General features: G+C 54.6%; 1 protein-coding gene across 7 annotated transcripts; it reads left to right on the top strand.

Moving 5' to 3' along the window:
- Positions 1–18,097: 18,097 nt before the first annotated feature.
- NEK7 (NIMA related kinase 7) lies at positions 18,098–56,011 on the top strand. 7 transcript variants are annotated; one of them, XM_059677452.1, is made up of 10 exons: positions 18,125–18,238; positions 19,135–19,212; positions 33,469–33,553; positions 37,329–37,469; positions 38,049–38,111; positions 39,061–39,171; positions 43,407–43,515; positions 43,979–44,086; positions 51,934–52,047; positions 55,262–56,011. In XM_059677452.1, exons 3-10 carry the CDS (start codon positions 33,497–33,499, stop codon positions 55,807–55,809), a joined length of 1,251 nt encoding a protein of 416 aa, XP_059533435.1. In that variant the 5' UTR covers positions 18,125–18,238; positions 19,135–19,212; positions 33,469–33,496; the 3' UTR covers positions 55,810–56,011. The 7 variants fall into 7 exon arrangements, with proteins under 7 accessions (XP_059533434.1, XP_059533435.1, XP_059533436.1 ...); XM_059677451.1 differs by lacking the exon at positions 19,135–19,212 and having other exon boundaries at positions 18,098–18,238; XM_059677453.1 differs by lacking the exons at positions 18,125–18,238; positions 19,135–19,212 and adding an exon at positions 18,687–18,709.
- The last annotated feature ends 13,971 nt before the right edge of the window (positions 56,012–69,982 follow it).

Raw genomic sequence — 69,982 nt, 5'->3', positions numbered from 1 at the left:
ACATGCCATAGCGAGCGATGGAACTCCTGGTCGACCTCCTGTGGGGACAATTTGCGTATTAGGCTTTTATATATATCGATTCTTCGCCATAGGAAGGCTATGGTTCCTCGCTGGATTTAATAATGAATACCCATAAGTATCGTATGTATTATTCAGAATATCAGGTAGTAGAACCACGATGAGCAGTCATTAAGAGCTTCTAGAAAACGCCTTTGGAATGAGGTTTTAGATTTAGGACCAGCCAAAAGCCTGATTAATGGCATCTTTCTGCTAAATGTCACAAAAACAAACCAGATGCTCTCTCTCGTCAGTAAATCAGAATTGCTGCGGCTCCGGGAAGAATGCGTAATGAGAAGAGTGGGTAAGGTAACGTCGGCTAATTTCTATACGTGAGCCACTCCAGGTGAATTATTCATCTTTGCTGGCCATAGCAATTATAGGGGCTGAGTGGCAAGGTTGAGCGTGAAGGGTTCTACTCAGCAGGTCTCATTTGTATTCCCGCAACGGCACAGGCCACGGCTGGTTACGGATGAGCATGTCATAACGCTATATCATGTCATATTGGGAATAAGATCGCTTGAGAATGAGGATTTGTTAATGAGGAAAAGGCAAATTATATCTATTGCGGTTGCTCATCGCGGGGCAGTTCTCAGTGACTTTCCTTCAAAATGATGGGGAGACCACGTTTGAGTTGACACCTCCATTATGACGACACGTAAGTTTACTGGGCAATCACCCAAGTCAACAAATAGGGATCGAGCCCCTAGTCAGTGCAAAGCACTGGCCGTAGATGTTGATGGGGTGTGGGTGATGGAGAGGACATGATCGTTGCTCTTACCACTGTTAGCTGTCACCTCATCCTCTTCCTGCACCCCTAAAATATGTCTGTCTTTGCCCCTCCCTACCTGGACACAGAAACCAGCAATTTTTATTTTATTTTATTTATTATTTTATTTTATTTATTATTTTATTTTATTTTATTTTTTATTTTATTAATTTAATTTAATTTAATTTAATTTAATTTAATTTAATTTTGCATTCTCTCTACGGAACCAACACTCAGAAAAGCACCGGGAGAGATGTAGCCTTTTCGATGCTTCCACCAGAAGGCGACATAGAATCATACTTAGGAGCCTGGTTGGAATCTGGCTTTGTAGCTTCCCAGCTGTGCGCTGTTGGGAAAATAACTTAACGTCTCTGTGCTTGGCTTCCCAGTGACAACATAAGTACTTACAGGGATACGGTAGGTATTCGATGAGTTATAAACCTTGACGAAGGTCCAAAATAGTATTTTATCCTCCACCTTAGTATTTTAGTTTCGCAATCCCAAAGTAGAAGGCACTGCCATATTTTTATGGTGGCCCTCAAGTAAAATTTTTATGGTGGCTCATTAAAATTCTTCCCATTTTAGGGTTGGCAAATAGGAGGAGGGGAAAAGAAAGGGCTTCTATGAGGTCACCAGGTCAGAAACCTTGGTTTCCATTACACTGTGATTTTTGCTCAGGGTTGGACAGGTTTTTAAAAAAGGAATTATTTTTTTAAAAAAGTGAGTGTATAGAAAGTTATGCTTAGTCTATATAGTACAGAAAGTTATCTTTATTATCTAAGTAGACAGTCTTTGGTATGATCCCCCCCCGCCCCCCCCCCCCCCCCCCGGTCTTCGTAAAATTTGAAAAGGAGTCAAAATCAATGCAAGAAAAGAATGTAGCAGGTGCTAATTCCCTACGGCATTCTCTCATTTCCCCCCTCTTCTCTCTCATCAACGTCTGGGCAACTCCCTTCCTCCTGGTCCGTCGATTGCAAAGCTGGAGGTGATATTGGAGCTGGGGACGCAGTGGGAGTATTTTTAGAAGGTGGCTGTCTTGACTTTGTCTCTCCTTGGATATTCTGGGACCATCATCATCGCCGGCTGGGGCTGGGGGGGCGGGGGGAGGTGTCTGAGAGCTGCTTTCGGCCGTCAGTCACCCAGTGGGCCTGGCTTCCCAAGCCTGAGGCCGAGACACCCGCACACAGCCCGGGAGACCCGGCAGTGACCTGCTCCCACCACTCAGTCATCGTCCATTCAAAGTAGGCGAGGGTCTTCAAGCCCTCAGAAGACACCCCTGTTTTTCGGTTCAACAAACCACACTTCCCTTTCCATCCCTGGGAGCCCCCAGGACAACTTCCAAGCAAACTGACCAACCGCAGGGGAAGCCCTCGGGATGGGGTGGGGCGGAGCTGGAGGAGGGAGCCCTGCAGCCTGGGGGTGGGGATGGTATCTCTACTTGGCTCACTTTTGCAGGGAAGCTGGGCTGAAAGCTCTAGGTTCCTGAACAGCTGGCCCTGGGGCAGGTCCCTTATCCGGTGAGTGATAAGCATCAGGCCAGCACCTCCCGCTGCTGCCTCCCACCAGGTACCGGATCTATCATCTCTATCATCATATCTATCGGGAGCATCAAAGAGCACGGAGGGGCCTTGGGGTGATAAAGCTCTCCTCCCCCGCAAGGCCAGAGCTGGAACGGGCATTGGTGGAATACCATCAGTTGTCCCCCAAGTGAACAGAATTGTTCATGGAATCGTAACTGTCATCCATCCATCCATCCATCCATCTGACACCAAAGCAATGCTCCTTTGACAGATGGCGCTGGAGGGGATGGGTGTGCAGTAGTTAGAATCATTATTCATCCCCTTGTTGCCAAGACCACACCCAACCCCTGGGGCAGGGTTGGGGGGGGGTAGGGAGGAGGGGGACGCCTGGTACGTTTCAGTGGAAAAGCAAAGAGCTGAACCTTATGAAAGGCATTTTGCCAATACAGTCTAGTCCTCATAATAATTTCTCTGAACTCACTGGTTACAAGCCACTGTAAGTAAAATCTGTTTCACATTTTATGTTACCCGTACGACTTCTCTTTCCTGCTGTTATTTTAAGACACGTAAGAGGGCAGCTAGGAAAATGGCCCAGCCCTGTGGCTCAGTGGTTGAGCGACGACCCATGAATCAGGAGGTCACGGTTCGATTCCCGGTCAAGGGCACATGCCCGGGTTGCGGGCTCCATCCCCAGTGTGGGGCCTGCAGGAGGCAGCCGATCCACGATTCTCTCTCATCATGGATGTTTCTCTCTCTCTCCCTCTTGCTTCCTCTCTGAAATCAATAAAAAAAAATTTTTAAAAATTTAGAAATTTCACTAAGGATTTGAAGACTACATGACAAAAGAGTGCAGTCTTTTCTTCATTTGCTATCTTGGTTGTACTCTGTTGTTTTTTTGTTGGTTTTTTTTTTTCTCCCCTTCTTTTCTTCCTCATTCTTCAAGGAAATACTTCTCCTTTCTTCTCTGGCTCAGCACCACCCACTCGGAAAAATTAATCATTTTTCCCGACCAAGATTTCTCCCTGGAAGAACCCCCAGGTGAGCCAGGGAGTGGATGAAAACATCTCCCTCTGGAGGCATCATTTCATCCCAAGTTCCCACTGTGTGAGCTGACGTCTACGTTCTGTGTTCCTCACTGAGATTTCCGATGAGAAGGCAACTCCATTGGGAATGTTGTTCTTTTCAGGCTTAATGTGGATCACCCAGCAACTGGAATGCGTGCCCCAACCCTCCCTTCTCCCACAGAAACTCGCCCTTCTCCGGCCAACCCTTCCTTCTCGACCTCTACACACGGCCTTCCTTCCCAGGTCGCAGGTACAACAGGGGGTCATGCGGCCTCAGGGCCTAAACTTGAGGCTCCTCCCTCAAAACCCTGACTGAGATGGGTCCCCAAACTTCCACCTGGTCTCCGAGGAAGGGTCCCTCCTGCAACTCAGAGCTAATTCTGCCAACTGTTCTCTTGACCCAATCAACTCCATCCCCGACTCTGATTCATTTCACCATTTCCCTTCCTCTGGGTTTCAGCCGTGTCTCTCTCTCTCTCTCTCTCTCTCTCTCTCTCTCTCTCTCTCTCTCTCCTGAAATGCACCTTCAACCCTCCCTCTCATGATACTTCTCTCTCTCTTCCTGCTTCTGCAGCCAGACCTCCTAGAGGTCAGCGCCTAACCCCCGTCATGACTGACCCTTGTGTTTGCTGCTCGAATTTCTTGTCATCTCAGCCTCATCTAACCAGTCCCTCGGTGCCCGCAGGCCATTCTGATGGATCGGAGCTGGACACCGGACCCCAATCATGCCAGTGAGAACCCACCAGACTCCGCTTTGGGTCTTGCGTTCGCGTTATTGAGAAAATAGGTGTCCTCTTCCTTCGATGGGCTTTGAAACACCGACGTGCCGGAGCTGCCACGGGCCATCCGCCAACCCCCGGGGCAGAGCCCAGCGGAAGGTGAGAGGCGCTGGGGAGAAACGGGATCCCGGTGACATCATCCGCCCGGCCGAGCCCAGCGGTGACTAAGGCCAGAAACACTCCTGGATATTTTCGCTCCATGAGCCAACAGATAGCTTCTTGCCTCAGTCATTTCGGTTGTGGCACTTTGCCTGTTATTCTCAAGCAAAAATAAAATAAAATAAAATAAAATAAAATAAAATAAAATAAAATAAAATAAATAAAATAAAATAAAATAAAATAAAATAAAATAAAATAAAATAAAATAAAATAAAATAAAATAAAATAAAATAAAATAAAATAAAATAAAATAAAATAAAATAAATAAAATAAAATAAAATAAAATAAAATAATAAAATAAAATAATAAAATAAAATAAAATAAATAAAATAAAATAAAAAGTCTTGGGAGATGCTGTTTCTAAGTCCTCACTTCTCGCTCATTCCTCTGCCCACGGCGGTCTGCCTTCTGGTCTCGGCTCACCCCCAAATGCTCCGTCGCGAGGGTCACCTCCTCTTTGCCAGGAGTTATTTCACTCGAAGGCCTTGCATTGGCCAATCTCCCCTTTTCTAAAACCGCCTGAGCCCTTGGGTGCTGGGTTTTTATTGGGTTCCCTCCTGCGTCTCTGCATTGCCTGTTCTTCCTCCCCCTCCCCCCCAAATCTTTAATCTGGTCATCACGGTATCACCCTCTTCGTAGTCTCCAAATCGGCATTCTTTCCTTGTGCGAGTTCATCAGCGGTCAAGGTTTTAATTATCCTTCATGTTCTAGTAGTTTCCACGTGTCTGTCTCTAGCTCCAAGTTCTCCTTCAACTCGGCACTCATAGAGCCAACTGCTCTTAAACAACCTCACCCCCCTTACCCCGATTTACCCATTTGCTATATTTCTTTCTTTCCTCTTCTGTCTCTCTTTCTTTTCTTTTTTATTGATTTCAGAGAGGAAGGGAGAGGGGGAGAGAGAGAGACACACATCCATGATGAGAGAGAATCATGGACCGGCTGCCTCCTGCACGCCCCACACTGGGGATGGAGCCCACAACCCGGGCATGTGCCCTGACCAGGAATCAAACCCTGACCTCCTGGTTCATAGGTTGACACTCAACCACTGAGCCAGGCAGGCTGGGCCTAAGTCTTTATTGTATTAATTTGTTTAACCCTCTCACAACAACTTAACAAGGCAGGGACTCATTTTAATCCTCATTTTCTTCTTGCTTCAATTTTCAATCCCTTCGTGCCTCGGACTTTCTTGACTTCCAGCTGGCTGTCCCCCAATCCTCCCTCCACGGCCTGCACCCTGCCGCCGGAGCCCAGCGGGAGGGGTGGCTACAGTGTGAATCCATGGTCGCCGGTCCTAACGAGCCCTAAACCCCAAGTTTCCGGAGCCGGCCCCCTCCTGTTCTTAACCAAGTTTTGGCAACCGCTCTCGTTCTGTTCTCCCGGTCCCTTCGGAAAAAGCCAATCTGTGACCTTTATCTCCTGACCCTGGGGCCGGAGGTTAGGACAGCCTTTGGGCTCCTGGGAATCCCCTGCCTTCGCCTGGCCCCTGGGAGAACCGCAGGTTCTCGGCTTTGTCATCCCGGATGCTTCGGGCCACATTCCAGCTCAGTCAGCACCTCGTGGCTTATCTGTCTGTGGTCTTTTCTCTTTGGTCTTCACCGCCTCGTTCCATTTCTTTCCTGGTTGGTTCCAGTGTTTGAATTTTGCCTACGTCTTCAGTAAATTGCTTCCGGTCCTTTTAGGAGCGAGATGCGACCTGGAGATAGTGTCTGTGAAACAGGTTTACATCCACACCAGGAGCTGTGCAAACATAAGGTGGTAAATACAGGACTTTGAATCTTTTCAACAGCTGCCCTCCAGCCCAGCTGGGGTCTCAGGTCCCTGAACTAAAGGTTTGGGGAACTAGACTGAGCCCTGAGATGCATCTAGACTTTTTTCTTTTTAAATACATTTTTATTGATTTCAGAGAGGAAGCAAGAGGGAGAGAGAGAGAGAAACATCAATGATGAGAGAGAATCATGGATCGGCTGCCTCCTGCACGCCCCCTACAGGGGATCGAGCCTACAACCAAAGTACGTGCCCTTGACTGTAATCGAACCTGGGACCCTTCAGTTCACAGGCTGACGCTCTATCCACTGAGCCAAACCGGCCAGGGCCCCATCTAGACTTTTGACAACATCCAAGGGTGGGACTGACATAAACAGAGGGGCCATGACTCAGCAATTCTAGGAAAACTGGGATTCCTCATTCCTTTAGGACAGTGGTAGTGGCCCGGGACCGCCGGTTGGCGATCGCTGCTTTAGGTAGAGTGCTTGTTATTGTTAAAACTAATTGACTGCTCTTATATGGAAGGAAATTTATTCTGTGGGGTTTCCCCTCATATAATCACCTTCACCTGACCTCTATGCAGTAGCATTTAGGAGGAACTCCTCCCTGTATACAACTGACTACTTTTTTTAAAAAATATATATTTTATTGATTTCAGAGAGGAAGAGAGGGAGAGACAGATAGAAACATCGATGATGAGAGAGAATCATGGATCAGCTGCCTCCTGGCTGTCCCACACTGGGGGTTGAGCCCACAACCTGGGCATGTGCCCTGACCGGGAATCGAACTGGTGACTTCCTGGTTCATAGGTTGATGCTCAACCACTGAGCCACACTGGCCAAGCCTGACTTCCTCTTATTTTGAAAGAGTCATGTACAGAGCTATACTTTTATTCAAATAAGTTATGCAGCCACACAGAGAGCACCCCAAAGGGGGGAAGAAATGTATACAATAATATTTTATAAAGAATAAGTATAAAGAGGCATTCCACCAACCATCAGATGTTGATTGAGTGCCAACCGTACTCTAGGCTCAGTTCTAGGCTCTGACAACGCAGTGATACAAACCACAGGCAAGCCCGGCCGGCGTGCAGTCTTATATACTCAGCGTCGAGGGGTCAGGCATGGATTTTAGCATTATGACTATAAACTAGTGCCCCAAAGGGGAAGCGTTGCCCTAAAAAAATGTTTCAGATGGAAGACGAGAGAGAGGGCATAGTTCCTTTAAATACAGGACAAGGCGTGTGAGTAGATGGTGCAGCCACAATCCCCTGAGCCACAGGTTTGCTCCTACCAAGTTTGGCTTCTCTCTCGTTTTCATAGTCTACTTCATGGTCTACTCTCCTTCCCGTTTCCCGAGCCTTTCCCCCAACAAAATAAATAATTAAAGCCACAGACCAGCTGTCAGAAGGGAGCATCGTTTCCATGCAACATTCACGTCTTGGTAATTAACATGGAAGCGGATGCGTTTAGCAGATGTAACAGCATTAGACTTGTAGATTTTAATTAAATGAACGGCTCACGAGAGCTGTGGGCTCTCTCCAGACGCGGAAAACACGGCTAAGGCGATCACAAATACGGACGGTAGGAAAAAGGACGGTCTTCGTGTCTTACAAAATCGGTAACTTGAAAGTCCTCTTTTTTAAAGATATTTTTTGAGAGAAAGAGAGGAAGGGAGAGGGAGAGAAACATCGATGTGTGTGTGTGTGTGTGTGTGTGTGTGTGTGTGAGAGAGAGAGAGAGAGAGAGAGAGAGAGAGAGAGAGAGAGAGGTGAGAGCAATATACCGCCCCGATACCGGGGATCCAGCCTGTAACCCGGGCATGTGCCCTAACCAGGAATCGAACCAGCGATCTTTCGGTGAATGGGATGACGCCCAACCCGCTGAGCCACACCCTCCAGGGCTGAAAATCCATTTAAGTGAGGCACCCGTCAAGCCAAATAGAAGTTACTAGAACAGGCGATGATAACATGGAAGGGACTGAATCTACACTGCACACCCTGTTCTTGCAAATTCCCCCTTTTTTGAGGGAGTTCCCTGAGATATTTCCCAGAAAGTCCATGGCAATATTGAGTCGCTTTAAACCAGCGGCTAACGCGTCATCTCTGATTCTTTCTGCAGTTTCGGTGGAGCGGGGCCGTCCAAGGTTCCATTCAGATGGCTCCGTCTGGGTTTTCAAAAACAACAGGCAGTTCATCCGAGCGGCAAACAGAACAAAAAAACCCTCCCCCAGTACAATTTCACTAAAATGATGACAATAATGGCGGAAGGGTAGCCACACTTCTTAGCCAACCAAAAGGACTCGTCCTATTCAAATTCAGGGCCAACGATCGGTACTTCGGCTGTGAATATCCAGTTTGTCTATTTACAAACGAGGGTCATAATCCTTTGATATCCCCCCAAGTGTCTTTACTCCCAATGATGATGACTAATTTTAAGCAGCTCACTTACGTGACTGCACGCCTTCCATCCTAAGACCTACCCTTTTCATTTCCCAGTGTCTTGTGAAAACAGCACTCGGCAAAAATAGGAACTCAGCCACCAGTGGTTGAATGAAAGGCTACGTTTAATAGGTTTACGTTTAAATCAGAAGGTCAAAAATGTGAATGTTTTCATAGGAATCGAAATGTGTAAACGAGAAGACATTCCCAATTCATGTTGACACTGATTATTAGCTAGTAAGTCTGTATTTCATACATGATCTTCTCTAGACCGTGAATATTGCTTTCTCGTTCTGTCCTCCAACCCTGTCTCTTTTTTTAAAAATATATTTTATTGATTGTTTACAGAGAGGAAGGGAGAGGGATAGAGAGTTAGAAACATAGGTCAGCTGCCTCCTGCACACTCCCTACTGGGGATGTGCCCGCAACCAAGGTACATGCCCTTGACCGGAATCGAACCTGGGACCCTTCAGTCTGCAGGCCGACGCTCTATCCACTGAGCCACACCGGCTAGGGCTCCCTCAGCGCTGTCTTCACGTCCACCGCGTCTTGCAAGGGCTGGTGGCACGGGATAAAAGAATGCAGGACGTTGAATGTCTCCATCGAGGAGCTATTCTGCTAAGACGACAGGGAAGTCTCCCAGCCATAAATCACGCCCGCGCTCTCAGCAGCCCTGAGTGAAAGAATTTTCATGAATCTTTAGTGAGAGGGCCGCATGCAGAAGGCTCAGCCGGGCTAAGCTTTAAATACCAGGGACTTTAGCAGCTGGCCTCTCCCCAGAGCGGCCACAGGCCCCGGACAGAGGTGCTCACTCGTCAATGTCAGATTCCTCCCTGGGCAAAGCGTTGAATGGGTTGGCTGGCGCTGGGCCCGGGGGTGGGCTGAAGGGGTGTGTGTGCATGGCAGAAATTAGGGATGAAACAGGGACCATTTTAACTCCTTTTCGCACTCCCTTCTTGGCTCGGTTTCCAGCCGCCGTGTAGACGGGCTCATTTGCTGAGCTAGTGAAAGCTGGTAGCCCTGAGGGTTATTGTGGATTATAAATCGGATGGAATGTTGAGAATTAAAACTCGCCTCCCCATTGGTGGCCCGAGGACTCTTTTAACTACTTTAAAACAGAAAAATGAAAAAAGAAAAAGAAAAAATGACGGGAACTCCAACCCGGACAGAGTCTCGCATTTCAACACATAAAAAAACGTTGATTACGTAATATTTTCGTTATGAATTTTAAGCCTCTTTTAATAATCACCGTCAGCCCAGGGTCAGGTATGCTTCTGGTAATTAGTTACCAGCGGAGTTCTAGGAGCCCAGGTCTCATAAAATATTGTTAAGATGATTTTATGTTTTTATAACTTAGGAAGGCCAGCCTGGCTCAGTGGTGGAGGGTCGACCTAGGAACCAGGAGGTCACGGTTCGATTCCAAGTCAGGACACATGCCCGGGGTTGCAGGCTCCATCCCCAGTGAGGGGCATGCAGGAGGCAGCCGATCCATGATTCTCTCTCATGGATTTTTTTTCTCTCTCTCTCTTCCTCTTTGAAAATCAATACAAAATTATTTTTAAAGATTTAAAAATTAAATGGAAGGACGGGGGCCCAGCACCCCATCTTACAACCCTGGGGAACGGGGTGATAGCATCTCCAGTTGCTGGCATTCCTTCCGACGCGAGCCATGGGAGGCAACCGGGGCTTTCCTGAGCAAAAAGGAGGCCATTAAAACTCCCTCTGAGTCTAAAAATAAGACTCTCGCTTGGGAAGAGCTTAAAAAAAAAAAAAAAGCTCAAGGTCGTCTGGGAGAGTCACAGCCAAGGCATGTCGCACAACAGGTCTGATGACAAAGGCCCTTGGTGTGTCCGCCCATCACTCCCCGGACCTGCCTCTGTGGTCCCCACCGAGCACCGACTGTGCCCCGGGAACTTGGTCCCAGGACCCCAGAGCCCATGACGGCTCTCGGGACACACCCACGGGCGCCCCGGGGAGCCTGTCCCTTTCCCCAGTTGGGCAAGGTCAATGGGAGGATGTGACCACCGCTTGACCCATGAGCTGGACCTGGGTCATCGAGGCTCCGCCCCCCTGCCCTGTGCTTGGGAATGAGCCCTCCCCCGCTTGTCTTTCTTGCTCCCAGAGCTGCTCGGAGGACACAGCCCCGGGACTGGGTGCGGGACTGGCCCAGTTCAGACGCCCCGGGTGCGTGACGGAACCACCCCCCCCCCCCCCCCCCCGAGGACTCTATAAACTCCCAGGATTCTGCCGGGCGGGTGTGGAGACCTACTCATCCTGCGGCCACCAAGACAAGCCTGTGAGTCCCCTGCCCGTCTGTCACTCACCTGCCTTTCTCTCGGTTCCCTCCCTGCCCCAGCGAGTGTGGGTCGAAGGAATGGACATGGACAGGGAGAGCGGTGGCCAAGGTCAGGAGGTCTGGGGGGCTGGCTGCCTCTGGGTCCCGTCTCCCTGGCTGGCTGTGTCCTCACAAGGCCCCTTCTCTGGGGGTCTCCCTTGGTGGGTCCAAATTTCCTCTTACAGGGACATCAGTCAGGGTGGACTAGGGTCCCTGCTCACAGCCTTCCATTAACGTAGTCACCTCACTAAAGGCCCTTTCTCCACACGTCCTGAGGTACCGGAGGTTTGGGGTAACAGTGTTTGCAATGAAATCTTCGCCCTTCGGTCTTCCCGGGAGGCTGTGTCCTGGGTCGAAGCACTGGCTGGGGTTCCTTAGATCACAGCGATAGGAACCTGATTGAAGAGTGCAAACCAACATCGAAAGCCGGGGTATTGAGGTGTGTAGCCGAGCAGCGCTCTGGAGGCGGGCTGCAGGCACGGCTGCATCCAGGGGCAGGCATCGGCCTCCCTCCACTTCTCAGCTCTGCCTTTCTGTGCACCGGCTTCAGGTTCCGCGGCCCAGAAGGCCCTCGGCCGGCCGCCCGCGATTATGTTCTACCCCGAAGGATTCCAGCAAACGTCGTGAGGCCTGAGCGAGCTGGAGTCACAGTTATTTCTGACTCACACCTGTCCTGGCATTTGTTATTCTTTCTCGATTTCTATGTTGGAAACATGGATGTGATAGCCGGTGCCAGTCCCTCGTACGTGGCTATCCCTTACGTAGAAGTGTCCGCTTGGTAAAAACTATTATCTTTTTCCGCCCCCAATGTACTCTTCCCTGCAATTTAGCCATCCAGCCACTAGGTGGCGATAGGCGCTCTAGTTATAACTGCCCATCGGGAGCAGGGCTTTTTGGGGTCTGCTCAACATTATTTTCCCATTCATAGTTTTCCCATCCCGTATTCAAACACTGTGCAACGTCTACCCAACTTCCTCTGTGACATAGTAAAACCTGCCCAACTACGTAGGTAGAAGCCGCAGGCGGAGGCGGACTTGAGGAAGCACCGATTTTGCTGAGTGTAGACCACGAAGAAGTGATATTTCTATTCCTCCCTTGTCTTCAGAGAAAAATGATAATGGTCTCCGAGCAAGCCAATGGCAAATACAAACACGACGGGGATTAAACAGCTGCATTCGCTGCTTGTCCAAACGACACGGGTTGTGTATGTGTGTGTGTGTGTGTGTGTCGATCCTTTGAAGTAAATTTGTAAACACTATTGACATTCAGATAACTTCAAAAGTAATTTCGACTTCAAAAATAAATATTTAATAATACTATTTAATAATTATCTCAAGATCATTACATACTGTGTACAAATGATTTAAGCATGCTACAGATTAAATAAACCTATCAATTCACGGAGCGGTTAGTCGCGGTGATGGGCAAAAGCGACAATATTTGTCCAGTCGGGACTGTCCGCGGTTGCCATGGGTAACCATGTACTGTGTGCTCTCTCCCGTTCTTTGCAAGGACGGATTAGTCCCTCTGCCTGTAGTTAAATATTGACCTGCCTCCTCCAGCCCTCGAATGGCTTGTGAACTCAGAGGTTCCCGCCCTGACTCTCAAGGGCGGCCACTTCCTCCGGCGTTGACACACGTCTCTGACCTTTGTCCCCGGGGCCCCAGCTTGAGACGCGACCCTGCTTGTTCCTGCCAAGTGCTGTTTCAGCTGCTCCTGCCTTTGGCCTGGGGAAGCGGGCAGGACAGAGGGAGCAGGGACATAGAAGGGCCCTGGCCGGTGTGGCTCAGTGGATAGAGCGTCGGCCTTTGGACCGAAGGGTCCGGGTTTGATTCCCATCAAGGGCACCTGCCTTGGTTGCAGGCTCCTCCCCGGCCGGGGCCCTGGTATAGGAGACAACCCGTCGATGTGTTTCTCTCATATCTATGTTTCTCTGTCTTTCCTTCTCTGTTCCGCTCTCCCTAAGAATCAACGGGTAAAATACCCCCAGGGGAGGAGTAACAAATGAGAAAAAGGAAACAGAGAAAGAGAAGGTCTCCATCATTTGACTTTTACCCCAGGGTGGATCAGGTGGCAGGGCAGTGGAGGGCATGGGGTACCCCCAGGTGGATCAGGTGGCAGGGCAGTGAAGGGTGTGGGGTACCCCAGGGTGGATCAGGTGGCAGGGCAGTGGAGGGCATGGGGTACCCCCAGGTGGATCAGGTGGCAGGGCAGTGAAGGGTGTGGGGTACCCCAGGGTGGATCAGGTGGCAGGGCAGTGGAGGGCATGGGGTACCTCCAGGTGGATCAGGTGGCAGGGCAGTGAAGGGTGTGGGGTACCCCAGGGTGGATCAGGTCGCAGGGCAGTGGAGGGTGTGGGGTACCCCAGGGTGGATCAGGTGGCAGGGCAGTGGAGGGCCTGGGGGCCACGGGACGAAGGTGGCTCGCTGCCCTCAGGACAGAGCCTGCTCCGGGTCTGCCTTTGGTTTGGGGGCGAGACCCTGAACCTGGTTTTACTCACATCCCGAATTTCCAAATAGGTTGACTGTTGGCAGGGCAACTGACCTGCTGGAGGAATAACACTAAAGGAAACTAATAATGCTAAAGTATTATTTTAAATAATACTTCCTTCTGATTTCCCATTGTCCTTCCTCCTTAGGAACCCAACAAGCACCTCGGCCGGCCGCCCCGGCAGGAATGGCGTGCCCGCATCCCGGGAGTGAAGCGAGGAGCCCGCCGAGGTACAGGGGGCGGGGATGAGGGAGGCCTCTGCCAGGCGGTCCCGTCCGGTTGTGGGAATCGAATCGCAGGGTGTTGATGACACCCCTTTTTCAGGGGAGGTGCGTGCACACAGCGTATTCCAGGCGAACCCCAAGGGGAATTCGGTGTTTCGGATGACCTCTGGGATGTGAGGGATGACCTCCGGGATGCGGGGGCCGGGTTGCTGAGCAGCGTCTCCGGTGAAATGACCCCCTGCTTTGGCTCAGCATCAAGGCCGGGGTGTGGGCGTGTGGAAAGGGAAATCGTTTCTGAGTATATTTCCTCCATTGGTTTGACTTATGCCCCCTGCCCAGGAGCCCTCTGGCTTTCCTGCTAAGAGACGAAAAGCATGAGTTCAGTTGGGCTCTGTTGACCAAAGACAATCGTGATATGAACCTACACGGCTGGCTGGACTTTCTTTCCTATGGCACAACTGGTATAAAATATCGCATTCCCCTACATTTAAAAAACATACAGAGAATGCATTCAAAACTCCTAAGTTTTCTAACCACTAGAAAAATAGCCGGCAACAGCCATCATTGGGCTGCTACAATTTTTAAAAATATATATCTATTTTATTATTTTTATTTTAAAATATATTTTATTGATTTTTTTTTTTACAAAGAGGAAGGGAGAGGGTTAGAGAGTTAGAAACATAGATGAGAGAGAAACATGGATCAGCTGCCTCCTGCACACACCCTACTGGGGATGTGCCCGCAACTAAGGTACATGCCCTTGACCGGAATGGAACCTGGGACCCTTCAGTCTGCAGGCCGATGCTCTGTGTACTAAGCCAAACCAGTCAGGGCTCTATTTTAAATAATTTAAAAAATACACTCTTATTGATTTCAGAGAGGAAGAGAGAGGGAGAGAAACATCCATGATGAGAGAGAATCATGGATCGGCTGTCTCCTGCACGCCCCCTACCAGGGATCAAGCCCATAACCTGGGCCTGGGCCCTGACCTGGAATCGAACCATGACCTCCTGGTTCTTAGATTGACACTCAGCCGGGAGAATTGCTACTATTTTTATCCATAACTAGACAATGCTCTAAGGACCAGGGCCAGCTCATCGGGACACGGCTCAGTCGTCTTTCTGGGATTTGGGTTCTAGCGGTCGGACGTGAGGACCCAGTCCCGGCTGATTTTTCACCGGAAGCTTATCTGCGGGTGACCCGTTCACAGTGACCTCTGGCTTCCTAACGGGTGTTTTCAAAGCGAGAGAGAAAAAGATTTATTTTCTGACACCGCACCATGACCGCAGCCAGGGCCGGACAGCAGTGACCTCCCCCGGGTCGCTGGCCGTCTGCACTGGGCTTCCTCCTCTTGGCTGGGGTGAGTCCAGACATTTCGACAGCTTGACTAAGCCTCCTCGCCGCTCCCTGCCAAACCCCGCGGCTGCCAGCATCGCGCGGGGAGCTTCTAAAGGGCCCGCGGGGCCAGCACCGTGACTGCGCCCGCTCTTGCCCTCCGTGGTGGCGAGGCTCCTTTCAAAGGGGAATTATTTCGAATATTACCTCACCGTCCTTCATCGGGAAAAAATGTTCCCGGCAAGCCTCTCTCCTTACAGAGGAGCGGCATTTATCCTGAACCGGGGCTGGGAGAGCCGATGGATTTAAAGAAAATGGTTTGGAAAATCAACACTAACCTCTAATTTTTTTTTTTAAAAAAAAATTATTTTATTTTTTAAGATATGTTTGTATTGATTTCAGAGAGGAAGAGAGAGAGAGAGAGAGAAACAGCAACGATGAGAGAGACTCATGGATCGGCTGCCTCCTGCACGCCCCACCCTGGGGATGGAGCCCCCAACCCGGGCCTGTGCCCCGACCGGGAATCGAACCCCGACCTCCTGGTTCATAGGTTGATGCTCAGCCACCGAGCCACGCCGGCCGGGCTGCAGGCTTATTATTCTTCGCACGATTGCCTTTTTGACTACAGTGTGAACCCCAGGGGAGCGGGGACTTTGTATCTTCATTAACAGCGGTACCTTCGTTCTTTAGAACCGTGCCTAGCACATCGATGGACGCTTCTTTTTAAAAAATTAACTAATTTTTTTTATTGTCTGAAGTTTTACGTATGTCTCCTTTCCCCCCAATTAACCCCTCGCCCCCAGCCATTCCCACCCCGGGCAAGCCCACACCGCCCCAGTGTCTGTGTCCATTGGTTATGCTAATGTGCATGCATACAAGTCCTTTGGTTGCTCTCTAATCCTCCCCTCCCACCTCCCCTGTCATTTGTCTCTGGATCTATTTTTGGTCATCAAATTATGCTGATCATTATACCCCACATAGGAGTGAGATCATGTGATACTTATCTTTCCAGACCGGCTTATTTCGCTAGCACAATGCTCTCCAGTTCCTCCAGGGACACTTCTTGAGCCGCTGGAAGCCACATCTCCTCTGGAGATCTTGAATTCTTCCTCTTTCTGAAAATAAACTTCCTAAATCTTCGTTCTGCAGCCTTCGCATTTGAAATAAGTGTGAGCTGTGATCTACTCACTCCTGCCTGGAATCCCCTGGGTAGGGAAGCCACACCCGTGCAAAGACCCCCGGGGCGATAACTGTGGAATGAGGACCTCTTGCAATGCCAGGCTGGGCTCAGGCGCCTAGCTAGCCCTTTGCTTTATCTCCTTGCATTCTCTCCGCAGACTAGAGATAGGCATCTCTGACTACCCTGCTCCCCTTTAACGAAGGGGCGCCTCCTCGCCAGAGGTGCACCACCTGGCCGCCAGGTCACACACAGTATTCCGGATCACTGGGCTGAGATGAGAAATCCAGATGTGGTGGGCGCCACACCGCCTCCTAGCGGTCACCTCCGCTGATGCGTGTCCAGGTGGTGAAGGGGGAAGGGGCTGGGTTGGCTGCCTTCCCAACGCGGCTTCTGGGGTGTGCATGTGTAATTATATAATATATGCATAACCTCCTATATGTGTGTGTGCATGTGTGTGTAATTATATAATATATGCATGACCTCCTATATATGTGTGTGTGTGTAATTATATTATAATATATGCATAACCTCCTATGTGTGTGTGCATGTGTGTGTAATTATATAATATATGCATAACCTCCTATATGTGTGTGTGCATGTGTGTGTGTAATTATATAATATATGCATAACCTCCTATATGTGTGTGCATGTGTGTGTAATTATATAATATATGCATAACCTCCTATATGTGTGCATGTGTGTGTGTGTAATTATGTAATATATGCATAACCTCCTATATGTGTGTGTGCATGTGTGTGTAATTATATAATATATGCATAACCTCCTATATGTGTGCATGTGTGTGTGTGTAATTATATAATATATGCATAACCTCCTATATGTGTGTGTGCATGTGTGTGTAATTATATAATATATGCATAACCTCCTATATGTGTGTGTGCATGTGTGTGTGTAATTATATAATATATGCATAACCTCCTATATGTGTGTGCATGTGTGTGTAATTATATAATATATGCATAACCTCCTATATGTGTGCATGTGTGTGTGTGTAATTATGTAATATATGCATAACCTCCTATATGTGTATGTGCATGTGTGTGTAATTATATAATATATGCATGACCTCCTATATATGTGTGTGTGTGTAATTATAATATATGCATAACCTCCTATGTGTGTGTGCATGTGTGTAATTATATGCATAACCTCCTGTGTGTGCATGTGTGTGTGTGCAATTATATAATATATACATTACCTCCTATGTGTGTGTGTGTAATTGTATTATAATATATGCATAACCTCCTCCTTCATTGAGATCGCCGGTGCAAACCAGGTTGTCCACTTTTCGGACACGTCCCAAGAGCCCCTGGCGTCCAGGCTGGGACTCACTCTCCCGCAGGTTCCCTCCGCGCACAGGTGGTTGAAACTCCTCTCGTGAGAGAGGCTGGGATCCCCACGCTGTGACCCCGAAGAAAGGGGACGTCACCCACTCGGCTCCCCCCTTGCTAGTGGGGCGCGTTCACATCTAAGTGAACAAAAAGAAGCAACAAGTTGTGTGGCTGGAAGTTGCCCCGAAGGAGGGGGATGGGGCGAGGGGGGCAGAAGGGCGCGCTCCGCACAGCCAGGCCGGGCAGCGGCAGCGATGTACGGGGAGGGGGGGTCCCCCAGGGCGGCCTCGGCCCCGGAGTGAGGCTGCGGGGGTCCCTCCGCCGCGCAAGGCGCCGCGAGTGGCGCGCGGGGACCACCCGGGAGTCTGCGCGCTGGATGCTCGGCGTGGGACTCAGAGGAGGGAGTGGGCGTGGCCAACGGCGGGGCGTGGCCAGAAGCACACGGGGGCGTGGCCTCGTCGCCCCGCCCTCTCCTCGGGGATGCCGGGATGTTTACACTCCTGACAGCGGCGTCCGCGGGAGGAGGAGCGGGAGCCGCGGGAGGATGGGCCGCCGCTAGGCTCGCTCTCGGGACGCGCGGGGCCGTGCGAGGCGGGGTGGCCGCGCCTGCAGCGTCCGCGGGGGCGGCGCGGCGCGAGGTGGCGTTCGACTCCGGGCACCGCAGCCACAGCCCCCGGCCCAGAGGGCCTTCCCGCGGCGCCTCCTGGCCGGGCCGCCCGCGCGCCCCGGGCCCCTCGCGGGCAGGAGGACGGGCGCCTCCCAACTTCCTGGTGAGTCGCTGCGGGGTCGCGGGCGCGGGGCCGGGCTGGAACGGCGAGTCGGGCAGTTCGGACGGCCTCCGGGCCCCGCGGCCGGCCGGGAGGTGGGGCGGGGCGCGCCGCGCTGAAGCCGGGGGTGGGGTCCCGCTCGTGGGCAGTGGCGTGCCCGGGGCTCCGCGCCCAGCACCGGCTCCGGCGGCCGAGGCCGCGGTAACTAAGAAACTGCGCGGCCACGGCGGCGGCGGCGGCAACAGGTCTTCGGTTTCAGGACCCGAGGAACTTGGGCGAAGTCCCGCCTCCTGCCGCCCGGCGCGTGCTGATTGGCCGCACCGGGTATTTATCCGTCGCTGATTGGTGGGGCCCAGCTGTCAGGATTCGGCCGCCACCAGACTTGGCTGAGCGAAGTTCGGTGGCGAAGGGGGAGGGGGAAGGGGGTCTCCGGTGTCTGGGGAGGCGCGGGGAGGACCGCCGGCCGGTTGGACGGTGAGCTTTCGCGGGACGCCGTTAGGGCGAAGAACGGCAGGGAGGGATGGAGGGATGGCAAGGCCCTAGCGCGCACTGGGGGGTGGGGGTGGGGGAGACGATGGCAGCGGAAAAGAAAGACATCGAACTTCGAGGCCAAAGCCAGAGAGACGAAGGGGAGCCGGAAGGAAAGAGGAGGGAGGTGGGGGGACCACGTTTCCCGGGACAGGGTCGGGCAGCGAGCGCGACCCAGAGGATGCTACCGGCGGTGGCCCCTGTGCGCCATAGGCCTCGGCCAGGAGGTACCCCAACCGATGGACCGGCCATCGCGCGGCTGTAGCCCTGGACAGGGGTCAGGAGGAAGGACTGACTTATTCTGCAGCAGGACATGCCCCCGTCCAACGCGTCGCACGAATGAAATGCTTTTCTTGCTCCTTGGAGACTAGGGATCCCAAGAATGCGGTGGGAGAAGTCAGACGCCCGTGTTCCGGGAGCACCGTGCACCCGTCGTGATGACAGCCCTGGTGGGTTCTCGTCCCCCCTCCGAGGAGTTTTGCGTTTCAGGGAGCGTGCGCCCTCCCTGCAGGCGACAGCGGGGTTGCGCCGGGCGGCCTTTTGCAGAACCGCGGACAGAAAGTGTGTGGACGCGTCGGTGCGGGGGCTTGAGCGGCCGCGCGCGGGTCGGAGGGGAGGGCGAGCGGGCGCCATAGGACTTGCACCCAGAAAAAGTGTGTGTGGCACGTTTGAGGCGACCCCACTGGCACCGACCCCGGTGCGTCCCCAGCGAGAGGAGCAAGTGAGCCCTGCGATGCGCTGTGGCAACTCTCGCTGGTTGGGCGCTCGGGATTCTGGGCCGGAACAGCTGGCGGAGGCCAGTGCACGGGGGACGGTGAACGTAGCCCGTAGCCGTTTCGTTTTCCGGGGAAGGAGTTCGCTCCGCAGCTGGTTCGCTGCGAAAACCGCAGCATCCTCTGCTGGTCCCGGCCTGGGAGCGGGCTGGGCCGGGGAGGGGTGGCGGGGGGGTGGGGGGGGCCTGGAAACTTCGCTTCCGGGAGGAGTCAAAGGGCAGAAAGCAGGTGGGGACGGTGGGAGACGAGCTGTGGAAATAAAAGGGCGAAGGACCCCCTTGTGAGGGCTGTTGGCCAGAGACTCCGGCTCGGGGAGCCCGGGCGCCCCGGGAGGTGCGGGCCTGAGATGCCGCCCGGCCGCGCGACGCCCCGCCCCTGGGGCACTGACGGCCCCCGCAGCCAATGAGCGGCGAGGACAGCGTGGTTCCCGCTCGGGGCGGGACTTCCGGTCCCGGCGGGGCGGGAGGGGCGGGACCTCCAGTGGAGGGAAGTGCTGGGCGCCGGGATGCCGGGCGCACGTGTAGGTGACGGCGGGGAGGCTCCGCTGTCCTCTCGCCGCTCATACGTGTCCGGCTCCCCAGCTCCCGCTGCGACAGAAACCGGAGGGTCGGCGGGAGACCGAGCGGGTCGGCAACCTGAACTTGGCCGCGGCGACTGGTCAGGGTTTGCCCTGACTTTACCCCAAATGTCGGAACCCAGGTCCTTAGGCGATTCCTACAGCAGCGACCGCCTCTCTCACGTTCAGAGGGGATTTCCAGCCGGAGCAGGCGGGGGGCCAGATTGCTTTGTTTATTTAAAATGGAGTCTTTTATAAAAGACCCTCCCTACCCCCCATTCAACCAATCAACAAAAAAGACCACTGTGCGGGGGGGGGGGGGGCCGGGGGGGGGGGGGAGTGTCCCTCCGTCCGTCCGTCCTGCACTCGGGGCGCACGCCATCTTCCTCTCCATCTGACCGCCGCCCAGCTTACCATCTTCTTCCAGAAGCTGCATGAGCCCATGTTTTCTCCTGGTTGAGTCTCTCCATTTGTCGGGACCCTGGTTTTCTCTGCTCCGGGAGGTCAGCTTCGAGGAGCAGAGGAGCGCCTCTTTGTAAAGTGCGCGGGCCCCGCGGGGTGCCCGGTTCTCTCTCCTGAGGACCCTGGGCCCTGGGGACCCCCGCTGCCCCTGCTTCTGCTTTGCTCTGTGATTCCCATATTCGTGATGCCCCGGGTTCCCGGTCCGAGTTGGTGTGTTTATGGCTTTGAGAGGCCGTTACCCTTAGCTGCTGGGGTAGGAAAGGACCACAGAGGCTCGAGGGTGATATGATGGACAGCAGGAAACTGGAGTTGCAAAAGATCCTGATTGCGAAATGGCAAAATTAAAATTTCCTTTTTAGTCTGCTCGTAATTATTATTTTTTAATTGTTAAAATATTTTCCTCATTCTTCTATTGATAACAAGGCCCCTAGCCTCCATTACATTGTGGTTAGGAAAATGGAATAGATATGCTTATATTAAGCTTCTACCACGGAAGGCATTGCGAAGCTTCCATTGCCTTTCCTGTCTGCCTGCCCGACCTGCAGTCAAATAATGCGGGATGTTTGCATGTCGCACAGACCCCGGGGGCATGTCCTTATTCCGAACAGTGTATTTCTAGGCATGGTTTGTTACTCAACAAGTAGAGGTCAACGAAAGATACTCATTATACACGAAGAGTGCTTACCGACGGGTTAATTTCGTGGGAAAGAACTCATGTTTTATTCTCAGTTTCTAATAGCAACGTACAAGTTCACTTCTTTTGTGTTCTTTCTAGTCTTTGGTATTAAAATAGTGTGGTGGCCAGTATTTCCATTCAGGGTAGTAGGTGAGCAGGTGGAATATTCAGCGAGAACTGGCATTTCTGTTTACTTAACGTTTCCGTGTAGACCTAAAACAAAGTTTTAATGAAGTTTATACATTCAGTGATTGTTGATGGCATGTTGTTTTAGCTTCACTTTGTCGTTCGATGACCTAGAGAGTCTGAACCACCACTGATGATAAGGAGTTGTGTCTTATTAGCAGTTCTCCCACTGCTCTGAATTGTTCTCTTTGGAGTAGGGAGTTATGACGTGCTGTTTGATGGTTGGCTGGGAGTTTGAGCTGCCTGCAGAGTTGCCCCAAACCAGGCCACCAAGGGAGTGCTGTGCGTTCTGTGATCCGGGAGCCACCAGCCGGGACTGCGCAGCCAGGCCCTGGACACAGCCCTGGCAGGGAAGGGGCAGCTATTTTGGGGGCCCCAGACCCGACCCTTGACTGCTGTGGCCCAGGAAGTGGGTGCTGGGGCCCTGGCTCTGAACACCCAGAATGCTGTCAGATCCGGGTTTGACAGGTACGCGCGTTGGGAAGCACGCACTCAGTGGTTTTCATGTGCAGGTCCGGGAGCGACTGGTCTGCGATAGGCCACACGGAGATGCCACCGGCCTTTTAAAGAAGATCTCTCATTGAAAACGATGGATTGATGGATAGAGTCCGTTCCTGCTGCTGCCACGATGTCTGGCCAGGAGAGCGCACGCAGCTTCGTGGTGGTTCAGGCCTGAGAGTCCGCCTCTGCTGGCCGTTGTAGCCAGCGCCTCAGCTCAGATGCCGCTGGGCACTTGCTCTTTAAATCATTACTGTAACTCAGTCAGAATCAAGTCGATACAGAAGTACAGCTATTTTATAAATAACACTGAGTAATAACAGAAGAGAAAATCCCACTTCGCAGTGGAAGAAACAGCGCATCTGAGTGTGCGTTTCTGTTCCATCCCAGCCAGGGGTGCCCACCGCAGTGGGTGCTGCTCTCACCTTTTGGCGTCTCTGCAGTGTCTCTCAGCTGGGCGTGAAGGCTGCCGCTTCCCGTGCCCCGGGGGGTGCAGTCCCACCCCAGGGTTGCCTGCAGCTCTGGCTCCGGCCGGCGGCACCCGCTTTCCGTCCTGCCTACCTGGCCGCGTGGACGGCGTTCAAGAATGTCAGGATGAGTAACCGGTTCCTTTTTCCATGACCGGCTTCTTTCCACTGATAACAGGCGGCGGCCCTCGGCCCCTCCATCCACCCTCCTGTCAGGAGCCCAGACAGGCCTTCGCCTGCCAGCCGGGCGCCCTGTGCCAAGAAGCTGCCCGGCTGCTTCCGATGCCAGCGTTCATTTGCTCACCTTTCTCAGTGATTGGGAGATTTGCTGGTGACCATTCCTAGGCCCACCTTAACATGGAATGTATTAGGATGAGGCACTTGGAAAAGAAGGTCTCCAAGTCCTGGGTCAAGTCCAGGCTCATCTCTATGTCTTTTCCCAGCCAAGCCCAGGTCTGAGTCTCGGGGAGCTGAGCTCATCCCCGGGACTGGGTCTGAGGGCGTGTCTGGCCTGGGAGGGGCGTGGCCGGTGGGAAGAGTGGCAGCCGGGCAGCAGATGGGCACGGTGTTGAGTGGGCACGCTGGGACCCCTGCCTCCACATGGGGTCCCTGATGCAGCTGTTGTGTTCGTGCGTGGGGTGGTCATCGCCCCACGGAGATGCGGAGGCCCATTTTCTCCCTGTGAGCGCTGACAGCACAGCGTCGGGTTCAAGCGAGTTTCACGTCAAGGTCGGCTTCTGTCAACTTGGGAGGCAGGAGAGCCTGGACGCAGGACGTGGAGCGTTTGTTCGCGGGAGGCTTCCCGCAGCCCTGAGATGGATGCGGCTGTGATCCCGCTCACTGCGTTCCTCTTTGCCCACCTGGTCCTGTGATCCCCCACATCACAGGTTGAAGAAGAAATCTGGGGGTTGGTAGTAGTTGAAAGTAAGGAAACAGTCTGCACGAAAATCTCACTTTGTGCTTCTAGCCATAGTTTGGTTTTTGTGAATTGTAGGACGTGGGAGGCACCAGGCTGTGCCATGCTGCCTGGCTGGCCTGGAACCTGACCCTGACCCACCTTTCCAGGCCATTCCCTTGTACTCCCCTCTGCTTACTCACCGCTGACTGACCACTTTCTATTGCTTGATAAGTGCTCTTCCCTTTCTGGCTTCCCTGGCTCATCTGTATGCGTTTTAATGCCTGTTTTCTGTGCCTCAGCTCTTGCCTCTCGAGGGAACCCGTCTTCATCCTTGAAGGCTCGGTGGCACGGGGGGTGCACGGACGGCTCTCTGGCTCTGCAGGCCTCCAGCTCCATCACCTCTGCCCACAGTTGCGCTCGTCTCAGCTTCCTTCCTGGAGCATGAGCCTCTGGAAGGTGTGACTCATGCCCTGAGCCTCGCTGTGTTTCCTCACAGCCATTCTTGTCAGAACTGGCAACCGAGGGTGGCCGTGCCTGCAGCCCAGTGACGGCATGGGCAGAGGGCCTGGCGTTGGAGGAAGTGCGCGTGGTCACCGAGGCCGGAGGAGGGGTGACCAGGGTCAGTGCCGGCGGTGAGGAGCAGGGCTGAGAAAGAATGTGCCACTCCTGAAGGGCTGTCGGCAGGAGTGGGTCTCAGTCAGATTTCCACGTTAGGTAGATGGTTCCGGCGAGAGCATGGGGGAGGAATTCAGTGACCAAAGGCAGGAGGAGCAGCTGAGAGGGATAAGCAGAGAGAGGATTGGGAGGTGGACTAACAATTGGGGACTTTTGTGGCGGTGAGGGGTGGCCTGGGAACCCCCGGGGTGACAGGTGGCAATGCCACGCCCCGGGAAAGGGTGCAGAGGGGCTCTGAGGTGTTCAAGATGCCGGACCTCACGAAGCGGGTGGTGGGTGGTCCTGGAGCCCCCGGCTCATAAAGCCTCAGCGTCAGGAGGCAGGTGTGCAGGAGGCAGGTGTGCAGGAGGCAGGCGGGCAAGAGGCAGGCGTGCAGGAGGCAGGCGTGCAGGAGGCAGGTGTGCGCAGGAGGCAGGCGGGCAAGAGGCAGGCGTGCAGGAGGCAGGCGTGCAGGAGGCAGGTGTGCAGGAGGCAGGTGTGCAGGAGGCAGGTGTGCACAGGAGGCAGGCGTGCAGGAGGCAGGCGTGCAGGAGGCAGGTGTGCGCGGGAGGCAGGTGTGCGCGGGAGGCAGACGTGCGCAGGAGGCAGGCGTGCAGGAGGCAGGTGTGTGCAGTAGGCAGGCATGCAGGAGGCAGGCGTGCAGTAGGCAGGCGTGCAGGAGGCAGGCGTGCAGGAGGCAGGTGTGCACAGGAGGCAGGCGTGCAGGAGGCAGGTGTGCGCGGGAGGCAGGTGTGCACGGGAGGCAGACGTGCGTGGGAGGCAGGTGTGCGCAGGAGGCAGGCGTGCAGGAGGCAGGTGTGTGCAGTAGGCAGGCATGCAGGAGGCAGGTGTGCAGTAGGCAGGCATGCAGGAGGCAGGCGTGCAGGAGGCAGGTGTGCACAGGAGGCAGGCGTGCAGGAGGCAGGTGTGCACGGGAGGCAGACGTGCGTGGGAGGCAGGTGTGCATGGGAGGGAGGCGTGCAGGAGGCAGGTGTGCAGGAGGCAGGCGTGCAGGAGGCAGGTGTGCGCAGGAGGCAGGCGTGCAGGAGGCAGGTGTGCGCGGGAGGCAGGTGTGCACGGGAGGCAGACGTGCGTGGGAGGCAGGTGTGCAGGAGGCAGGCGTGCAGGAGGCAGGTGTGCACGGGAGGCAGGTGTGTGTGGGAGGCAGGTGTGTGTGGGAGGCTGGTGTGCAGGAGGCAGGCGTGCGCGGGAGGCAGGTATGTGCAGGAGGCAGGTGTGCGTGGGAGGCAGACGTGCGTGGGAGGCAGGTGTGCGTGGGAGGCAGGTGTGCAGGAGGCAGGCGTGCGGGAGGCAGGCGTGCGTGGGAGGCAGGTGTGTGCGGGAGGCAGGTGTGTGCGGGAGGCAGGTGTGTGTGGGAGGCAGGTGTTTGTGGGAGGCAGGTGTGCAGGAGGCAGGCGTGCGCGGGAGGCAGGTGTGCCAGCTGCAGACACATGAGCATTGATTTACATAACTAAGGGACTGGCCATATAACAGAACTCGAGCAAGAGAATCAGCAGAATTGCTCATTGATCGTAGGGCAAAAGGTGTATTTTGTGTGGAAGTGAAAGCAGGTAAAACATTTCCTCTGAAACATGCTCTTTCTAGTGGGGTTCCCGTTGCTGGCTGGTTTATTTCAAGCAGGTACTGGGTTAAGCAGTGACAGCTGCGTGCACAGTTCTTCACCAGCAGCTGACAAAAGCCAGTCGCCGGAGCTGGTAGTCACCAGGGCACTGAAGGCTCTCCAGGGTCATGGCATCCGGGAGCACGGCGCAGCGGCCTCCCCCTGCACGCACAGCCAGAGCCCTGCTCTCGTGTGATGGACATGGAGTGGAGTTTCCGGTGGTTAAGGGTTAGGGAGCTCGTGCCCCCCCGGGCGCCCTTTAAAAAGCCCCTTGAGGATGTGCTGCAGCGAAAAGCCGGTCTGGGGAAGGGACGTGTTTGTGCAGAAGCAGCGGGACCGGCATTGAGACGGGCTCAGCGGAGAAGCGGGCCGCACAGGGGCCGACGCGCCTGGAAACAGCCAGAGGCTGGAATGACTCGGCAGGATCGGCCGTGGGATCACCCTGGCCTCCAGCTGCCGGCTCTGTGCCTTCAACCTATACCGGGATGGGGTCAGCTATTCCTGAACAAAACGGGGTTCCGGGCTCCTCGGGCCGGAGGGCTGTCCGGGGAAGAGGCTCCCGGTGGCCAAAGGGCTCCTGCAGGAAGTCGGGTTTGGGACGGGGCTGCTCTGACCTCACAGGATGTGGGCATCTCTGAACCGCGCACACGTCCTGTGGTCGCGAGATGCCTAGGCCCACGAAACCAAAGCCGGGCCGGCCGCTTCACGGGCTGGGGTCCGCGGGTGCACACGCCGGCTTCCGCCTTTCCTAGAATCATCCCATCCCATTCCAGGAACCGCCCATTTCCTGGAAGAGGCGCAGTCACACGGCTTGGCATGTGTGTGCCTGTGTGTGAACACATACAAACAGGCTGGACTTGAGACTTCCGAAAACCCGAGCTCCAGGCTTGTCTCCCGTGCAGTCCTGGGGGAGTGACATGCGTGCCTCTGAGTTGTCTCATCCGTCACCTGGAAATGACTCCCACTCGCCCACGGGCGTTCTGAGAAGATTCTGGAGAGACTTGAAGTGTGTGAAGCCCGTCGCTGGTGTTTCGCTGGAACAGTTCATAGAAACATGGGATTTGGAAACCCTGGCGGTCAAGGCCACGGGGGCACCTGCAGCCCCCCCGCCCCCCCTTTTGGGCTGTAGGTTAACGTTAAGCCTGCAGTTCTAACTGATACTGACAAGCCTGGGGACGCTGCTCACATTTCGCTCATGAAAGTGATTGGTCAGGTTCCCCTGAAGCTCCCGGTGGGACATGGTTGGCCCTTTGCTGGGGGACGGCAGGCTCCCCTCGCTTCCCAGGGGGGGCAGACGGCACCCAGCTGGAGTGATGGCGTCAGGGCCAGAGTTCATCGTTCGCCTTGTTACTTAGCGCTCTGCCCCCTTTGGCCCAGGCCCCCCCGCCCCCCGATAATTATGACCTGAAACAACTTCTGATAATTATGATCCTTTAGTGTGGCTTTGCTCATTGAACTGAAGAGTCACAGTGAGAGCCCAGATGGAGTCGTTGCCGTAAGAGGACAGCACTTTTTTCTTTGAGAGAGCGATTCTTCAGGCTTCTTACATACATGACGTTCGTGGAGCCATTTACTAAAAATAAAAGTGTGAATAAGTAACGGCTGTCACTCCCACGGTTTCCGTGTGGGCGTGTGGAGGGGAAGGTGTGTGAGAGGCCTCCGTGCCACCGCCACGGCGGACTGCGTTTCTCGTGGGAGAGAAGCGTGTTCTGCGTGGGCCAGGCTGCAGGGGCAGGCACGTGACGGCACGGAGAGTCACCCTGTTGCCTAGTTTTCCCATGAGCTGTAAACATGGTAGTTCCGTGCTACGTGGGTGCGCTAAATCATGATGCACTGGAATCTCTTTAACCAGCTCAGGGCGCCGCCCACCCAGAAGCCTCAGCTTCGCTTCTGGGTGAGGCCAGCGGTGGACGGTGTCGTTCTGAGCAGACCGAGCCTCGTGCCCCTGCAGTGCGGGTCCCACAGTGACCGGTCCTGGCCGGCGTGCAGGGTGCGCTCCTCGCGGGCCGTCCAGGGGGTCCGGCAGGGCTGGGTCCTGCGTGATCGCTGGGCTCGCGCTGGGTGGGCGCTATGGCAACTGCCCTGGAGCCCCCGCCTCCCAGCTTGGAGCTGCTCCGGAGCCAGCATGCCAGCAAACCCTGAGTTTATGCAGCGTGACTTCCCTGTTCACTTATTTCAGAGGAAATGGGCGCTGAGTGGACTTTGGAGACTGGAAGGGACGTTGGAGACCAGGCAGTCGGTACCTCGTTTGCTGTTTGGAGAGCCTGGGGCTCAGAGCATTGCCGGTCGTTCTGAGTAAAAGCTGGTGAATTCTGGGTAAAAGCGGGTGAAGACTTGGATCCCCGGCTCCCGTTCCACTGCTTCCCCCTCAATTGTTTGTCCGTGAGACTCTCCTCTGAAACGTAAGCTGCTGGGGCTGGATCCGGTCTCAGCCTTCCCCACAGAAGAAATGGCTTCTGGAAAATTCCACGTGGAGGGTGGACGAACCCACAGGTTGGATTTACAGTCCATTTGAACACTTAGCGGCTTAAAGCCGGTCAGCCAGCCCCTTCAACCTGGCACGCGAGGGTCAGTGCTTGTACTGAGGGACAGTCCTCGTCAAACTCGTTAAATGATGAAAAGCAGTGGGTAGGACATTGAGTTTTGTTCTAATACAAAAGAACGGTAAAAAATATAATTTTAAAATGCCTTTATATGTTTGACACTCGCAAACTAAGTATGGGCAGGTGCTCTTCAGGGTTGCCTCTGTATGATGGGAATAAGAGTGAAGTAATGAAAAGATGGGCAGGCCGAAACCGGTTTGGCTCAGTGGCTAGAGCATCGGCCTGCAGACTGAAGGGTCCCAGGTTTGATTCCGGTCAAGGGCATGTACCTGGGTTGCGGGCACATCCCCAGTGTGGGGTGTGCAGGAGGCAGCTGATCGATGTTTCTCTCTCGTCGATGTTTCTGACTCTCTGTCTCTCTCCCTTCCTCTCTGTAGGGAATCAATGGAATATATTTAAAAAAAGGAAAAAAGAAAAAGAAAAGATGGGCAGTAGGGAAAGGCTAGTGGCGCGTCAGTCAGCTCTGAGCACTGGGCTGTAATGAACTGTTCGACCGACACTAACTCCCAGGGGATTTGGAGCCGCGTGGGATGATGGTCAGCTTTCGGCAGGAGGGGTTCTCGGGCATGCGCCGCGATGGGCTCACCGCCCTGGGTTTTTCCCTGGTTGACGTTTCATCATATATTAAATACGTAGGTCTCTTTAGCCCAGGGGTGGGCAAACTTTTTGACTCGAGGGCCACAATGGGTTCTTAAACTGGACCGGAGGGCCGGAACAAAAGCATGGATGGAGTGTTTGTGTGAACTAATATAAATTCAAAGTAAACATCATTACATAAAAGGGTACGGTCATTTTTTTTTTTAGTTTTATTCATTTCAAACGGGCCGGATCTGGCCCGCAGGCCGTAGTTTGCCCACGGCTGCTTTAGCCCCTGCTCCTCAGTGGACAAGCGTGTGTGTGTGTGTGTGTGTGTGTGTGTGTGTGTGTGTAGGGGGAGAGAGAGAGAGAGAGGGATTGATTGATTGGCTGGAGAGTATGCCTGCTCTCATTACTGCCCAAGGTTATGGTCATGAATTAAGACTTGAGGTTAGTGTTGTGGTTGGTGTTCTTGCTGCCCGGCCGGCCTGTGACTTTAAAGCTACAATAAAATGAAACCCAGTTGATACTCAGGTTATTCATCGAGCCTGTGAGGCACCTGGTGGGAAGCCTTGCTGATGTGCGGGCGGCCCGGGATCTCCGCAGCCTGTGGGTCAGACTGTGAGCCTTGCAGCACAGGAAGGCCTGGTGCCCAGCGCGCGGTGCTGCGGGGCACAGGAGGGCACGCCTGGCGGCCGTGGCTGCAGGGCTGCCCCGGGAGCAGGGCGTCTGTGCTGGCTCAGGGGAAGCACGGGGCCAGGGGAACTAGGATTTCTGAAGTGCGGAGACGGCCGGTTTGGCAAAAAGAGTAGGACATGAGGCTCTGAGTCACTCCCCGTAGCTGCCCAGTGGTCTGTGTGAAAGGCAGCTCCGCCTGAGCAGCCACCGCAGAGCTGGGGCAGCCTGAAACCCGAGCCGCTTCCGGGCTGGCGTGGCCGCGAGCCTGGCCGTGGTCTGAACACTCCTCACCAGGCGATGAGCTCCCTGATGCCAGGCCCTTCGCTGTCATCCCTTCCTCCCGGGCCTGCCCACTTCAGAGAAGGACTCAGTGCGTTTCTGTGGCGTGAACCGGGCCTGCGGTTCCAGGCCGAGGAATTTGGACTTGACCCTGAGCCAGAGCACTGAAGGTCACCTTCCAGGGCTAGTTCCCGTGGAGCACTTACTAGTAAGGCGGGTGGGAGACGTACACTCTGCTCAGAGCCCCGGAATCGGGAGCCCTTAGTTCAGCAATGGCTGTGATGACGGGGACCTGGGGCCACTGGAGTGCGCACTGCGCACCGAGCTGGCGTTTCCTGTGCGGACCGGTCACTGCAGCCACGCCAGGCCCCGCTGCCGGCGCGGTTTGGCTGGACCTGAAAAGTCAGAGGTGCTGTGGCCAGGCTGTTTCCAAACCAGAAATAACTCCGCGGCCTCAGCGCCCCGAGCCCACACTCCTGCGGCTGGGGCATCCGTCATCACGTGAGGCAGGAGGCTGGCTGCTGCGGGAGGTGCTGTTAGGGGAGGGATCGTGGCGGCTGTGTTGGCAGGGAGGATGGAGAGGGCTGCTGGGCCGTGTGGGCGCTCACTGGCGGGGGCAGGCTAGGGCCTCGCAGGCTGTGTGCACAGCCAGCGGGCGCTGAGGCTCCCTGGCTTCCCTCCCTTTCCCACTGAGGCTCTCAGCGGGGCTGCTGTGCCTGCTGAACCCCGGGGCCAGGAGGGCTGGGGCCAGGCAGGGAGATGGGAAGAGAGGCAACCACTGCTGGGCCCTGGCTGTGTGCACGGTTGCTATGGTCCCAGGCACAGAAAGAGTGCCGGTTAGATGCCCAGTCCGGACACATGCCTGGGTCGCAGGTCCCATCCCTGGTAAGGGGCTTGCAGGAGGCAGCCGGTCAATCTCTCTCTCTCTCTCTCTCTCTCCCTCTCCCTCGCCCCCCCTAAAATGGGCTTCATTTTCCAGTGAAATATGGCATCACATCCTTTCAGCCTGCAGTGAGCCATTTATTTTAGACCCATTCTTGTCCATTGACTAGCCAGGGGAAGGTAATGTCTACTTTCCTACAAAGTTGAAAGGTTCATACGCTTCTCAGTTTCTCACGATTGCTATTGGAAACCTAGCTCTTCCTCCCTCCTCCCTGGTGACTTGGCAGAAATACAAATCCAGTCGCAGATGCGACATGCAGGCTTTGGGGATGACCTCGTCAGAGCAGCGAGAGAGTGAGTGAGGAGATGAGGAGAGACCTCAGGGAGGGTGGGGGTCCAGGACGAGCCGGGCCACTTCCATCTTACTTCCGGTCGGTCCATGTGTGATCTGTTTCACACGCGCCCCTCCCGGAGTGGAGTCGAGTTCTTCTGCAGTCCCATTCCTAGCTTCCTACTCACGGGAGGCGAGCACTTGTGTCCGTGTTTACAGGGGCTTTGTCTGTCGTTGCCAAGCTGGAGCCCATGGCAGTGAACTTCAGGCGGAGGGTGGGCGACAAGCAGGGACGTCCACACAGCTCAGTCCCTCCGTGTCTCCTCCTGGTCACTCGGGGTTTGCGAGTTGGGCAGGAACGTCCGAGGGTTTTCTTCCTCCTGCATCGGATGTAGAGGCACCTGGTGTCTCTCTAACTTGGTCTGTGGCTCGGGAGCGCGGCCAAGTTCTCTGCTTTCAGATCACCTTCTCCCTTGGGAACTGGTGAGGAGTGTGTGTGTGTGGGAGGGGGAGATGGTACATAGCTTTCTCCACTCGTCTGCCCTCCACCGTGATTCTTGCCTTGAAGACTGGCAAGTAGTGACTTTTTAAACCCGCCCCTTCTCCTTTAGGGGACCTTATCTTGGAAGGAGCCGCGTCCCCCTCGTCCACCGTGTGCTAGTGCATGTCTGTGCCTCACGGGCTGTGTGAGGCGGTGGCTTACGGTGACTCTAGAACGGTCCCAGAGGTGGCGGCGCCCGTGCAGCTGGCGTGTCCCTGCAGCAGGTCCGCACTGCCCTTGACACACACTTGCATGTCGGGGGCTCGGTGTGCACTCCCAGTCCCGGCCGCTCAGCAGTCACTTTCCAGGGAGCCCTGGCTCCTGGAGGGAGAACCGGGGAGGGAGAAGGGCGCTGGGAAACCACGCTCGGGCGCTCATTAGCTTCCTGCTTTTCACTGGAAGCGCTGAGCTCCCGGGGCATCCGTCATCCTTTCAAAGCCCGATGCTATCTCCCGGGGACTGACTCACAAGGACTCGGAAACCTGTGAACCAACTATTGATGCCCCGCCTCTGCCAGTGCCTTTGTCCTGCTGCTGGTGGGAACCTGGGTGACTCAGTGGCTGAATAGGCCCGAGTGAGGTCAGAAGCAGTCCTGCCCGGGGGGGTTGGGCCAAGGAAAACACTGGGCCCTGGATGTGAGGATTTAGACTGCCAGGTCCCGGTCACCCTCAGTTTCCACGGCGCCCTTCTCAGCGTCGAGGTGTCGGACGCACATGGAGTTATAAGCCGGCGACTTCCTTTCGGGCGAGAACAGTGTCGCTGTTTTCCTGCGGCCCAGGCACTGCACTGTTATTCGTCAGTTGTGGCTGTTTTTATCAATGAAATGGAACTTACTAGTATTTCCTCATAGACTGCGTAGATGTTACTTATAACTGGACGTTTTGTGACTCGCCTTGCGATGGAAGGGCACCTTCATTTAAAGAAAAGGAAACGACTTTGTAACTTTGGGCTTCAACTCTTCAGAGTTCTGAAAACTCAAGGAAAGAAAGACTTCTCCAACGGTTCATCCGAAATCTCGCTTCAGACTGGCTTGTGCACAGTGTCAAGTTTAAGATTTCACATTGTGTCGAGGTCGGTTATAGAGAAACTGGATGATAGCAGGATGGAATCGTCAATGTATGTGTGAAAGCAGGAAGTACTTTGAAATGAATGGAATTTATACATACCCTTGGTTAGTCAAATCGCAGTTACTCTAAACTTAGTTAGAAGTTGAATTTAAAAGATTGTAAGCTCTATGTCTTTATTATTAATTTTTGTTGTATAAGGAGGGAGATATCTCCTTTAGCTAAGCATTCTTTAATGTTAACTATAATTTTAAAATGTTTCCTATCTAGTGACTAGTTTTATAGTTAGCCCCCTCGGCCCCCCAACACGCACACTCCTGTGAGGACTGGCCTTTCAGTTGAGGCCTGACCGTCACTGTAGGCCTTGTCGTTGGACATACAGGACCTGGGTGGCCGTTGATAGAATATGACGCCGGGGGGCGTGTCGGGGACGGGCATGTCAGGCATGAGCGCGATCGCAGGATCTTCCTGAATTTTCTTCCCGTCGTGGAGAGGGGCCCATGAGGCCTGAGGGAGGAGAGAGAAGCTCACCTTGTCTGCCAGGGTCTGCTGAGTACGTGACCGGGGACGGTGACGCTGGTGGTGGGTAGACAGAACTTGTGCTAAGCAACTGGCAGGTGTGAGGGTGTGGCTATGGTAATGGGTTCCTTTTTGAAAACAATATATTTTATTGATCTCAGAGAGGAAGGGAGAGAGAGACAGAAACATCAATGATGAGAGAGAATCATTGATCAGCTGCCTCCTGCACGCCCCACACTGGGGATTAAGCCTATGACCTGGGCATGTGTCCTGACCGGGAATGGAACCGTGACCTCCTGGTTCACAGGTTGATGCTTGACCACTGAGCCACACCAGCCGGGCTTAATGGCTCCTTTTGCAGCGTTCGGTCGGCCTCTGATGTTGCTGATGAGCACGGTGAGTGGTGATGTCCGCACTGACATCTCGTCTTTGCCTTCGCAGAGCTCTGACGGTCCTCTTCCTGCGGACGATGGATGAGCAGTCGCAAGGCCTGCAGGGGCCGCCTGTCCCCCAGTTCCAGCCCCAGGTAAGGGCCTCACGACAGAACCCCTCTGTCCTTCAGACGCGCACTGACAGGCCCTTGAGGAACTGAAGCGGCCCCTTGCTAACGAGGAATGGCCAGGTGTTGTCAGCATTGTGTGCGTTTTCCTAGCCGTCGAATACTTCGTTCTCAGGGACAAACATGGAGGAAGGTCGCAGCGTGGTTTTTACAGTCTCCCCGCCTCGGCGGCTTGGCCACTGCGCCTCCATCTGCTCCGGCTCCTGAGACCTGGCCAGCCTTCAGAGAGCACCTCACCGCGTCTGTCCGTGGGGAGCACCCCCTTCCCACTGTGACCTCTCTTCTTGGACCCTGACGGCACCTTCTCTGTGTCTCTCCTGGCGTTGCCGGCGCCTGCGTGTCGTGTCCTGTGGGCGTGTTCCCGTCCCTCCTGTTGGGTGGAGAAGGGTCCTCGTTCCCCCGACCTCGCGTGAAGCAGGGGCTGCGTGGACGGCCCGGGAGCTGGTGAGGAGGGCCTGGCCGCGCTGGTGGGGGCACAGGGACCTTCCTCTGTGTTGGATGAAAAGCCGCTGGTCATGGTTAATGGCGCCCTGTCCTCACTGGGCTGAATCGCCAGCACTTTGTGTCTAGGAACGGGTTACTTTTCAGATATTCCGGGAGATTTCAGGGAGATAACTGCAACGGGAAGAAGCGTGGTTAGGTGACGTCGTTAGCACACATGGCGCTGGTGTGTGCAGGTGTGCGCTGTTGCTCTTTGGTTCACAGGGAGGTTTGTAGAAAGTACGTGGCAGAGCTGTGCCAGATGCGGTCACAGGACATTCTAACTGGTGTCGCTTGGAGGTGAGTCGTGGCTCTTTCAAGATTATAGAATGAGTTTTATTGGCATAAAATGGAAGGGCATTTTGTTATTTTTAAATTCTGTTAACATTTAACAACATTAATGTCAAATAGAAAGCAATTTGCTAGTTTGCGTAAACGGTAATATGAAAACCACCAGTTAGAGACGATGGCAGTAACAACGAAAACCTTATTAATGATGCTAAACATAATGAGCACTGGCTGGTGTCTTCGATCATTGATAACAGTCCCTCTGGGACTTCCCGGGACAGGAGGTTCTCCCTGGGGAGCCCGCGGAGTCCACGCTGCGACTCGGTTAATTTCCCCAGAGAGCCATCATCATCATGTTACCCCGAATCACCCATTGCTTAGTGAACGTCTTCGCTTCCAATTGTGAGCAAATTAATTAATTGAGTCCTAGCGATCAGCAGTTGTTCCGAGAGGCTGCGCCTGGGAGGCAGCCAGGGTGCGGCCGAATGGGTTTTATTTGAGAGAGAACGCACGCTGTGCAGGAGGCGGCGAGCGGACCGCCAGGTACCAGTTGATCCCACTGAGATAGCAGATCCAGTGTCGTGTTATTCGCTCGGAGAAAGCGGACACTCAGGGGCTGGTTGCTGATTGTCCTGCGCAATTTTGAATAGTTGTCTCATGTCTGAGATTTCAGGATGCTTTTCCAATATGACCTGTTCGTATGTGGATGCAGATCTCTTGAGATTAAACATAATAATTTACCCCCGAAATGGAACAGAAATGCTCCCCAAATCAGTTCCCTTGAGGTGAGGAGTTGTAGGGGTCTCAGGTCCTCAAGAAATAAAATCACATGTAAAACAACATATCGGCCGCGTGGTCCCTGCGCATTGGTTATGGTTTGAGACTTCTTCCGAAAAGGAACCCCTTTGAAAGTCGCCATGTGGGGGATGGTCTCTGCAGTGAGTTAGGAGACGCTGGGCCGGACCAGCCCTGGCTCAGGGGCAGGCATGCCTGACCCTGGGGGCCTGGGCATGGGGCCAGGTGTCCTTTCGTTTGCCTGGGATCTTAACTCCTCAGCCCGTTCCAGCCAGGCGCCCACTTGCCATCCACGTGGCTTCATGTGGGATGCTCGCCCCTCCCCCGTGAGCATGAGAGGCTTTGGCGGAATAACCCTGGTTAGATGCCCTGCGTTGGCTCCCAGCAGCCGCACCAGGCGGCATCTTCATCCCTGAGTCAGGAGCTGGTCCGCAGGGAAGCGGGGTCTCCCTGGTCCGTGGGCTGTTGGCAGAGGGAGACGGGGAGCAGATGGAGGCAGACCCTTCGGGGCCCAGAGGGAGTGCCCGCGGGAAGGTGGAGGTGGCAGCTAAGTACTGTGACCTTGAAGCCAGAGGACCCGGAGGAGTCGTGTCCAGCACGAGGGCCCGGGGGAGGGCACAGCCGTAACGGGTGCTGAGCCTGGCGCTGGCCTGGCCGCTTGCATGCACCACCCACTTGACAGCCCCGGGAGCTTCCCGCTCACAGAAGTGGGGAACAGCTCCGAGGGTCCTGGGCGTCAGAGCTGGTCTCCGATCCCCCCATTCCAGAGCCTGGGCCTTGTCTCGGGCGGTGGGGACTCCATGGAGCTGTTTTATTCCCAGGCTAACTCCATGCTACACCACACAGTGGAGGGTTGGACATCATTCAAAGGAGAGACCATGGCTTTTCTAAAAATAACTCTTCCTCGAGTGGCCTCCCCGGCGACACCAGCTTTTGTTTGAGGACGGACAGTGCTGCCTGCAGTGGGCAAGCCCGCCCAGCGACGTGGGGGCTGGGGACGGTCGGGGTTCACGACCGGGTGCGGGGTCACCTGGAGGAGCCTCCTGACAGCCTGTGCTATGCAGACTGCAGGGCGGTGGGACTGTGCCAGCCCCGTCTGCGCTGGAGACAGGACGGGGCGAGGAGAGGGCTGTCACTCAGCCCCGCTGCCCTTGGAAGAGGGGCCGAGGGGGAGGCGCCGCAAATGGGCTGTGAAGTTGACCCGCAGTCCCTGCCCAGCAGATGACGTGTAATGAAGTGTCTAATGCTCAGGCCGCTCAGCCTGATCCTGGGTGGCAGCCCGTCCCTCAGCTGCCAAGCTCGCCCCCTCCGGCCTCGCTGCCACCCCGGCCGGCCGCCCCGGCTTAATAAGCCCAGACAGTGTGCGATCTGACATGCAAATGTAGGTCATTGCATATGTAAATGCGTGATTACAGGCCTGCATGCCAGAGCACATTAGTGAGCCGGCCCAGCAGGCGGCTGTCACGGCGCCTCGGCGGGTCACGCTCGTGCCTGTCAGTCACCCGCCGGCGGAGGTGGGATTCCCGGGTCACCTGCTGGCGGCCAGGTTCGCCCCCGAGGCCGCGGCCTGTCCCCACGGAAGAGGCAGGAGCCCTAGTTCTCAGACGCTGTGGGCTCCTTAGAGACCCACGCATTCCTGAGAAAGGCCCAGGCGGTCGCGAAGCCCCTCTTGAAGTAATACTTTCCTTTAAAGCTGAGAAACGGGACAAGCCCCCCATGGCCACGGCGGCGTCGGGGAAGCGGCGCTTTGTGAGTTTGCTCCGTTCCGCGGGCACCGCTCTGTCCGAGGGACGTGGTGCGGGATTCCAGCGTCCTTGTTACGGTTGTGCGTGTGCTCAGCCTCATTTCTAACATGCGTGTCTGCCCAGCTCTGTTTTCTCATCGGGACTGGAGATGGCAACTCTCTAACTGTGGATTCTCTCGGGGGGTCCGCAGGGCTGGGCCGCAGTGCGGGCTTTGCTCAGCCGTGGGAGGCGCAGAGACTGGCGTGGGAGGCAGGACACCGTGGGGCTTGTGACGCCGGCATGGCAGGAGTGTCAGGGGACGACTAGGTGCCCGTCTGTGCGGCTCCCTCCTGGCCCCCCGCCGGGGTCTCAGCTCACACAGGCCACCTGCTGGAGTGACAGCAGCCATGGTGTGCACATCATGTGGCTGAAACCTCTCTGGTCTCTCCTGACAGAAGGCCTTGCGGCCGGATATGGGCTACAACACGCTGGCCAACTTTCGGATAGAGAAGAAGATCGGCCGCGGGCAGTTCAGTGAGGTGTACCGGGCGGCCTGCCTGCTGGACGGCGTCCCGGTGGCCCTGAAGAAGGTGCAGGTGAGCTGGCTCCCGTCCTGTCCGGCGCCGGTGGCCCGCTGCCGTGTCCCTCACACGAAGGCGTTCCCTCCGTCACCCGCGGACGGGCCGTGGGCTCGATGTCGCAAACAGTGTCTCACAGATACTTGCCACTCACGGCCCTTCCATCCTGTCCCGTCCTGAAAGCCTAGAGCTGACACCTCCCGGGGCCGGGAGGGCGGACGCCAGACTCACGGAGAAAAGGGAGTCACTCCTCCTGTGCATGGGCGGCACCCCGTCCTTTTCCGTGACTTGAATGAAGTGGCAGGGGCCGGAGCCACCCGTGTGTCTCTCCTTGTAAGCCGTTACCTAGCATACGAGCCGATGCGTATTTTCCAAGTCTTAGTAACACGCGTGTTAGTACTGGCTTCTGTGGAGGGAAAATGGAGGCTCCAGTGCTAACGTCCAGTGAAATACCTACAGATCCGACAGCCCCTACAGGCTGATCGGAAAGACATGCTCAGTGTGTGTAGTTGTATGTATAAAAATCATAAGGAGTGGATGTGGCAGGTAGCGTGGACATAGGTTATTACTGTGTGTAATTCTGGACTCTGCTTTTAGATATTTGACTTAATGGACGCCAAAGCCCGTGCCGACTGCATCAAAGAAATAGACCTGCTCAAGGTATGGGACCGACCGCCAGCCGCATGCTTTCCACCCGTGAGGTTACGTCCACGTTGGGAAATGAGTCTATTTTGAAGGAGGCCTTGTGGCCAAGATAGGGCAGCCTCGGGCCGGGCTCCGCCTCCCAGCTCGGGGAGCCCCATGCCGGCAGCCCCTGCTTTCTCCATCCGCCTCAGAGCTCTTAGAGGCATCCAGTGGGGCCGACTCAGCCGCCTGTGGGGAGCACAGCTGCCCATGCCGATAAGTAACTTACTAAATGTTCCACTCACAAGCAGAAGGATCGTCAGGGCAACCGAGGCCACTCTCATTTCAAAGAATATATACGTTTGAATCTCAGTGTACTGAAGAGTCTAGTTACCTTTGGGAATCGTGAAATAATGTAACTGGAACATTGGGTAGGATTCCCTTTCCCCCCTTCATTTCAAACTAGGAAATAGTTAAAGGCAGTATTTAAATGCAATATAACAGATGACAGTTGTTGAAATTCTTTATTTTTTTTGTTTTGTCTTTTAACCAGTGGACGTAGCTATGCTAGGGTCAGCCCGAACTTCAAAATAGGAGTAAAAAGGAGAAGGTGATTACCGCTGAGCGCCCTGCAATGGCAGAGCTCAGTCTCAAGGGAATCATTGTTAGCACCTGATGGCTCCATCATGTCATTCACTTGTAGGCGTGGATAGATTGTTGGACAGAATATACTTTTTAAAACTTGAAGTGCCTGGTATTCTCTATTATTTCTAATAAAGAAGATTAAAATAAAATTAACTTATACCCAGTTTTACTTTCAATTATTACACTTCCTTTAAAATTCACAAGATTAAGGAAAAATACACTGTCATGTGAAGTTTCCGTAACTTAAAGATGAAACGCAGTAGCTAAGTGCATTCTTAAGCTATGAAACTATTGGGAATTTTCCAGAAGAAACCTTTTTCTTGCCTGTTTTTTCCCGCAGCAACTCAACCATCCGAACGTGATTAAATATTATGCGTCATTCATTGAAGATAACGAACTCAACATAGTTTTGGAATTAGCCGATGCTGGTGACCTATCCAGGATGATAAAGGTAAGGTTTGTTCTTACTGCTCGGTTGTCCGTTGGACGCACAGGTATGTCAGGTGCTTTACACTGACTTGGGCACCTGTGGAATGCACGGCATGCCCCGCGGTCACGGCTGTGGTTGGAGCTGGTCCCTGCCCTCAGCCGCAGGGGCAGAGAGAGGCTGTCAGGCAGCCCGACCTTTCCAGGCGACCCATCGGAGAGGAGTGTGGACTCTGCGTTCAGACCCTGCACATCAAACCCGACTTGGCTCTTAGCAGTGACTTCACTTCTTTTAAACGGGCGTGTTACTAGAGCCAAAGTTCAGCTACAAGCCATAGAGACCCCCAGATCACAGTAGATTGGTGTTTGTCAAGAGCTTAGCACAGGGCCTCACACACAGAAAGCACGTGTTGCGTAAGTGCGGCCACTGCTATGTGATCACTGTTACGTGTGATTCTTTGTTCCATAAAACTCTGGGGCTGGTGTGGCAGCTCTGAGCTCTGCGATTCCCAGAGCCCAGGCCTGTCTCCAGCTGACCTCACCCTCCCTGCCTAAGGGACAGGGCGCTTGCTGCTGCTCCTTTCAGCTCCGTCCCGCTGGCCCGAGGCCAGGCGTGAACGCTCTAGCTGCAAGGGAGGCTGGGATGTCCGTCTGCGTGTGGCTGGCTGCGTGCTCGGTGGAAAATCAATGAGAACCAACCAGATGAGAAAAGGAGGCTATTTATTCTGAGCTGCTGACAGCAGGAGTCAGTGCCACGGAGGGCGCGACAGAGGTCATGGGTGGGAGTGGGAGCCTTTCCAGAGGGTGGCGGGCGGCCGGGTCCAGGCCGTCGGAGGAGCTGATGGAAGCCGGTGGCTCATGTGATGGGCCTTTCCCTGGTTGGCCCTGAGGTGGGAGCAGGGACAGATGCTGGAAATGCTGCCGGTTGCTAATGAGGCGCCGACTGTGGCCGAGGCTGTGCAGCCGCCTGGATGGCCCGGGAGGAGGCCCTGGTCCCTGCAGGTCTGCCCCGGCGGCTGCTCCCTGGGTGTTTGCTGGAGAGAGAGGTGGGTTCCTGGTCGGGCTGCGGAAGGCTCAGCCTGTTGTTCCCTGTGGTCTGGCCGTGATCTGGGTGAATGTCTGTGTCGGCGGATCCGGGGGCCGGCAGGGATCCACCCAGGGGCTCCGGGGAGGAGGGTCAAAGGCAGCGCCCGGTGCTGCGTATGCGGATGTCAGCACGCCCCGGACTCTCGGGGGCTGGCCCTTCGTGAAGAGGAGTCTCAGCTCTGCCTCTGACGGGTCTGGCGGATGCACAGCCTCCTGTTCCCTTGACTGGCGCTCGGAGGCCGTGTGCCAGGACCCCCTGGAAGTCAGGGGACACCTGCGGTTTGCATTCCATGCCAGAGCCGCCCAGGGCCCTGGGCGAGGCGCGGGCAGACCTGGCGTAGCTGCGGCCCTCCCGGCTCGGCACCCTCTCGGGGTCAGTGCCCCGTCCGCGAGGGGCAGGCGGTCTGAGCTGCTCTCGAACCCCGATGGCCTGCAGGAGGGAAGGCGATGCTCCCGCTGTCAGGATGCCATCGCGCTGACTCGGCCCGAGGCCCGTGGTGAGTGACTCACCCGGCGCTTATCAGATTTTCGGTTTCAGGGACTTCCCGCCCCAGCACAAGCAGCCGCCCGTGTGAGACGCGCAGGGAGACAGGACTGATGCGCCATCTGTGTGCCAGCCTTGGCACAGGGCTGATCCCGGGGGAGGTGCCAGGGGATCCTTGATGGGCCAACACCTGCTGACGGCCCGGAAGGACAGACCGTCCCGCGGGGGACCTGCCCGGCGGGCGAGGGGGCATTTGACCGTCGCTGAGTTTCTTTGCTCAGTTTCTTCGGGCTCCGGCGCGTGGACCCGGCCCTGGACGGGCCTGCTCGTCCTGCTCCGGCGTCTGTGCCGACGTCTCGGCCACATGCGCTGGAGTGTTGGCCTGTTTGGTTCCGTTCCCACTCAGGTCCTTTCTCAGGGAGACCTTTCCACCCAGACACTGGCTTCTGCTCCTACTGCTCTTGGAACCGGCTCCTTTCACGGCACTTAGCATCTCAGCCTTAGCGACGCGGCCTTAGCGACGTGGCCTTAGCATCGCGGCCTTAGCGACGCGGCCTTAGTGACGCGGCCTCAGCATCGCGGCCGCTAGTGCACTGGTCGCCTTTCCGTGGAGACTGTTCCATTGAGGCCCAGTTTCCCGCAGGGCGTGGGGCTCACCGAGTGCAGGGCCAGGTCGCTTGCTCACCAGGTCCGTGTGGGCCATGCCTGGCTGGTGGCGGGTGTGCGTGCAGGTCACCTGTTTCACGCCTGTCAGCGCTTCTCCGGGGGCCCGGGCTGGGCATGTGGCCGCGGGACACGGCAGGTTCCTGCTGACTCACGCTCTGCCCCCACGGGCGCTGGCGGGAGAGGATGGGCTCCGAGAGGAGGAGGCGGCTTCTCGCCCTGAGAGCTTCCCCGAGTGTTTCTGACCCTCGTCTGGGCCGTGAGCTGGTCTCCATGGAAGAGGCGAGGGTGATGGTGACAGTGTTTTATGGGCCGCGCAGATGCTGGAGCGTGAGGGACGCGGTCACGCCGCAGCGGGGAGAGTTGTAAATCATGGGCATCGCGGAATGGCCGTGTCTCAGGCTCAGCCTAATTGGGGGGGAGAGGAAATATCGCTCCCGGTCTGATTCCGGAGCGAACCCGGGCGGCCTCGCATCAAAGACCCTGCGATGAATAATTAACGGCGGAGCGGCCGACAGTGGCATTAGCGTGTAGCGGAGACACTCAGTGTTCCTCTAATTAGGCCGCGGACGCCCGAGGCTGTGGTCAGATGCAGCTGCAGGATGAGGTTCAGGATGAAAGGAAGCCCGGCTTTCTCATCACCCGTTTCTCTGTCACCGGCGATCACAGCTCTAAAGGCAGGTGGACTCGGGCGGATTCCAGCTCACCCAGTGGTGTGTGCCGGGAACTCTCGGTGGAGGGCCTCACACGCAGGCGATGGGCCCGGCTCAGAGCTGGACCAGCCAGAGCTCGTGTGGGCCCAGCCAGGGCAGCTGCTGGGAGAGTAGCGCCCCCTGCGGTGCCCTCTGTGCCGTGTGAGATGCCATCACCTGAGGCCGCTGCTCTCCTGGCCACAGCGGCTCAGCCAGGGAGGGGCTTTACCCCGGGCATGGGGATTGGGGGTGCGGGCGGAGATTTCTGTTACCACAGACTCTGAAAAATTAGCTAAAGTGCCAACAGCGTTTGGAGAGAATGATGACCCGCAAATATCATAACTTACGACTCCTGCTCGCCTTCTCCGCGGCGGGTTCTCACTCCTGGTCCGGAAGGAATTCGTGTGTAGAAGAGACGTTGCAGCCTGCCCCCTCAGAGTGAAGACTGATGTTGACGACAGTCCCCGACTAAAAACATGATACGGAGGTTTTGAACTTCTTAGTAATGCCCTGGTTAGCTTTGTAATCGCCTGGTCATCTAATTGTTCTGCGTTTTTAGCTACTGATATAATAGCCATTGAAATGGCTCGTAAGTTCATTGCTACAGTGTGTGTTACAGTAACGATTAACCTCCCGTTACGAGCTACAGGTACTGTTACACAGCAAACCAAGTGCAGGTTTGTTTATGAATGGGTGTATTTCTCGTGTGTTCCTCCAGCAAGTGTCACGTGGGAGAACGGACAGGCACCTGGACCTGTGGTTTGCAGTTCATTTCATGGGTGCCCCCCCCCCCCGTCCTGATTGGTGCTCAGCGTTGGCCCCGCCTTCCATCCTTTTCTCACTGAGTTTAGTTTCATTCATTCAAAGGGAACTGCAAGTCTGCCGTGTAATGTGCAATAGAAATATTTATGAAAACTTTCAACCCAACCCCTTTCATGTTTAGTAGTCGAAGCCGGATTTCAGTCACAAGGTGCTTCAATATTTATTTAAAAGGCTCTGCAGTGAGACCTCTGTCACACCAGAATTTCTCTTAACGAACAGCCTCACCTTAGGTTTCTCGACTCTTTTATTCTGGCTGTTCCTCAAGTGGAACCTGACGTCTTCCTTTCAGGAGGAGAATCAGTTTGTGCAGAAGCTATTTGAATAGGTGGACAGCGCCAGGGCAGGGGCCGGCTGTGCTGGCGTAGCTGCGGTGGGGGAGGTGGGGGGGTGGGGGCTGAGCCGTGATGTCGGGTAAAACCCCGGGACCCACCCACCCCCTCGTGGGCCTGAGGGAGGTGAGCAGGCAGAATCGGCCGGAGGACTTCAGCTCATCCTTCTCCCCTCCTCCCTCAGCACTTTAAGAAGCAGAAGAGGCTGATCCCGGAGAGGACCGTGTGGAAGTACTTCGTGCAGCTGTGCAGCGCCCTGGAGCACATGCATTCCCGCCGCGTCATGCACCGAGGTAGGCGCCCCGGGCCCCCGGACGCCCCGTCCTTTCAGGAGCCGGTGCGTCCTGAATGTGATCAAAAGCCACATTTCCTGGTACGATTTAAAGAGCATCCTAAAAAGTCAGTCTGTTTGAATTCTGAACCGACTGCTTTATTTTGAGTAGCTTTTATATATCCTTCTATTTCTGTGTCCTCAGTCCTGAGACAAATAATAATGGAGGCAGCATGATTCAGGTCATGAATAACTTTCATTTAAAACACATTTTCCCCCTTTTCAAATAAACTCTTGTGAAATACAAAGCATAAATAAATGTGTCCCCTTTCATGTCAATTTTAAATAAAATCTCTATTTATTGACATATTTACGTAAAATATAAAATCACAGCGCTCTGTGCATATAACTGACGTAGAGGTCCTAGAAATCTAGAAAGCAGCTACGCTGGCCTCACCTCTCCCGACGCCTGCATTTGTCCGCAGATATCAAACCCGCCAACGTGTTCATCACGGCCACGGGCGTGGTCAAGCTCGGGGACCTGGGTCTCGGCCGCTTCTTCAGCTCCAAGACCACCGCGGCGCACTCCTTAGGTGAGCGGCCAGGGAGGTCCGTCCAGGGGCAGCCCCTCGCGGGGGTTCGGGGGGGGGGACTCGCCAGGCGGCCGCCCACACACAGCCCCTCCTTCTAAGCAGACTGGTGACGGCTCCACGGGTCCTGGGTGGACCCCTCGCCCTGCAGTCTCGCGGCTCTCGGTGAAGGAGTCAGTGAGCAGACTCGGTCTAGCTGTCGCCATGGAACCCCCCTTTTATTTACATCATCCCCCCTGACAGAGAATAGTGTTGTTCCTCAGCCTTCACGAATGAAGAGTGTGATGACCTGTGAGTGACCTGTTGTCCGAACACCAGCGTGTGCGTGCAGATGTGCGGCCGCTGTGCAGCGTGACGGTGGTGGTGGTACCAGGCATGTGGCCTCACAGGACCGCCCTTGTCTTCCTGGGTCTCGCTCTTGCTGGGACATTTCACGTTTATTTTTCTTGTCTGATCGCTGTGGCTGCGACTCCTAATGCTCTGATAAAGGAGGCGAAGGGGCATCCTTGTCTCGGCTCTGATCTTAGAGGAAGAGCTGTCAGCCTCTCACTGCGGAGGCTGCTAGGAGCTGTGGGCCTGTCGGACGTGCTGGCCTCTGTGGTGTTGAGGCGCGTTTCCTTTATACCCACTCTGTTGAGAGTTTTTGCCAGAAATTGGTGTTGAGTTTTGTCAAATGTTTGGGGTTTTTTGGCATCTATTAAAGTGCTTCTATGGATTTTAATCTCGTGTTTTGTTGATGTGGTGTGTCAAGTTGTGGATATTAAAACACCCTTACAGCCCTGGAAAAAATCCCACTTGGTCGTGATTATGATTTTTAGGTGTATTGCCGAGTTTATTAGCTGATACTTTTTTTTTTTAAATATATTATATTGATTTTTTACAGAGAGGAAGGGAGAGAGAGAGTTAGAAACATCGATGATAGAGAAACATCGATCAGCTGCCTCCTGCACATCCCCCACCGGGGATATGCCCGCAACCCAGGTACATGCCCCTGACCGGAATCGAACCTGGGACCTTTCAGTCCGCAGGCCGATGCTCTATCCACTGAGCCAAACTGGTTTCGGCTATTAGCTGATACTTTGTTGAAGATTTTTGCATCTGTTTTTCAGGAATCGGGGCCTATATGTGTGTCTGTATTTTCCTGTCTTTGTCTGGTTTTGGTGTCAGGGTAATGCTGGCCTCATAGAACGAGTTTGGAAGCATTCATTTATCTGTAATTTTTGGGAATAATTTGAAGGACACTTAATTCTTCTTTAAATGCTTGGTAGAATTCATGTGTGAAGCGATCTGGACTTGATGTTTGTTGGGAGTTTTTATTTTTATTTTATTACTGATTTAATTTCATTATGAGTCTCCTCAGAATTTCTTCATGAGTTCATCTTGGGAGATTGTACGTATCGAGGAGTTTATTCATTTCTCTTAGATTTCCCTTAAGTTGGCGTGTAATCGTTCATGGTAACCTCTTATGACCCTTTGTGCTTCTGTGGTACCAGGTGTGAGTTCTCCTGTTTCATTTCTGACTTTATTTTGGCTCGCTCTCTCTCTCTCTCTCTCTCTCTCTCTCTCTCTCTCTCTCTCTCTCTCGGTAAGTCTGGCTAAAGGTTTATCAATCTTGCTTTTCTTTTCAAAGAACCAGCTCTTACTTCCATTAACGTTTTCCTGTGTTTTGGTCTCTAATCTGTTTCCTCTCTGATCGTCACACTTTTCTTTCTTCTACTAACTGTAGGCCTTTCCTGGCTCCCCTGACTGTAGGTTGGGTGCTCGTTGGCGAGTTTTCTGTGTCCTGAGGTAAGGCCTGCATCGCAATGTGCTTCCCCTTAGAACTGCTCTGCTTTGGACCGAAGGTTTAATGCTGCGCTCTCATTGGTCTCAGGCATATTTTGATTTCCTCTTCATTCTCTGCTCAGTCTCCCCGTGTTTGCGTGTCTCCGCTTTCTTGTCGTTGATCTCGTTGTATGCCGTGGTGGTCGGGACAGCTGCTGCCTCTGACGCCTGCCTTTAGATTCACCGCGAGTGGCTCTGCCCCCCAGGAGGTGTCCTGGGCTGTCCCGTGTGCACTTGGGAGGCACGTGTGTTCGATGCTGAGGAGGGTGTGTCGCATGTCGGTTCTGTCCATCGGCCTGTTGTGTTGTTGGGCCTTTGTCTCCCATGGATCTTCTGTCCGGACGTCTGTCCACTGGGAAGCGGCTCTGAAAGTCCTCTGTCCCTTCCCCTTTTCGTTAGTGTTTGCTTTGTAGACGTTGGGGCCTTCCATGCTGGGCGCACAGATACCTACAGATGTCACCCCCTGTGGCAGTAGCCCCTTTATTGCCCGTGCTGTACTGTTATTTTTTAAGGGAGAAAATAATACAAATTCTGTAAACAAGTCCTTTTCTATCGTCACTGTTAGTTTATTATGCGTTCTCGTGTATTAAGTGAAAACGTGTATTTCATTCTCGAGGCTTTCTCCTGAGTACCAGTCCTGCTTCTGAGTGGCCCCCTCCCCTCAGTGGACTGGAATACGGAAGGAGACGAGAGGTGATTCTAACGAAACTTACTTAGATAACTAACCTGCTGTAAACCTCCGCGTGCATCCGCCGAAGGGGCGCGTGAGTCACTGGAGACAGACGCCCAGCCCGCCTGCCCTGTTCTGGCCCAGCTGTCCCAAGAAGTCCCAGCGTGCTCGGGGCCGTGGCAGTGACAGACACAGCTGCCATGCGTTTAGGGAAAGGGTCTAGGGAAGGACTGTATGTCCATTCAGTTTGACGTGTGGGAATGTATTTCGATTTCCTGAGCGTTGAGGCTTCTCGGCCTCTGCCAGGCGGCGAGAGGGAAGGACGGGCCTGTGTTGGAGAGGAGGCCCAGCTCCCCGCTCCCACAAGAGCCCCGGCCACACGCAGGCGCACTCGGTAGCAGTGAGAGGGCGCGTGGTACCCCCAGGCCTGTGTCTGGCAGTTCACTTTGAATTCAGCCAGTCAGTGACTGTGACCCCCTCCTCCCACTTCTCAGAGGGGACTAGACATGTGTCCATCAGGAGGTGAGTAGCCCACGTATATTTACACGTGAACACATATCTGAGATGTGTGTCGCTTAAATGTTAAGATAAAGCATGCATATTATGTAAAAAATACGTTTAATACATGCTTACCTCTCATGTTGACGGTTGTTGTGGTAGCATGATCTGAAATGGTCATAAGGAAGAGAAAAAGGCGTTAGCACGTCAACAAACCAAACCAAAGTCACCGGGAGCCCCCAGTGTCCACAAGTCTCCATGGTGCGACCTGCAGTTCTTGGGGCCCCGGGCCTCTCACAGGCGTGGCCCAGCCCCTCGACGTCCCAGCGCCCTCACCGTCGTTCAGAGCGGGCGTGAGGTGGCGGCGAGGGTCCCACGGGGCGGAGTGGAGGACGCAGGCCGCATCGTGTCCTCGGGGTGTTTCTGTGAGAGCTGACGAGTCTGACTGACGGCTGTTCGCGGGTCTGCGAGGAGAGAGGAGTTGGAAAGTTTCGCGTTTTCTCAGAAACCGTTTTGTGACTGTAGTGAGTGGTCTCGGTGACACTTTAATCCAGAATTTTGAGTGTAATCTCTCACCAGGCTGCACCTCATCTGCCTTCCCTCCTTCTCACTGGGTGTGTTTTGCAGTGGGCACCCCGTACTACATGTCTCCCGAGAGGATACACGAAAACGGCTACAACTTCAAGTCGGACATCTGGTCTCTGGGCTGCCTGCTGTACGAGGTAGGTCCTGTCTGTGAACTCGTGTGTCCGGGTCTTCCTCGCTGCCGGGCGTTTCCCCATCCTTACAGGAGGCACTGATGTTGCCCTGGGTGATGAGTAAGAATCAGTGTTGAATTATGAGTCCATGGGTGTGGTAAGTGCTTTTATAATGGAACTTAGTGACTACACATTGCTGCACATTCACTTTCTTTAATATATTTTTAGATTCCTTTTGATGAGAATTTTACTTTTTAATTTTTTTTATGTTGACATGATGTTTTCAGCATCTTATTTATAAAAATACATTTGAACAGCCGTGACAAAACTGGCCTATCCAGGCGTTGCAGCAGAGAGCTAATGGGATGGATTTAACATGGGAAAGCAGCAGGAAAGATCTTTATCACCGTTATTTTCCCTTCACGTGGGGTAACTGGGCTTAAGGATAGCAGGCAGACAGGTCATTCTCTCGATTGCATTTCCATGAGGAACAATTTGTATTGTCCACTCGGTGCAGTGCTCTGCCGGGCGAGCGCTGACCATCCCCACGGTCACGGTGCAGGCTGACCCTCCTGCACACACTGCGGGCGGCACCCAGACGGGGAGGGGGCGTAGTGTGACCCCACAGGCCTCTCACCGAGCGAGGGCCCCAAAGGGGCTTCAGCTAGGACTGAAGAGGCACCTCTGAGGATTAAAGGCTCCGCGCCAGCGCTGTCGTTTCAGAACCAGCCCACACCTAGCTCCTGTAATAGAGTAAAGTGAGGGGTGATTCACGGAGTCCCCTGCCCGTGTCAGTGTCACCAAGGAGGCCTGAGGGGGCATGTGGGGGCCTGAGGGGGCGCGTGGAGGCCAGTGCGTCCCTTACGCCCTGTGTGTCTCTTGGCCTCGTACTTAAATGAGATGCGAGCTACAGTGAGGCCTCCGGTTCCTTGCCCACCTCTGCTCGGAAGTGGGCTTCGAGGGTTATTTTTTAATGTGAATCCTGATCGTGAATTGTTTTACTGATTGCAGGTTCACATCCCCATTTTAAAGAGGTTATTTATTTTGGAATCACTGACTTTCTCTCCCTACTAAGTGACTAGTGATTACTTAGAAAGAAAGGATTTTTAAACGTTTTTAACCATGTCCCTCGGATAATGTGTATCATGAAAAATGATGAGTTAGTGATAGAACAGTTATTTTGTGTATGCATGTGATAGTGCTTTATACTGGGTGATATTTTGTTAAAATCTGGCACAGTGTCAAAAAGAGCTGGTTTGATTAAGTGACTAATGTAGAAAGGTCAGTGTCATGCGGATGCGTTTAATGCCTGCTTAGATCGCAGATTCCTCCGGCAGCGTCTGGTGCGATCACAGCAACACCTTCCTCTCAAACCCGAAAATGAGCAGCAGAGTGAGTCCCTGATGAGATTCAGCGAAAGAGAGAAAGTTCGGGGGAAGTTTGCAGCTTCTTTAGGGCCTGGCTGGGGGCTGGAGGGGGTGCAGTGTCCCCTCTGTGACCCGAAAAGCCACCCCCTAATGGCTTTGGTGGCCACTCCTCCGCCCATTGGCTTCCAGGCTGTGGGTGATTTTGAATTGAAGTGTGTGTCCCGGGGACATTAGCTTCCACTCAGTGCGTTTTGCTCAGTTCCTGCGAGCAGGCCGTTCGGGAGAACTGGGATTTTTCTAGAGATTTACTCCACATTCATGTTGTATCGGCTCCCAGTTAGGGTTTAATAGTGTGTTACTGGAGCCTTTCAAACTGGCTGTACGATGACACCGGCCTTTCACATGGTTCCCACTAAGAATGCGCCATGCAGGAGCCGGAGCCTTTGCCGCAAATGCATTTGAAACTCAGAAAATTAGACTTTCAAATACTCCCGAGACCTCAAAAAAAAATAAATAAATAAATAACCCCGCACACCTCGCAGCAGCGTTTTAATTGATATGCAACAAAGTAGACTTTGCTAATTAAAACCAAGATGCCGCCTTGGCTACAGGGACCTTTACACGGAAAAGGAGGTTTTACACGGCTCCTTTATTGTTCAGCTCAGCGGCGGCCTCCGCGCCGGGTTGGAGGTTGGTGGCTTACGGTTCAAAAAAAGAGAGAGCTGCCAGCGGCCCGCAGACAGACAGCGGCCCGGCCCCCGCGACGCCCCCGGAATACTGATCAGGGCGCCGGGCCCCGGAGGTCAGGGAGCGCGTCAATCAGCCTGCGGCCGGCTCCGCGCGGAGCATCAAATTAGCCTGAAAAATTCAGCTGGCGGGAGGCGAGGGCGCGCAGCTGTCAGGCCCGCGCCGGGCGGCACTAATGAAGCAGATGAATAGTGCAGGAGCTGGAAAATAAAAACAGGACAGTTGACATTTTTCATCTGTCAGAGCAGGAGACGCGTGAGAACACACCGTCCCTGTTAACCCCCGAGGGCCCGCGGCTCCGTCCTGCGCGGAGCCCCTGGCGCAGGCGTGCGGCCCTTCCCGTGGACGGAGCTTTTCGCATACACAGCCCCGTCCGCAATGGCCTATTTTATCAGAAAGCGTCCTTGCGTTTATTTAAAATATATTTCTATTGATTTCAGAGAGGAAGGGAGAGGGAGAGAGAGAGAGACATCCATGAGAGAGAACCATGGATCGGCTGCCTCCTGCACGCCCCCCACTGGGGACCGAGCCTCCAACCCGGGCCTGTACCCTGACCGGGGATCGAACCGGGGACCCTTCAGTCTGCAGGCCAATGCTCTATCCACTGAGCCACACCAGCTGGGGCTGTCCTTGCATTCTGAGCACAAAAACACGTGATTCTGATTGGAGACCCTCTTTTAGAAACCTCCTCCCCATGGGGTGTTCTCCGTGATCGGGGACATTCAGATCCCCCCTTCCCTCTCCCTGGGGAGCTGTTCGAGGTGTTTGTGCAGGACCCTGGGATGGTACGTAAGATGCAGGCTGGGCCTCCGGCCGCCCTCCTGCCTGAGGCACCGAAGGGGTTAAAGCCGGGCCTGCAGACAGAGCGGTCGGCGCTGCGTCCCTGACGCTCCTGGGTGCACAGCACGGACAAGCGTGTCTCACACGCACCGCCTGTCGGGGGCACGTTGTCCTCCGCGCTCGCGATTAGCGCGTGGGAAAGGGGTGACTGGCTCGGGTAGCCCCGCGCCCGTGTCCTCGCTGCTGCGCCTCCAGCCGCCACGGGCTGAATGGGACGCGAACACTCGAAAGGGTGTTTGAGTTTGTAGCCTGCTTCCCGCGTCTTCGCTGCACTCCAAGTGCCAGCCCGGAGCCCTGGCTGCAATCAGTTTGAATTCAATCATCTCCTTTAAAAGTTGTTCATTCCTTGAGGTTTTTTTTCTGCATTAAAAATCTCACTTGGATGCCTGGACTTGGTGCCTGTGAGTCGTAGAGCTTTTGAACATACTCAGTGGTTTTTCGAGATGCTTCCAAAGGGAACACAGGTCCAGGTCACTGCAGACTGAGGGTCCGGTGGGGGCTCGGGTGGGGACCCTCTTCCACAGAAACGATGATGCGAGAGCAGTGCCCGCATTCTCCTCCCTGAGCCGCTGCTGGTGATAGTTCAGCTTCAGCTCAGCTTTGTGTTTGTTATATTCCGGCCGTTACCTGTGCCATATAGACCAGCGGTTCTCAACCTGTGGGTCGCGACCCCTTTGGCGGTCGAATGACCCTTTCACAGGGGTCGCCTAAGACCATCCTGCATATCAGATATTTACATGACGATTCATCACAGTAGCAACATGACAGTGATGAAGTAGCCACGAAAGTAATTGTATGGTTGGGTCACAACATGAGGAACTGTATTGAAAGGGCCGGAAGGTTGAGAGCCACTGATATGGACCATCGGGGTCTGTTTAGTCACGGGGTAATACTCGCTGCTTTGATGGCCACTAGTTACAACGAATTCCAGTTTACTTTATGTCCTTTTTCTTGTTGCGTTGTATATGTCTATACGTAAATATATGATAACCATTTCTCCCTTGTAGGGGATTTTAAATGTGGAAAATAAACAACCATAAATTGAAGTAAGATTTCTAGAGGTTCCCAGGGAATGGCCAGAAAGGGGTGCCTGTGAGAACCAGAGGCCCCCACTGTGAGGGTCTGTCACTGTGTCCGACCCGTGTAGCGCCGGGGGTCCCCGGGAAGCGGCCCTCTGACGACCTGGGTCTCACGGGCCTTTTGCAGATGGCCGCCCTGCAGAGCCCCTTCTACGGCGACAAGATGAACCTGTACTCGCTGTGCAAGAAGATCGAGCAGTGCGACTACCCGCCGCTGCCTTCCGACCACTACTCGGAGGAGGTGAGTGCTCCGCCTGGCAGCCGTCCGTCCGTCTGTCCGTTTGCCCGCATTCGCGCTGCCCGAGGGATGCGCCCTTCCCCAAACACCCGGCTGCCTGTGCAGGCGGCAGAGGCGGCCCTTCTCACCGGTACAGTCCCCGGAGACTCCTGTCTAAGTTGACCCTGCAATTCGTGGATGGGGTGGATGGGGTGGTGTAGACACGGCCACGTGGGCTGCGCCGGGACCCGCCTGGGCAGTCAGGGCTCAACCCGGCTCAGGCCCAAGCTGCTGGTCCTGTGTCCGTGTGTCCACATGTCCCCAGGCCCCTCTTCCGGGGCAGCTCCGCCCTCCCTCACCCTCAGAACTACAGGCAACCAGAACTTTCCTCTTCGGCACAACCCCCTCCTGTCGTGTCTTCCCAGAACAGAAATGGGCGTCTCGGCCACGTATCCCTCAGCCTCATGCTTTCGGCTCGTGTCCCCCCACCCCCCCCCGCAGCACCTGCCCTGTCCCGCCTCTGGCCGCACGCAGGTTCCCACGGGCGGGTCTCCGGCTCCCGCTGTGGCCCTGTGAGGAGTGGAAGGGGCTGGAGGGACCTGGTGGAAGCTCTGCCCGCGTGATCCTCGAGGCTGAGCCTCGCTGCTTGGGGAACCCGCTGAAAGGAATGGCCTGGGCTCCATCAGCATCTCCCATTTAGCCAAACACACATGATTGTAGCTATTTCGTCATGGTTGCAGCGATCCCCTCATGACGGTAGCAACCCCGGCATGATGTCACCAGTGAGGGAGACAAGCGGAGCAGGCCTCAGTCAGCTTGCGTGCGGCCTGTTCACGTCTCTCCGGGAGCTGGTGGAGGCCCCCGGGGAGGACGCATGAGGGCATCTGTCTGCCTGGGAGAAGGGGAAGGAGCGAAGGAGCAGCAGGAAGCCGCTACGCTGCTCGCTGGTGGGTGGCTGCCAGCTTTCTGTTCGCACGCAGAGCCCCGGTTCCGTTTCTGTCTCTGCGGGACCTGGAGCCGCGGGGCCGGAACAGTGAACCCTAAAGGGCTTCTGCCGTCTGAGCGTCCGGCCTCCTTGTAGCGCCTCTTGCTGGGCGTGGACGGGGGTCGTCGGCGCCTGCTTTGTGTCCGCAGCCTTTGCATCAGGTCATTAGAGCGAACACCGCGCGGGCAGCGAGCTGATCAGAGTGTTGTGTTTGCTGGACGGTGTGCGGCCTGCGAGCCGTTCCTAATGGCTGTTGGGGCTGGAATATCATCAGCGCGCTTTGCACAGAGCGCTCCGCGGCCGTGCGCACGGCGCCGGGCCCGGCATGTCAGGGCCGGCTCTTTGTTGTGTCACTCAGGCCGCTTCCCTCCGCGAGGCATGAATATTTCACGCGCCCGCACCTCCGCGCTCCTCCTGCACTAATTTCCGCGCCGCATTTGCATTTCACATGCGGCTGATGAGGGGATGCGGGCGCAGCGGGCGGTTGCCATGGTGACCTCAGCAGGATTTTAATGATGGGGCCGCATGGTGGAAGCGCCTGCCTGCGGGGCCACTTCTGGCCGCCGAGCGGGAGGTCGGGGCAGATGTCAGAGTCCCGGAGTCTGCCCCATGGAAGGGCCCGGGTCGGAGGGACCGGCCTCCTCCTCCCTCCACGCTGGTCCCGGCCCCGTGGTCTCCCACGGGCAGCACCTTCCTCCCGTGGCCCAGGAGGTCCTGTGCTGGTGGGCAGGAGGCTGTGCTGTCCAGGTCCACGCAGCCAGGTCCTGCCAGAGAAACGAGACGTGGAAGGTGCGCCTGACGATGCCCCGGACCCGGGCACCTTCGCAGGACCGTCCAGGAGGGGAGCCCTGGGGGCAGATGTGCATCGGGCCGCTCTCCTTGGGGGCAGCCCACGCTGCCTGTGGAGCCCGCACTCCCGTTCCTGCCGGGAGGCCAAGCAGGTCCCGGCTGCCGCTCAGGGCACCTCCTGGCTCTGCATGCAGAGCGGGGCTTTCGGTCAGTTCAAGTCCAGGTCGGTGTCACTCCCAGTGTGGGAGCGTACAGGACACGGTGAAAAATGACGTGTCAGGTTTGTAACTGGCTTTTCATCACGACCAGGCCAGGAGGTGTCAGCTTATGGCTAAACGGTAACGGGCTCTGTAGTTTCCCAGAACTGCCCCCCGATACCCCCCCCACCGAACTCTGTCTCCATGTCTTTATGGGCACCGTTGCCTCTTTCTCTTTCCTGGTCTTGACCAGGCCAGCGGGGTCTCTTTAAAACCAAACTGGGGCGTGTCTCCTGCAGGAGGTTGTCCTGTCCGCCCCTGCCCGCCGGCCCCTCCTCTTGGGCTCCCCCTCCAGCCCACAGGCCCTGCTGCTGTAGGTCACTGCTCACCATCGGCCCCGGCCGCCCGTGGGCCTGCAGGGCCTGGGCACTGAGGCTCAGGGGAGACTGAGGAAAGGGGAGAGAGAGAGTAGGGTGACCACGGAGAAAAGATAGGATTTCTGGTGCTGTTCTCTGCTCTGTTGCAGGAGCACAAATGGGCATCTTTAGCCCCTCAGAGGTAGAGCTTGATGGCTGTGAAGAGATTATAGCAATTTGGTGATTTCACAAGCGCTAATGTACTGACCAGAGAGAGTTAATGCAAGTTTTTGAAAAATCTAAATGATTCCTAAGGACATAAGTGTAAGGCAGAGAAACTGGTGCTGATTGTGGAAAAGGCCTCTTGTTAAAGTTAAATGTGTGGGGGCGACATTGGTTGGTAAGGCTGTTTGGTGTCCAGTGTGCGACTCCATGACACGCCGTCTGCATATGCACTGTGCCCACCCCCAGCCCGTCTCCGTCCGTCCCCCGGTAGTTGACTCCCTCTGCCCTCTCCTGCCCCCCACCTTCCCTCTGTCACCAGCATGCTGTTGTCGGCGAGTGTTTGCTTGTTTTTCTTCTTTGTTCATTTGTAGTTTTTGGTAGTTTTCCCACCTGTGAGTGAAACCGTACGCTTCTTGACTCTCCGTCCGACCTCTCGCTGGGCGTGATGTCCTCCAGGTCCCCCCGTGTGGTCGCAAGGGCGGCATCTCGCGTGGAAAGGCCCTTTGCTTGCCACTGACGCGGCTTCCTGGCCCCTCCACGCAGTCGCGTGTGTCTCGGTCAGGTGAACACGTGGCCAGAACACGTGCTTCCTCCCCTGCGTCGGGCTGCTCAGGCCCCGTCTGTCCGTCCGTCCGTCTCGGTGCGTGGCCCCCGGGTTCTGAGTGTCCTGCCTTCTGTCCCCGCAGCTCCGGCAGCTGGTGAACATGTGCATCAACCCCGACCCCGAGAAGCGGCCGGACATCGCCTACGTGTACGACGTGGCCAAGAGGATGCACGCGTGCACCGCGAGCAGCTGAGCCGGTGCGTGGACAGCCAGCGCCCCAGAGCCTCTCCTGCAGCTCGACCCCCGGCGTCGGTCTGGGGGCGAGACGACTCCTCAGAGCTCGCGCGCTTGGAACCCTTCCCCGTTTTCAGATCAGCTTCATTGTACCCATGTCAGTCGCCTTCCTGCAAACCCAGTGCCTTGGGGGTAATCGGATTGCATGTTGGGAGAGGGAGCGGCACAGGATGGCCCTCGTGGCTGAAGGTGGGAGACGCAGCGAGGTTTCTCCTGGCGGGTCGTGTGGGGACCGACTCTCAGTGCCAAACGGGCGCCCCGGGCCCTCGTCGGGGGGACGCAGCCGGAGCGGCGCTGGGGCCGCGGGCCTCCCAGCTGCGGACACGACGTGAGCCCACTGTGGACTCTGGTGGTCGTCTTCTCTTTCCAGGTTGGACTATGTGTTTTAGTTCTTAGCATTGTAGCTGTTGCGATGTGATTCTTAAGAGAGATGTCACCGTTGGAGAAACATTGAAACTTCTTCACATTCAAAAGGCAACTCTGAAATGTGAAACCGTGTGGGGACAGAATGTGAGTCAGACACTGAAGAGTTTCCCGCCTTGTTTTGTCTTGTTTTCCCACCTTTGACGTCCTCTCCGCATTAAAACGTATTCACGAACCCGTTTAAAAGTGGTTGAGGCTGGCGTGGCTGGCGTGGCTGGCGTGGCTGGCGCCGCGGTGACTCGGAGGGTGTGCGTTCCGAGGCTCTCTCTGTGTTTTTATTACTGTTTGTACATTTGAAAATACCCTTGAATCGCCTTGCAGTGCCGTCTTTCAGTTTCCTTACAAACCCGAGGGCTTAACCCACAGCTGTGCCCTCGAGTGTAAGCGTATGCTTTTATTCATGGATTTTATGGGCGCTTCATGGTTCCCTTCAGAAAACCTTTTGTATTCTCCAAGCTCCTTCCTTATTTATGTCCTCCGTGCACCTTACCCAGGACTGTCTCGGATCCCGACCACCTTGTGCCCTGAGAAGGATGTGGTGTCCCAGCCCTGGCCTGGGATGGAGGCCATGTTTCCTACCCTCGCCCAGCGCGCCGTCTGCACGTGGGTGTCGGCGGTCGGAGGGGAGGGAGGGAGGCAGGTGTGCAGGTCTGTGTGGGCGACGAGGTGTGACTCAGCATGTGTGTAAAGAGGTGAGAGCCGGCGTGGGATGGATTTGGGGAGGCGGACGTTTATTTCTGTTGCGAAGCTCTGAGCACGTGCTGCATCCACGCGTGAGGAGGGCGAGGAAGTGGACGGTCTCGTGGAGGCTGTGCGGGCACGTCTGTTCCCCGCGTGCCCCATGCGAGTGGTGACCAGAGCGGCCGTCACCACCAAGGGACTCGGTGCCACCCTGTGACCTTGGGATCCGCCCTCCTGCCCACGCACCCACGTCTTGGGGGAGAACAGCGCCCTCTAGCGGATAGAACCCACCGCCGGCCCTGTGTCTTCATGTAAGTATCTCTCTTACAGCCACTGGGATACATTCAAGTCGTGTGTTCACTTTAAACGTGCAAAAGGCGCCCAGGTGTGTACACCCTGCCTCTCCCCGGTGTGCCCAGCCCCGGATCTTCATTCGTGAGTCTTCATCGGTGACGGCACCTGGGAACGAGGGGGTTGACCTTGGGAGAGGCAGACGGGCCTGGGGGGCCGTGTGTGCGGGCTGGTGCGTGTCTGCCCAGGTCCCAGCGCCTGACTGACAGCTGACACACGCCCTGAGCGCCCACAGACTAGTCTCCCGCGACGGGGAGGGTGGGTTTTGTCGCCTAGGGGTGCCATGGGGTTGGTGAGATGAGCTGTTCCTCGCTGGGAGCCGACACCCTCCTTTTTCTTGCAATCTCCAAAAATCCCCGGATCGAAAACCCATCGGCTGCACCCCTCACGGTGCTTAAAACTCGTAAGCGAAGGAGTGAGCTTCCTTTCCAGCGACTCCGTCTGGCGGGAGGAAATCGGGGGGAGGGGACGGGGGAATCGAACGGTCAGGGGAACCCGTGGTCATTTTCCACACGAGGAAACCTGCCGTCACGTCCATCTTTCTCCTGAAGAGGCCACTGGGTGAAAAACCAAGTTGGATTTTGAGGGGGTCATTGCGAAGCATCGCAAAGGCGGTCGGGAGTTTAAAGTTTGATGACCGCACGTCAAATGTTCTTTATATACTTCTGTTTCTGGGCCAGTTTCGTATTGATTAAGCAAAGCATTGACTTGATTCGAGGGGCAGTAAAATGCAAGGTGCATCTGATTCTAAGCCGCATGGAGACACCGGTGCCCTGGTGACGTGGGTGACGCCGGTGCGTACGCCGAGGGTTGGGGTGGTGGCCGGGGGTGTGCCCGTGTAAATAAGGCGCTCACTCCCGCGTGCGATGAGTGTAATTTACTGATGCCACAGCGCTTCCTGCGTGTGCCCACCCTCCCCGGCTCCCGTTACAGAACCCCGTCCCTGTGTCAGTGTACTCCAGCTGTCGCTGTTCACATTTACATGATATTTATTTTCGCCAAAATGTTACTCACATGAAATGTTTTTCCCTTTACAATGAATGTATTATGTGTATAACCCGCAAGCGCATAACCCCCTGTGCCTCGTATTCCCATAGTTCTGTCCTACGGACTTCCTTTGTGAAAGACTTTTATTTTGTTAATGCTTCAGATACACAGACTGAGAACACTCGGATGTCAGCTTGGAACATTGTATCATATCCTAATATCAATAAAAACATAGTTAAAACCCGAGCACAGTAAACGGCTTATGTCTCTGTGGTGTTTTCCCCTCACGTCTGCCATCATTTCTCTCACCCACCATCCTACTTCGGAAACAGCCCTTCCTTGAGCCCCTCGCTCGACTGTCCTGGAGTCGCCCCAGATCGGCCCTGTCCGGGCGACGGGGGAGCCTGGCTGACCCTGAGGTGGTGTCCGACTGTGCCCTGAACTGCGGCACACCCTCCCGCCCCTCTTCTCTCCACGACACCTGTCACCTCCATATCCCTCTGAACTCTCCAGCGTATGCCAGACACAGCACTTGGAGGAGCCCTGCTGAGTCTCCCCAGAATAACGAGGTGGCCATGGGATCGATTTGGTAGAATTTTTTTCCGGCTTCTATGGATTTTTAACACCTTTTCACAGAAAAGCGCACACGGAAACTGCTGTCCTCCTGGAACGGGGGTGCGTTGGGTGGGAGCCCTGTCCCCGATACAAAGTGGGGAGCAGGGCTGTGGTGCCTGCGAACCAGACGGCCGAGCACAGTCCCTCCTCCCCGACCGTCCCGTGCTCGGCGCTCTTCCCGGCGAGGCCGAAAGCCGCGCTCATGTCCACAGAAGTCAGATGGGGAGCTTTGCACCCGGAGACGGACCCATCCTCTCGGCTTCCAATCGGTTCCGCTTCCTCCGCGTTGGCACCAGCGCGGTCCCCGCGGCGGCTCGTTAGCGAGGGCCCCGCTGTCCTGACCATTGATCGGCGGCGGCGCAGGCGGCTGGGCCACAGCGTGTCTTCCCTCCGCTCCTCGCTGCTCCCCAGAGACGGCCAGTCACGGGAAAGACCCCCACGCAAGGCGCGTGGAGAGACAGAGCGGTTTGATGTCCGTTGCCCGCCCGTCCACGGGCTCAGGGAGTCATGTCACTGTCCTGCGGGCAAAGGGAACACGTAACCGACGTGTGTGCGGGCCTGTGCAGGCGTGTGTCTGCATGCGAGTCTGTGCAGTGTCCATGCTTGTGTGCACATGCACGGGTATGTGTGCAGTACACGTGTCTGCATGTGTGCACGCAGGCGTGTGTGAATGTGTGCGCGTGTGAATGTGTGAGTGTTTATGTGCATTGTGCTCTTGAGACCCAGTTAAACTGTAGGTTAAACCACAGGAATTCCCGCGCTGACTTCAAAGCGAGGAATTGAAAAAGCCCCCCCCCCTTCGAGGTGGGAGTAGTGTTTTCCAGTCAGAGCATCAGTCCCCAGACGGCGGATCGCGCACCTCGTGCAGCGATGTCACATGCGCGAGCTTAGGTTTGGCTCCGGGGGGACGATGGCTATTTTAAAACGTGTATTTCTGCTGAGTCATCAATCTGGGGGGTGGATTTCTTCCAGTAAAAACTTCAGATAAAAGCTGTTTCCGCCAAATGCATGCCAACGGCGAGGCTCCAGGAAGGATCGGCCTGGACACCGTCGCAGGGGATGAGCGTTATATGAACCAAGAGGTCACGGTTTGATTCCCGGTCAGGGCACAGGCCCGGGTTGCGGGATCGATCCCCAGTGTGGGGCGTGCAGGAGGCAGCCGATCCATGATCCTCTCTCATCACTGATGTTTCTCTCTCTCCCTCTCCCTTCCTCTCTGAAATCAATTACAAAAAAAGGGAACCCTCTCCTCCTGTCTCTCGCCCTCAGAGCCAGCGTGGGAAGGGCCTTTTTAAAAAAATATATTTTACTGATTTTTTACAGAGAGGAAGGGAGAGGGATAGAGAGTTAGAAACATCGATGAGAGAGAAACATCGATCAGCTGCCTCCTGCACACCCCGTACTGGGGATGTGCCTGCAACCAAGGTCCATGCCCTTGACCGGAATCGAACCCGGGACCCTTGAGTCCACAGGCCGACGCTCTACCCACTGAGCCACACCAGCCCGGGCGGGAACCCTTTCATTTAGAGCCGAGATCCTTGGCCAAATACTCCGCTTGGCTGAGGCGGAGAGGATTTTGCAGGACAAGCTCCCGGAGGCGAACCCTTCGCCTCCACAAACGGAATCTGATTGTGTGGGGCGCGGCCCTCGGTGACAGGGTGGGGAGCGCCGTCCGAGCTCGGGGCCGAGCCCACGTCTCATTCAACGGCCCCCGGAAGCGACTGGCCCCGGAACCGCGGGTCATAAATTGCGCTTTGCGGGAGGCTCAATTACCGCCCCCGTCTCCTCCGAGAGGCCGGCGGAGCCGGAACGCAATATTTCATTCCTGACACTCAATCGATGCGGGTGGCCGTGGAGATCTGTTATGCCTTTAAAGTAATTTATGGACGTCCTCGGGTTGCGTGGAGCCGACGGGCTGTCGGAGCGCGTTGGGTTCTATCAATAGGTTCCCGGGGCCAGTCGGAGTGAGGGGTTAGTGGGAGTCCCTACAGGCACCGAGGAAAAGCAGGCGCTTCATTCCGACCGTTAAGGAAACTACCACCGCCCGGCCGGCGTGGCTCAGTGGTGAGCGTTGACCTAGGAACCAGGAGGTCAGGGTTCGATTCCCCGTCGGGGCACAGGCCCGGGTGGCAGGCTCGATCCCCAGCGTGGGGCATGCAGGAGGCAGCCGATCCATCATCCTCTCTCATCACTCATGCTTCTAACCCTCTCCCTCTCCCTTCCTCTCTGAAATCAATGAAAATGTATTTTAAATAAATAAAAGGACCCTCTCTGATCGCAGCCGCCCTGGAGTCCTGCCCTCTCGGCGCCTGGACCGGGGGCTCCTCCTGGAAGCGGTCTCCTGCCTCAGCTCCCTCAGCACCGTGGGCGTCTGGGCGCACCCTCCGCCCGCCCTGCCCACCGCCCGGTGCGGGTTCTGCCTCACTGCCCCTGGGCGGCTGCACGTCCAGGAACTGAGTCCCAGGCCCCTTCACGCAGTGACTTCCAGTCGGCTGGGAGGGGGGCCCCTTTCACAGGAGCCGCCGTCGGAGGGAGAGGAGCCCGTTCACAGCGCACAGCCGGGGCCGCAGCGTCTCCTGTGGCTCAGTGACCGGCTCTCAAGGGAAAAAACCTCGAAGAAAGCAAATAAACAGCCCCTGGGAAAGCTCAGCACACACACACACACACTCACTTACATACTCAGACACACACATGCACACACACACACACATACACACACACGCACACACCCACACTCACATACTCAGACACACACATGCACACACACACACATACACACGCACACACCCACACTCAGACACACACATGCACACACACATGCATATGCACTCATATACAGACTCACAGTTACACACACACACTCACACACTCATACACACACTCGTACACACATGCACACACACTCATACACACACATAGTCACACACACTCACATGCATACACTCACACACAGACTCACACACTCACATGCACACACACACATACACTCACGTACATACACAGTCACGCACACATACACTCTTGCACAGACATATACACATAATGCACACACACAAGCACTCACACACACACACACACTAATGCACACACATGCATACATGCTCGCGCATACAGCCACACACATGCACACACACTTATACACACAATGTGCACACTCATACATATAATCTCACACACGCTCAGGCTCACATACACAGTCACAGCAAACACACATGCACACACTTATACACACATACATGCATGCACACTCTTGCACACACATATACACACACGTGCAGGCTCACACACAGTCACACACACACACACTGAACACATCCTAAAAAGACAACCGAAGTCCACGCTGCGTGTGGGCGACGAGACGGTGACGGGAGGCGGGTTGTTCAGGAAGTGTGTGTATACATACGTGTGTGTGTGTGTGCATGTACATCTTTGATGTCTCGGGCTCTGTGTGTGCGGCCTCAGGAAAGCGCGGGGCGAGGAGAGAGGATTCCCCGAAGGAGGCCCATCCCGTTGACTGACAGACCCAATCAATGGCCAATAGATTCGTTAAACTTTTAAAGTTTCCCTCCAGCCAAGGAGGAAAATGAAGTACAAACCGCCCGATTTGTACCGCTCTCCGATTCCTGGGGCGCCGGGAGAATGGCCCGGCCGGGAGGTGCCCCTGTCCAGGAGGCCCCGTGGGGGCCAGAGTCCGATGCTGCGTGGTTTGAAATGAGACTTTCTGGGCTCATATTATTATTATTATTTTATTATTATTATTATTATTATTATTATTATTATTATTATTATTATTATTATTATTTAAACAGGGCAGCAGGGCGCTATCCGACCCCCGTCTTCTGCAGCTAAAATAATGGAGTCACTCGCAGCGGGCTTCGGGGAAAAGAGCTGCCCCTTGTTCACGCCTCTCAGTGACGGTCAGTGCCTGAGCCCCACAGTCCACACGTCGTGTCCGTCCCATTCCCACTTGACGTTGTCCTCAAAGCGCTCCGCTGCCTCCTCGTCTCACCCTGAGGCCTTCGTGCCGATGTCGCACCCGGCTCTCCCTCCCGGCCTCCCAGCCCCGACTCCACGGCCGGCAGTAACCCGTGGGAGCCCCCGCTTCTGTGGGACGTCCACGCTTTTAAACACAATCTCACCTGTTTCCTTTTATTATTTTATTTTTATTTTTAATGATCTCAGAGAGGAAGGGAGAGGGAGAGGGAGAGAGGAACATCCATGATGAGAGAGACTCATGGATCGGCTGCCCCCTGCACACCCCACGCTGGGGATCCAGCCCAATCCTCCGGTGAGGATTAATAAATAAAAATAACATGGAAGATGTGATGTGCACACAGCATGCAATTAAACGTCTAGAACCGACTTTTTTTTTTTTTGCGTCCCAGTTTCTTCTTATTTATTTTTTTGTTCTTTTAAGTATGAAAGCTCAAGTATAAGATGTAGATTTTTTTTTTAAGCTTTACAAAAAAACCCAAAATAAAACAAAAAACTCCTTTTGCATTCCATAAAAATTGACAGAAAAGCACCTGGCCAGAAGAGCAGATGGCCGAGGCCCCCTGCCCCCACAACGTGCTCTCCGAGGCCAGGGGCCAGCGTGCGGGACAGTGAATCAAGACGTATCTCCCCACTTTCGAATTCACCCCCCTCCGCTGGGAATGGGGACTCGCACAGGTACGTGAATTGAAAGCTCGGTTTGAGAAAAACGGGGAAACTCTGTGAGCACTTTGGAAGTGGAAGTTGGAAAACGCCTCTGGCTTCAGTTCTACAAAGACAGCGTCGCAGTGTGGTTCTATTTAAGGTAGTGGAAAAAGGGATGCAAATTGTACATAACTATGACTACCAGTGAGAAAAAAATAATTGATAGGGTAGAGACAATGACTAATTTCTCTTTGTGTGTGTGTGTTTTTAAAAATATATATATATATATATTTTTTTTTTTTTTATTGAAGGGAGAGAGAGAGAGAGAGAGAGAAACATCCATGATGAGAGAGAGTCATGGATCGGCTGCCTCCCGCACGCCCCACACTGGGGATGACGCCCACAACCCGGGCATGTGCCCTAACCGGGAATCGAACCATGACCTCCTGGCTTATAGGTCGATGCTTGACCACTGAGCCACGCCGGCCGGGCCCGAAATTGATTTTCAGAAAAGCCCGACCCACATCAGAATATAATTTTGTAGTTTGTTCAGTTTAAAACATTTCAAGGGGAACAAAGAACCCCACAGCAACCTCAGATCTTTGGTAGGAAAACAGATCTCTCTCTCGAGATAACGATAAAGCGTTTATGGGATATGGCCGCACTGCGGTCTGTGATTTCCTTCTGTGTGTTCCCTTCCCTGTGGGTTCCTTCTTCCTCGTTGTGGCGGTTCTTCCAGTTCCCCTCAGAGGACGTTCCATGTCCTCTCTTCCCTCCCTTCCCGTTTCCTCCGCTCTCCTCCTTGCTTCCCCCATCCCCACCCCCGTCGCACCATAACCCTCCTCGCTCCCCAAAGGCAGCGCCAGCTACCCGAGCAGCCCTTTGTCAGCACAACGCGTCCGCAGAATGCATATTTATGAGCCTTTGAGCTTTTATTGCTCCACGGGGCAAATAAAAAACATGAAAAGTAGCAATATAGCGTTTCAAAGGTCCCTCCAGGAAAACAAAAGTCGCTGGAAATAAATTTGGGGAAAAGGGCTCCTCTGTAGGAACAGAACCCCGACGAGGCACACGCAGGAGGCGGAAGAGGAGAAACCGCGTCGCTCGTCCCCCTACACGAAGACTTGGGAAATTTTAAACTTTTTAATGGGTCCGGGCGCTTCACGTTTGGAAAAGAAAATAATGTTGAAAGAGGACGGGACATAAATGTTTATCATCCAGAGAATCTTAAAACAGCATGTGCCATTTGGCCATAATAATCATATTTCTAAAAAGGCAAGGAGAGGGCGTAAATTGAAAAGCCCATCGCAGGCCCGGCCGGCGTGGCTCAGGGGTTGAGCGTTGACTTATGAACCAGGAGGTCCCAGGTTCGATTCCCGGTCAGGGCACATGCCCGGGTTGTGGGCTCGATCCCCAGTAGGGGGCGTGCAGGAGGCAGCCGATCCATGATTCTTATCATTGATGTTTCTCTCTCTCTCCCTCTCCCATCCTCTCTGAAATCAATCTATATATATAAAAGCCTAAGTGACTGGTCGACCGGTCCCTATGACGACACACTGACCACCAGGGGGCAGACGCTCAATGCAGAAGCTGCCCCCGGTGGTCAGTGCCCTCCCACAGCCAACCTCCCATGGCCGGCCAACCTCCTGCGGTCTCGACCGCCGGCCAGGCCGAGGGACCCAATCCATGCACGAATTCGTGCACCGAGCCTCTAGTAAAAATATACTGAAAAAAAGAAAGAAAGGAAAAAGGACCACACACGTCTTGGAAAGTAGGGCTCAGAGAAGTCACCCGCAGTGAATGGTGGTGGTTCTGGGAATTCAACCCATTTCCTTCGACTCCGAGTGTCTCATTTGCAGTCGGTCAAGTGTTATTCGACGCTACGATGAGGCCATTGTCAGGGGACCCTTGCGGGTCAGAAGCTCTCGGTCTGACCTTCATGGTGATGCAGTGTCTACAGCGTGTGGATCCGTTCCTGGTCCCTCCCTCCCCCTCCCCCCCTCCCCCCCACGTATTTGTTGAATGAATAAACCAATGGGCACATTCTTCTAGGACTTGGAGATTCCAAATGAGGTGCAAATGCTGAAAAGGCTGGGACACCCAATAAGGTAATTCTGCACCCTTTCCTTTGGGTTCCTGTTGGATGGGCCTCGGTCTAGACGTGCCGTTGGGCCTGCTGACTGACAGGCGTCTGGGAATAGCGGGAAACGTTGTTATTCTAACCGACGTGGCCGCGTGCAGCAGACGGCTGACTTTTTCCTTCAGAGAGGCCATTAGGACCTCCTTAGGCAACGTGTGGAGAAAGCCCAGCTTTTGAGAATAAAAGAAACAAATGAGCCCTGGCTGGTGTGGCCCCGTGGATAGAGCGTCGGCCTGCGGACTGAAGGGTCCCTGGTTCGATTCCGGTCAAGGGCACAGGCCCAGGTTGTGGGCGCGATCCCCAGTAGAGGGCGTGCAGGAGGCAGCCGATCCATGATTCTCTCTCATCATGGATGTTTCTATCTCTCTCTCCCTCTCCCTTCCTCTCTCTGAAATCACTAAAAACATATATTTTAAAAAAAGAAACAAATGAAAGAAAAAGCTAGCCTGAGCGGTAGCTGCTATATTCCAGGTTGTGATTCTTACAACAGCTCTGTCCTTTGGATAGCTTATGCACGTTTTGTGGATGAGAAAACCTAATTCCAGAACATGAGGGCATGTTCTCAAGGTCATCAGGTTATTAAGGAAAAGAGCTAGGATTTCAACGCAAACGGTTTTACGCCAAACCCATGCTTTTCCCGCTGTTCTGTGCTCCCTTAAAACTGCCAGCCGCAACCTTCTAGTTCCCTTTGCAGTTGTTGATCCTCACCCGAGGATATTTTCCCATTGATGTTCAGAGAGAGTGGAAGGGAGAGGGAGAGACACACAGAGAGAGAAACAATGATGTGAGAGAGACACATCGATTGGTTGCCTCCCGCACATGCCCAGACCAGGGCCGGGGCCAAGCCTGCAGCTGAGGTCCGTGCCCTTGACCAGAGTCGACCCTGGTGGGCCGCACCAGCACAGACAAGGGTGATCCTGAGTGGGGGAGAATGAAAGGATTGAGAAAAGACAGACAAGAGAATGAAAGCTGGGTCTCGGGGGGACGCTGCCCCTCTGATGGACCGCGCCTGCGCCCACACACCATGTCTTTATTTTAGAGCAGGTGCCACGAGGCAAAGTAGGGGTGTGACCAAGGTGTTCACAGCATTCTCGGGAGTTCCAACCTCACTCAACTACATGCACCTGAACTCTATCACTCGGGTACGTGGGGCCACGTGTTCGGACCACAGGTTCAAGCTGACGTCCTACCCACTGAGCCACACTGGCTAGGGCTTCTAGTTTCTTTATCACGCAAGTGCACACACCTGAAAATCCATCCCCTTCAGCGTTCTGATCCTTCATATCAGCACGTGGGCAGCGGGATCTGTCCTGTGTGCCTCCTCCTGCTCCGCCCTCTGCTTCGGCCCGGTGGTCAGGGGAGGAGGAAGCGAAAAAGTTCAGGTGGAAGGAGCAGGTGCGGGGCTTTAAGCAGGGCCTGGCTGCGATGCTCTTTGTGCTTCTAAAGGTCACGGGGAGGATCGGGCCTCCTGGGGAGCAGGAGGGGGAAGGGCCCGCTGGGAGCCTGGCCCAGGAGCTCCGGATGGGGGATGGGGCTCCAGCTGCGGAGAAGGTTGGGGCTCAGTTTCAGCGTGTGTGTGTGTGTGGGGGGGGAAGGGGGGGCGTGCCGAGCTGGGGGGGAGGAGGGGGCAGAGAGAGCCGTAGGAGGCTTGGAGGGTTGCATCCGGAGAATGGGTGGATGGTGACTGAGTAGGTGGTGCTTTCGGCGTAGGATGTTCCCCATACACATTTTTATAAAAGACTAAAGGCCGGTGGGAGATTGAGGCGGCTTGCTTTGTAGAATTTTGGTGAAGACGTCCCGGTTTCAAAAAAAAAAAAAGGATATAATTCAGAGTGAAATGCGGCTACTAGACTAAGCTAAAAACATAACAAAAACACCAGAGCCATAAATGATTATTTATGTATATGATGACATGTTTATATATATATTATCTATAGATCTTATTCTACATATCTTATCGTCCTATATACCTTATCATTATATATGTCATATACAGCGGGGCCTCGACTTACGAGTTTAATTCGTTCCGAGACCGAGCTCGTTAACTCGCTCGTTCACTCAAATTACTCTATCAACTCAATGCAAAAAATCGGCCGAGAGACAGCTGGTATCTCAAAAAACTGGTTAGTCGGGACATTCCTAAGTCAAGGCCCCCCTGTATACATATGTGTGTGTGTATATATATATGTGTGTGTGTATGTGTATATATATATATATATATATATATATATATATATATATATATATATATATATCACTGCACTAGGCAAGAAGCAGCCTACAGTCAGAAAAGAAATAATGAGGCGGTTGTGCAATTCTTGTCTTCGGATCACTTGGCTCTGCTTCCAGGAAATTTAAAAAAAAAAAAAAAAAAGAAAGAGGCAACAATGAAAAGCCTGTCAATCAAATGGGCCGTCGACCACGCCTCTTCCCACCTGGGAGGCAGGGAGCCGGCTCAGGGGAATGGAATGAGGCCAGGGGCCGGCTCCCCACGCCTTTACCTCTCCCCTCGCGCTCTGCGGGGTGTGTGTGTGCACACGTGGAACATGGCCTTCGCTAAGAACACGCTGACCACGTGGACGAGGAGCCCCTCTGGTTTGGCAGTGTCCTGTTTACAGTGAGGGGGGGGGGTGAGAGAGAGAGAGAGAGAGAGAGAGAGAGAGAGAGAGAGGAATTGTGTGGATCAAGCATGTTCTTGCCTCCCAATGACGGCTTTCCTGACGTTCATTAAACAACGTGGGTCAGATTTTAACCGTTTTACGAGGCACGCGTGTCCACACTAGGGTGCTGATCGGCAACCCGGGAGGCCAGGCCTCTAAGTTCGCTCTGAAACGGTCAGAGGCCCGTTGCCGGCTGGGTCACCGAGAAGGTTCTCACCGGGACTGAGGTTCCGTCCGGCTCGCCGGGATCCCACAGCTGCTCCTCCCTCTTGCCCTCGAACCTAAATATTTAGCTTCCGCCGCCTCCGTTTTGTTAACACTTTGCTCGGGCTTTTTTGTCGTGGGCTTTTTTTGTTTGTTTGTTTGTTTTTAACCTGATTTTAAGCCTCCTCAGATCTTTGCCAGAAGTGACTTTGGGGCAGGGAGGGGACGGAGGAGGGAGAGTTATATGGTCGCAGTGCAGGCGAATAAATGCCACTTGCACAGGCTCGCTCTCTGTGTTTAGTGACTCATATTGAGGCCTCAAGGTGAGTGATACGAACCCTCGAGCCCATGTCATTTCTTTTTCTTTTTTTAAAAAAATATATATTTTTTTAAAAATATATATTTTATTGATTTTTTACAGAGAGGAAGGGAGAGAGATAGAGAGTTAGAAACATCGATCAGCTGCCTCCTGCACATCCCCCACTGGGGAAGTGCCTGCAACCCAGGTACATGCCCTTGACCGGAATCGAACCCGGGACCTTTCAGTCCGCAGGCTGACGCTCTATCCACTGAGCCAAACCGGTTTCGGCTAAAAAAATATTTTAATTGATGTCAGAGAGGAAGGGAGAGGGAGAGAGAGAAACATCCATGATGAGAGAGAGTCATGGATCGGCTGCCTCCTGCACGCCCCCCACTGGGGATGGAGCCCGCAACCCGGGCCTGTGCCCTGACCGGGAATCGAACCGTGACCTTCTGGTTCACAGGTCGGCTCTCAACCGCTGAGCCCCGCCAACTGGGCTTAATTATTATGTTAAAAAACAATCTTCCACGTGGGCCTGTGGGAGACGTCTCCCTAATTTACATCCGGGGAAACCCGGCCTGCCGCCTGCCTGGGGGAGGAGGTTGGTGAGAGAAGGAATAATCAGCTTCGCCGATCACATTCCTTCCTGTATGAGGCACCCATTGCTCTGTGGGCTGAGGGACGGTTTATTTACAAACAGAAGATAAGCTGCTTTGGGACACACCCTGCGTCTGCATGTCGGTGAGCGTGTCACCCACCCGGGCTCTTGCAGGCTCCCCCGACTTCAGAAGGTTGTTTATGGCTCTGACGCCAGGACAACAATATTTTTAAAAGCGTGGTTAGTGGTTCGCTCTGCGTTACCATCTTGGGATTTTTTTACTTCCACGGAGAACATACACTCTACATCCACACCTTTGCATGAAAAAAATATAGAAATATGCCTAATATGCAAATTGTCCCCTCGAGAGTTCGACTGGAAGACCGGGAGTTCGATCGCTGGCGATGACATGTGCTGACCACCAGGGGGTGGCGTGGAATGAAGGGAGGCCCGGCTGGCAGCCGGAAGGCCCTGATGGGCCCTGATTGCAGGCCAGGCTTAGGGACCCTACCCGTGCACGAATTTCGTGCACCGGGCCTCTAGTATTAAAATAGAGCCTCCGGTCAATGATTCTCTCTTATCATCGATGTGTTTCTCTCTCTCTCTCTCTCTCTACCTTCCTCTCTGAAATCAATAAAAAAATATTTTGAAAGAGTCATCCTGGATGTGTACGCTGGTCATGAAGATCAGTGTGGTACCGCTTTTTAAAATAAACTGTCATGCCCTGAAAAAAATAAATGAAAAAGCCATCCTGGAACATGACACTTGGCAGTTGTTCGTAACTCGCCGTGTTCCGAACCTTGAGTGAGGGTCACTGTTATTACCTGACTTTTGCGTCATTTGCTTTCTCGCCGCTGGTGCTAACGTTGCTCTTTCATTGGTTTGCAGCTTCCTGGGGTCGGAAGGCTCTGCCCCCCACCCGCCCCCCGCAATGTCGCCCCCTCGTGGCACCTCCCACGTGCCTTCCAGGA

Source organism: Myotis daubentonii, chromosome 20 (assembly GCF_963259705.1).
Source record: "Myotis daubentonii chromosome 20, mMyoDau2.1, whole genome shotgun sequence".
Taxonomy (NCBI): domain Eukaryota; kingdom Metazoa; phylum Chordata; class Mammalia; order Chiroptera; family Vespertilionidae; genus Myotis; species Myotis daubentonii.
The sequence above is the reverse complement of the archived record's forward strand: the minus strand, read 5'-3'. Positions and strand labels throughout refer to the sequence as shown.

What these genes read in the sequence shown, in the direction of transcription:
- NEK7 (XM_059677451.1), top strand. Translation starts at nt 33,497, where the DNA reads ATGGATGAGCAGTCGCAAGGCCTGCAGGGGCCGCCTGTCCCCCAGTTC. An exon ending in CCGCCGCGTCATGCACCGAG is followed by an intron (nt 43,516 to 43,978) that starts GTAGGCGCCCCG and finishes ATTTGTCCGCAG; the next exon opens with ATATCAAACCCGCCAACGTG. An exon ending in CACCGCGGCGCACTCCTTAG is followed by an intron (nt 44,087 to 51,933) that starts GTGAGCGGCCAG and finishes GGCCTTTTGCAG; the next exon opens with ATGGCCGCCCTGCAGAGCCC.